The sequence below is a fragment of the Bubalus kerabau genome, chromosome 9, assembly GCF_029407905.1.
Source record: "Bubalus kerabau isolate K-KA32 ecotype Philippines breed swamp buffalo chromosome 9, PCC_UOA_SB_1v2, whole genome shotgun sequence".
Lineage (NCBI taxonomy): Eukaryota > Metazoa > Chordata > Mammalia > Artiodactyla > Bovidae > Bubalus > Bubalus kerabau.
Genome location: NC_073632.1, coordinates 41,943,877 through 42,015,965, shown reverse-complemented (window position 1 = coordinate 42,015,965; position 72,089 = coordinate 41,943,877). Strand labels below are relative to the sequence as shown.

Below are 72,089 nucleotides of genomic sequence, written 5' to 3'. Positions count from 1 at the left end.
GTTCCAAACTTCAATTAGAATGAGGGCATATGTCTTGAAAATTTTATCGATAATGAATATTTATGAAGACTTCAGAAGTTACTGAGTAGGAAAAGCTGAGTCCTTTTCATGGTGACGTCTTCAGGGAGCCCCTTATCAGAAAGAGGCTGCTGAGCTGTTACCAACCTTGGTAGGGTAGCGGTTAGTGCTTTCCAGGCCTGAAGTGAAGTGTAGACTTGTGGGCTCAGCAGTAGTTAAGGGTGGCTTGAATTTTCCTTTTTTAGTTTTCTGATGGTTCTAAATATGAGTTTTATTTGTTATTGTCTTTCTCTTTTTATTGTTTAGATCTTTCATCGAGCCAGAATTTATTGAGTTTCTAGATACTGCCTGGCACTGATCCAACAGTTCTCCGAGTTCTTACAGTATTCTTGTGGGGGAATAGATCATAAACAGATAAATAGTATCAGATAGACATCAGGCAGTAAAATAGCATATAAAGATTTCTTATTTACAAAAATGCTGATTGACATGTCTTGCTTAACAAATTGGAAGTAATTTGATATTTGAATTCATGGATAATTTTGTAATTCCGTGAAAGATGGTAGGTTTCAATAATTTGTGAAAGAGACAATGTGGGAGAAAGAGATAACTAGAAGATAGAAACTCTTACAAATTGATATTTACTGATTGTCATAGAGATTCTGAATTGTGTTTCAAAATATATAAGTAGAAAAATTAGTGATAATACTGAGTATTTATGGGTGGGTAGGTTCTGATGAGAAACATCAAACTTTTTTTTTTTTGCCATTTCATTTGGAAATTTTTTAGAATGTGACTTTCCATGTATGGGTGAAAATTTTGAATTAAAATATAAATTACTTAATTGATACAACTCCAAGAGAGTATCTGTTACAGGTGTTTTTTCCCAGATTTAAGAAAACCCTAGATTTAAATAGAAATTGATGGATGTTTTATCATCTGAACTGTTGCTATTAAGTCTGTATTTGTGGAAATGGAAATACAGGCTAGGGATCAGTTTCCAGAACTGGGAATTGGTATTTTGCTAATAAGGAAAAGCATGTGCTTTATGTTAATAACTTAACCTCTGTGTATATTTTCTTGCAGTATTATCAGAAAATCCACCCAGCTTCACCATTACTGTGACGTCTGAGGCTGGAGAAAATGATGAAAGTAAGTCTAATTAAAAATACTTTTGAATTTTCTACACTTCTCTCAGGAATTTTATTCCTTCTGCAGCCATTTAGCAGGCCATTGGATGTGTGGAGGTGCTAAGGTTCTGTTAAGAATTTAGTATGATTGTTAACATATTTCTAATAAATTACATAGTATTTACTATGTAATAATGACTTCTGGAGAAACAGAGAGGAAGTCAAGGAGATTTTCTGGCAGAAAAAGCTTAATTTTTAAAAGTGAAACAGAAATGTTAACAATATAGCGGGTAGAGAAAGGGGAGGAAATTTTTGTCAATAAGACTTTCTGCAAGCATAATGTAGTGGTTGTGTGGTTTTCCATGGCATGCCATCGACTTTTTCCTCATTGGATATTTAGATTGTTTACTAGACATTTGCTGTTATAAACTGGGCTGGATAAATACCTACCTGTATTTTCCCTCTGTCTTTTTAGATTGGATAGTGTACTGTTATTTAAATATGTATATACATAAAGCTAGATAAAAACCAATATTATGTAACTGTCAAACTAAGACAAATATACAAATTGAAATAAGGGAGCTATAAAATTAATAAGATCAAATTAATTTGGCACATGTTGGGAGAGGCGTATCTTAAGTTTATTTCTGCTTTGGTCAAGTTCAATTAATATTGTAATTTGATAAAAATGTTATATAAGTTGGCATTAACCCTGAGAAATTTTTTTTTTCCCTGTTAAGCTAGGCAACTAAAATTCTGTCATGAGTAGTCAGTTACACCAATTTTAGTGATATCACTTGATAATTCTAAATCTGTCTTATAGAATTGAAAATGAGGTTAATACTGATATTACTGAAATCTGAAATAAAGAGATATTGGATACAGTTATTAACATATTTATATAGATGGATTTTATTTATATGTATAAAGTCTCAATTACACATGAGGATCCTTTGACATTTTGTTTAAAAGACTATATGCATAGAGAGATACTTTAAAGTATCCTTTTAATAGTACTTTTAAGATACTTTAAAGATACCAAAATGGTAACAGTGATCTCTTTCTGAGGATGGGATCATTATTGATTTTGTTTTTCCTTTAATATATTGCTAAATTTTATGTAATGAATTTCTGTTATATCATATAGTGGAATCACTAAACTAAAAAAAAAAAAAGAAAACTTGTGCTAGCAATAAAATTTAGAAACATGTTAATTAAAAAAGAAAGAAAATGCCAAGAGACACTATGTATTTCTTACCTGACATTCAATCTTATATCCATAGATTCATAAAATTCTTTGTTGACATCATACACAAAAATACCAAGCCAGCAGATTTTGAGATGGTTTTTTTTTTTTTTCCATTCCCATGGAGAGAAATGTAGATCTTAGTTCAAATCATCAAAAGCAGGAGGTTTTAATAATTAAAATATGAGTTACAGGAAATGGAGATAAAGGGTCTTGTTGACAAATAGGTTTTAACAAAAAATATTTACCACTACTGCTCTGTTTTAGATTGCCTGGCAAAACTGAGAATTCATCAGACTAGGTAGCAGAGAGATACTTCCCACTTATGTGCCTTTAAGAGTGTCACACCTATACTGATGTCCTATCTGTGAACTGGCACAGGCCAAAGACTGAGGCAGAATGTCAGTGAGTCAGGTTAAAAGTTTCTCAGACAACCTCTCAAACTGTCCAGTTTACAGCCGTGTCCTCCAGCAGTCCCTCAGCAATGCTCTGCTGGCATTGTGCAGATACAAGTATGGACTCTGGAGCTAAAGTCAGGTCTCCTGCACTGGACGCCGGCTCTGGGAGAGGCCTGGAACTGAGCCTAAGCGGGTGCTTTTCTGTGTGTCATGTTCAGTGCCTTTTGTTCATCGTAAGGAGGGCTTTAAAAGGAGTGTCTTCTTCATCCTCTTCTGACATGCAGTAAGATAAAATACTCATAAGTAGCAAATGTATTTCAGGGGTTAGATGTGATCTTTGGTATCCCTGTGATTTGTTTTTACCTATATTTGTGGTATATGTTATGTATGTTAATGATTATCTGGTCTCATAGTAACCTTGTTTTCCTTTTGTAGGAGAATCTTTTGTGCTACTTTTCATTGACACATTGTAAATTAATTACTAATTCAACAAAGATTTTGACCTCTCTCTACATTTTAAGGTATTTGTATTAATCTCTTCTCTTATGTCTTTAGCTGTCCAGACAACCCTCAAGTTTACATACAGTGAAAAATACCCAGATGAAGCTCCCCTTTATGAAATATTCGCCCAGTTAAATCTAGAAGATAATGATGTAGCAGACATTTTAAAATTATTAGCATTACAGGTAAGGAAATAACACGTTTTGTAGTGGCATTATTTTATTGGCCTTAAATATTATACATTACTCTTGAGTCAGAAAATTAAATATGTATAATGAGTGTACTGAACAAGCAGAATTCATGATGTATGTGTATACACACACACACACACACACACATTCACAAAGCATCTTTATTATTGTTCCCTCCCATACCTTTAAAATTTGAATAAGAGAAGTTCTCCCTATACCCTTGTTTGAAACTCAAAAAAAAGTACAGCTCCTAAGCCCTCTGATCTGTTGCAGTCTAGTTACCTGCAATTTGGTGAGAGGAGTGGTGATTGATTTTTTTCTTTCCTATCTCTCCTGCTCCCTAAACTTATGAACAGCAGTAATGGTTAATGACCCTTCCAAGAGCAGGTGTTTACTTGGAAGAAAAAATGGGTATTGGAAAGTTCTTACCTGGCTAGTTCTCTGATGGGTCAGGCTAGTCACAGTCTAAGCGTGGTGGATATTTAAAGCTCTCTTTTACTTGGGTAGAGTTTTCATGGATTCTTCACAGTAGAGAGTAGGGAGGGCAAATAAAATGTTACTCCACCGTCTTAAAAGCAGAAGTCCTAGTTTTATTTGTTTTTCTAAGAAGAACTGACAGAAAACGTCTCCACTGTAAATATGATTGGTATATTTCAAGAACTGTGGGTGCTCTCACTGTTGACCTTTTAAAAATATCTGGAGCTGTTAGAGAATGAGGAGGGAAAGAAGATATATCAGACATTAATTTATGCTGATTCTAGGTCCTGTTGACTTCATTACCCAGTGTGAAGTCATATTATTTCTATATCATTTGGTTTAAAGTGGTTCATTTGGAAACATTGTAGAAAACTGTGTTCAGTCACTCATGTATTAATCTAAATCTCTTGATCTGAGTGATTTTTGTTAATATGCATTTTATATTTTATTTATATTCAAACTCCTTTCTTTTAAAAATTAAGTTTTCATTTCTGATACTTACCTGAGATCAGAGGTATTTAGGGCATATTTGTATCTTTTTTCTTAGTTGTATTCGTTTTTAGTTATCAAAATACTTTATATTACAAAAATGCTCAGAAAATACAGAAAACAATGAAGAAGAAACTAAAGATTATTCTTAATCTCACCAGTCAGGTATAACTGCTTATTAACACTTGGTGTGAATTCAGAAAACTTTCTCCTGAAGTAGCTAGCAGTGTCTAGCATGTTATCATCATTTTGGTTCTTTGGGGATGTTTTGAGAACTGTGACACTAACCTGAAGGCAAAAGGATTTTCTAACATAATAACAATGTAGATACTTTTATGATTTATCTTTATGTATCTTTTTTTCTTTCTTTTTGTAATGATTTAAAGCTAAAATGATGACTATATGCTGGAGAACTGATGTTAGCTACTGTAGAAAAAGGTTTTCTGAATTCTCCCTACATATATGATTATTACAGAGAATCTATTGAAATACCTGTTTTCAATTGAATATAGCAAATTATAAGACTTTTAAAATTTAAGATGTTGTATATGGGCTTCCCTGGTGGCTCAGCTGGTAAAGAATCTGCCTGCAATGTGGGAAACCTGGGTTGGGAAAATTCCCTGGGGAAGGAAAAGGCTACCCACTCCGGTACTCTTGCCTGGAGAATTCCAAGGACTGTATAGCCCATGGGGTCACAAAGAGTCGGACACAACTGAGTGACTTTCACTTCACTTCACTTTGTGTATATACACACACACACACACACACACATCAATTCAGTTCAGTTCAGTTGCTCAGCTGTGTCCAGCTCTTTGCGACCCCATGGGCTGCAGCACGCCAGGGTTCCCTGTTCGTCAGCAACTCCCAGAGCTTGCTCAGACTCATGTCCATTGAGTTGGTGATGCCATCCGACCGTCTCATCCTCTGTCGTAAATGATCCAAGTCTGAACTTACGGTGTAACTGAATTAGTGATCATATTATAAGTGTATGAGTGTAGTGATTGTGCTGAAACACCTCCCGCCCACCACTGGTTGGTTGTTTTTATTTTTCTGAGAATTATGTTTCTAACTACAACCTGTTTTTCTTTTCTGGTTACATAGGCAGAAGAAAACCTTGGTGTGGTGATGATCTTCACCTTAGTGACAGCTGTGCAAGAAAAATTAAATGCAATAGTAGATCAAATAAAGACCAGAAGAGAAGAAGAAAAGAAACAAAAAGAAAAAGAAGCAGAAGAAGCCGAAAAGGTATATTTAAAAGTCATATTTTCCTTCATTATTCTTTAAATCTGTCATTTGGGGGTTTTTTTGTTTTGTTTTGGAGATTTCAGTAATTTGAGAGGAAATCACAAAAAGAAGCACAAGTGAAATTTAATAAAGCTTTACTAAGTAAAATTTTAGAAGGGCCCTCATTTACTTGGTGGGAATCGCACAATAATGATCAATCAGTTGGTTAAAGGTTAATAAAGTGCATGCAGGTAAAATCAAGAAATATAAATTATTTCACTTACAGTATAAAGTTTAGAATTATAAAGCTCCTATCAGAATAATTTAAATATTTACTGAATTTAAAGAAAACCTTAGATTCTAAAATGAAGTAAAAAAGGTAAGCAAGGATGTCAGTGTTATGAATTGATGTATATTTAAACATATTGACAATAGCAACTTTCTTCTTAATTGTGAATAACAATGGGAACACCACACATATTATCTTTGGTTTTTTGTAATAATATAAAAACAGACTTTTCTAGAGTAAATTGCCAAAACCAATGAGAGTAGCCAGTGCAGATAGAAATTAGACTAAATATTATGGACTTGAAGCCATTTTTCTCTTTGCTTCCTCTCAGTGGCTGTGTTCATTAGTCTAGAAGTTCATTAGGCTTTATTTTCTAACTGTTGTTTCATTTATCTGGTGACGTGTTTTTTTCTTTCCTAAGCAATTATTCCATGGTACTCCTGTTACAATTGAGAATTTCTTAAATTGGAAGGCCAAGTTTGATGCAGAACTCTTGGAAATTAAAAAGAAACGGATGAAGGAAGAAGAGCAAGCAGGAAAAAATAAATTAAGTGGTATGACACCACCTCCCACCCAATATCCTGTTCCCTTTAAGCCCTCCTATATTACTTCTTGTATAGCAAGAGGATCATTTGAATAGATTTCTGTAAGAAAATAATATACTTAGGCATATAGGGCAAAAAGAGAGTGTTATCACCATATGATGTTTCTTCACACATAATTATCATTAATTTTATGGCTTATCTTTCATCTATTGCAAAGGATAGATCTTCAGATAACAGCTGCCAAGACTTTTAGGATTACAAGGCTTAAGAGTGGTGGAATCAAACCCATTTGTTTTTCTGGGACAAGGCTTTCACGTGTTTCATTTTAATGCCAATACATTTCATATGCCTTTTAGCTATTTACTGAGTTCATACATTTATTGAAATTCAAATAAAAATGGGTTTTCAGATTTTTTATATCTTTAACTTTTTAAAATTATTACACCTTTTAAAGGTATTGTAGGGAAGATGGAGAAAAACTATACCATTCTAATTAAATATGTTTATTTCTTTTAGGGAGACAGCTATTTGAAACAGATCATAATCTTGACACATCTGATATCCAGTTCTTGGAAGATGGTAAGATAATACTAGAATTCCATATGTACATAATGTGCTGTTTTTAATATTAAACCATGAAAATCATAGTGATAACTTAATGTAAATTTTCCTCCAAAGGCTCTAAAGAATCACACTTTGAAGAATAAATTCTAATGTTTAATCAGGTTATACATTAAACTATGGAGAGTGTATTTTTAAAAAGTTTTGTAAAAGGAAAATCAAAGATAGCAATAGGAAACAATATGATCACCTTTGCCTCTAACACTTGGTAAACCAGGTCACTGTGACTCAGATCACCTATTTTCCTCAAAGTTATAGTGTCACAAATCTACGGGAACTGTAATCCGTGGTCTGTCACGGAGCTTTATAAAAGCTGCAAACCTGGAACTAACCAAAAGTCTTATATTTCACACCACTCTTACTGTCTTTGGAACATCTGGCTCTTTCCTCGTGCTTTCCTTCTCTTTTTTATCCTAACCCTTATCCTCTTGCTGTCTTCATCTATTCATTTCCATCCACCCACAAATATCTATTGCATCCCTGCTATAAGCTTGGCACTGTCCTGGGCACTGAGGATACAGCAGAGAACACTTCGGATAAGTCCCTTGCCCTCACGGAGCTGGAGGCCAGTGAGCATCTCTTAAATGTAGAGCTCCTTACTCAGCCACCCTCCAGTAGCTCCCCGAGTTCCGTACTCCATCATCCTTCTGTCATGCCCATCGCTCCTGCTGGGATCCTCTAGCATCTGGCCTTTTGAACTTATTCCTGGACTACCTTTTGGAGACAGGAAGAAGGTTAAGTATCAAATGTTTTTTTATTTTTATTTTATTTATTTATTTAAATTTTATTTTATTTTTAAACCTCACTGTATTAGTTTTGCCAAACATCAAAACGAATCCGCCACAGGTATACAGTCTTTTTAAAAAAGTTTTACTGTCTTTACTCATTTTTGACTCTTTTTTCCTGTTTGGTGGATCAAGTATCTCTTTATAGCCAATAACTTATCAAAAGTGCTCTGTTGATTCTGCCTCTGAAACGTCTTTTCGACTCTTTCCTCGTGATTTGAAAATTTGTTATTTTTCAACTGGACTTCAGTAGGAGCTTCATTATTTCCCTCCTCAGTCTCTTCCTCGTAGTGCCCTTACCTACCTTGTAGCTACCACCTCTGAGGCAGTATTTCTAAAACCCATGTTTAATTGTGCCGTTTCTTCCTTTAAAATCCTCTGGTGGTTCTCTGCTGCTTAGAGGAAGGGGTTGACCTAATTTGATCCCTTGATTTGGCCTTCATCTGTGTTATTTTCAGATGTTTTTCTTCATGAATCTTGTGTTCCGCTTTTGCATAATGTTCTACCTAGAATCGCTTCATCCTGGCTCCTTTTCTTCTGGGTAGTTTCAAATTTTTCGTGAAGATATTTCAGATGTCATCTGCTCTGTGAAGGCTTCACTACTTCCTCTCCCAGGCCTAGTCAATTACTCTTTGGCCTGAGCATACCAAATTGTATTTTATTACTGAACTGCTTTTAGGCTTCATGAAGCAGGGTTTCTTCTCACTGAGTTGAATGTCAGTGGACTAGAGTCTGAGAGGGAAAGAAGGTGAACAATGTTCAGTGGTTTAAGAGTACTGTAATATCCTACTTATGTGTACTACAGACAGACTGAAGAATGAAGCTATTTCATGCAAAGCCTGAGTATTGCTTCCGGTAGGGCTTAAACATTTGGAATCTTGGAAAGGCATGCCACTGGTTACAGGAGAGGTGGATGAGAGTGAAGAGCAAAATAAATTTGTCAGCTGATTATATGTATGCTGCTGCTGCTGCTGCTAAGTCGCTTCAGTCGTGTCCGACTCTGTGCGACCCCATAGACCGCAGCCCAACAGGCTCCCCCGTCCCTGGGATTCTCCAGGCAAGAACACTGGAGTGGGTTGCCATTTCCTTCTCCAATACATGAAAGTGGAAAGTGAAAGGGAAGTCGCTCAGTCGTGTCTGACTCTTAGCGATAGTTGAGCTTTAATGATGTATATACATATCTTCAGCACGGAAAGAGATGAACTCTTGGTACAGGTCTCCTGGTCAGTGATAATCAACTTTGTATCATCGGTGTCTCTAGCTTACAACATGCCATATCATAAATAATTCATTCTAGGAAGGCCTTTTTGGTATTGGGTCTTTTTAGACTATGAACTGGAAGCCTGAAGATGCTGTTGAGATGTGTGAGTCTCTGCTGACCAGTGCAGATCATCACTGGTGTGATTTGCAGTAGGAGTTCAGGATTTTGTCACGTGCACTACAGCTGCATGTTTAAGAAGCCTGTTTGGTCCTGCCAATGGGTTGTATCTTTTATTTCTGAGTGTAGAACTGAAGGGGAAATCTTCTATCTTTTGCAGCTGGAAACAACGTGGAGGTAGATGAGTCTTTGTTCCAGGAAATGGATGACTTGGAGCTGGAGGACGATGATGATGATCCAGACTACAATCCTGCTGACCGGGAGAGTGACTTGACCGACTGATGGACTATTCCCATCTGCAGAGAGGCTTGACTGCCACAGCATCTGTGGCTATGCTGAGAGGGTGTTGATTTTCCTTTCTTTTTTCTAAGAAAAAAATAATTTTCAGGAGAATATTCTTCTGATGGCTTTCATCATTGAACTTAATAAATTGATCTTAAAAATTTCAAATATTAAAATGTTCACTTCCTTTATTGGTGGGAAGAAGGTCAAATGTTTATAAAGTCATTTAGTGTTGGAAAGAGATCCTGCCAAAAACACTCAGGCTGGAAGATGTGCCATTGCTGAACACAAGTGTGTGTTTATGTACAAGGAATTGGAGTAGGAATTTCTGTGTGGAGATAGTGGTGACTTTCAAACTCTAAGGGTTTTCATTCATATAAAACATTAGAAGACTGAGTGAGCAGGGCATTAAACCTGAATTCTAGCCTTCAGACATGATAAATTTAAGTCTTAAAACCAGAAGCCCATATAACAGGAGTAAAATGGACTTTAGTCCTATAATAATACCTGAATCAGAATCATCTTTGGAGTTACGGAAGAGTACACTGCTAGACCATTCTCAGTGAAGCTTAGTAAACTCTGAGCCTCAATCCGAGCGTTACGAGTGAGGTCTCGTGCCAGAGATGCAGAGGCCGTGCCGCACACTCCTGATGAAGAGCCGCTGCCTGCACTTGTCAGGCCTGTACACTGTGACTTCCCAACTTCTCTAACTGACAGTCTGAAGGGATCTGAATCCATGGGATTGTTCACTGCACACGTTCACATTCATGCACACGAGACCTTCATGATAATATGGAATGATTGACTTGGGGGCTCTAGGCAGGAGAGCCAGGCTTCATGCAAGTTATCCAGTCTCTGCTGTTTTGGAGTATTGACTCTTAACCCCAACAGGAAAGCACTTGTGCTATTACAAATGGCTGTCTGTGTTCAAAAGTACAAGAACTGAATACCCACAGAGCGGCAGTATCCATGTTTATTTTTAAAGTCAGGCTTTATGATTAAAGTTAAGACAAAAGCATCATTGAAGAATTTAATACTCATCACCTACCTTGATCTTGAACAATAAAAAGAAATAGTAGTAATATTCAGTATTTCTATGCAAAGAGAAGTCCAAAAGTTTGTTATGTGAGATTTTACTTTTCCTAAGGTGAAATCCTTTCTGTAGCTGGTCAGTTGCTTAAGAACCTGAAGGAGTGGTTCGATTAAGGTTAAGAAAAGCAGTGGTGAGCCGTGTAGCATGAGGTCAATAAAGACTTGACCTTGAAGCGTAAAGAATGGTTACACTTGCCCCTCATTTAAGTCTATGTTTCATACCTTTTCTACAGGTATCGAATATGCACCTTTGTCATTTCAAATGTAGGCAGAACCCAATGAAATGGAAATGAAGACAACCTGGTTAGTTCTAATGATACTCCCACATATGTTCATCTGCATAAAAATACACTGTTGACTTTGTATTCTGGGAATTAAGCAAAGACTGCTTCTCAAACTGAAGCACACATAATTGCAAGATGTGTAACAGCGTGTGTGCGTGCTAAGTTGCTTCAGTCGTGTCCGACTCTGAGACCCTAGGGACTGCAGTCCACCAGAATCCTCTGTCCATAGGATTCTCCAGGCAAGAATACTGGAGCGGGTTGCCATGCCCTCCTCCAGGGGATCTTCCCAACCCAGGGATTGAACCCTTAGGTCTCTTAGTTCTCTTGACTTGGTAGGCGGGTTCTTTACCACTAGTGCTACCTGGGAAGCCCCACCCAGTAACAGCATGACTGGCTGGTGTTAGAAGCAATAATTGGCTCGTCTTGAATTACCAGTTTTGCTCTTGAATCAGGGAAAATTGTTTCAGTTTTTAACTTGTGTTAAATGGTATACAGTATTACTAGGTGAAACACCTACACAAGTATTTGTGTTCGTTGCTGTATCCCTGGAACAATGGCACTGAGTAGGCACCTGATTATTGAGTGAATGAATTATGGAATAGAATGCAAGATGACTATGCATTTTAAAGATAAAATACAAGATTTCAAAGAAATGTTCTGTTTGCTGTCTGCAGCTTTGAATAATGCTTCTAGTTTCCACTTCACATTCTTTGATGCCCTAGGAAAAACAGTGGGTAAATACTAATTAAACACGTCTAAAAGATTACATGAACATTTCCTAGTTGAGGTAAATCTAAGAGAGATGTCAATAACATCTCTTATGAGTGAAAAGGATGAGGTCATTGATTGTAGTGGGACAAACTCCCAAGATACATGTGCCAAGGAGTAAAGCAATGCATTCTTGGATTCCAGAAGAAAGGAAATTGTGGGTTTTCAATATTTATGTGCTAGCCAGTTAAGTGCTATGAAGCTACAAACAGTAGGTAAACTAGTTCAAGTAGCTCCCAGTGGTAGTCTTTCAGAGAACGCACATGGCAGGCAGCAAAGTTAGGGATTGTATGATTATAAATGAGTCACACATTTCAAGAACTAGGAGTAATTTCAGACCATTGATTTCTAAAGAGACAGGGAAAGTTTTCCACAAATGACACATGAAGTGTGAATTCCTATAAACAGGTAAGTGTGAAGGACACTAGCTTGCTTGCTGCTTTAGGACCTGTGTCAGGGTAACAGAGATGACAGAATGTTGCCCAAAGGTCTCTTTCTCGTGTCACCTTTGTTGGGCAAACTCATCAAAGGACTTGGAAAGAAAGAGGGTGGGTTGGATTCCAAATGTACTAAGTCTCTTCCATTAATTAAGATGGGAAAATGCTAGGGAAGGTTCAAGAATATTATAAAGGGTTATCAAAAATTTTGACAGCGCTGTGGAGAGCCATAATGGCACCTGAGGTAAAAGGAAAAATTCATCAGCTACCCAGTTAACATTAATGAATTTTACAGCAGGTATTATAAATCACAACTCAATTTAAACAAACAAGTATTATGAAAAAAGACCCCCTCCCCCTGAGGATATGGGGGATGATAGGGCTGAAAGTATTTTGTCTAGGACATAAACTCCCCCTAGCTCTTATATAAAGGATGAAGAAGGGATAATAGAACCTGACCTGGAGTAGGGGGATAAGCAGGCTCCGAGGAGAAGGAACTCAAGACCTCAGGCAAAGCAGGTCCATGGTCACCATCAGTAGCTGCCAGTTTCACGCAGCATACAACTATGCTGGAGGCCCTGGTGGAAGGAGAGACGTCTCCCCAGGGTCTGCAGAGCTTGAGAAGACAGAACACAGGCCGGACTAGCTGAGCCCCGCCCCACCCCCCCACCGCCAACCCCGAAAATGCAGACACTCAGCTTCTTCTGTGTCATATTCCCTTTTGAGGAGAATAGGATGCAAGACATGTTAGGAGGGGAGAAACAGCCCTGACAGAGAATTTTAATTGTCTTAATTAAATTTACCTCAAATCCATGTTCAACACTCGAGGAGATATAATCTTATAGTTTTATTACTTATTTATTTTGTTGGCAGGAAGGTGGATTTGAGAATAAGATGAATTGGTATAGAAAACAGAAAATATTTATTACTTATTTCAAAAGTACTTAAGCATGGAGTGTAATTCAATTTTGTTAGAGGAGAATTAAATTGAGGTAATATAATTAAAGCCTTGTCTTGTATACGACTCACTGCTAGGAGGCAGTTTCAAGGTAGCAAGTAGTTTAGCTAATAAATAAGCATGGATTATACTCTATTAAAAGTCCCCGTGGGTATGGAAATCATGCCAATCTTGCAGTTAGGCTTCAAGAACATTAAGTTCTAGCAATATAAAAAGACAGCAGTGCTTATGTTGTAGCAAGTGAGAGGAGTTTCTTTTTTTTAATTCATATTTTTATGATAAAAAATAAACAAGGATAAGCATATGCCAAAGCATGGTTATGAACAGAGGAGTAAAATTTTTGTGAATTTTACTCTGGGTTACTATATGATACAAATACATTACTACCGTTTCATAAGAAATTTTTGTTCATAATAGAGCCCTAATTGTTAAGCACACTGTATTACTGAGATTGCTTGTTTACTCTGTAAATGGTATTAAATTTAAATGCTTCTTTTGATTATGAAAAGGCCTGTATCCTATCTATAAACCAAATTGAGTAAATTGTCTTGAAAATTCTGGTTAACTGGTGCCATCTAGTGGTGAAGGAATCTATTGCTTTTTAATCACCAGTGTTTTGGGACCGCAGTGGCTGGCTCCAGGGACAAAGCAGGCAAAAATCAAAACTAAACAAACAAAAAATAGGCAGTCATCCCCTACGCGTGACCACAATTGTTCAAGTTTTGTGTCCCCTCCACAAAATTTCTGCTTTTGTTTACTCCTTGGTATCTTCGTCTAGTTGCGTGTTTTTAAATTCACTTGTCCAGAGGGTTTATAGATATTTGAAAGATGGGCGAAGGGAATTAATGCCACCATCCTGCAACCAGAACTTGAGTGATAGGGTTTTGATTCTAGAATTTTATGGTCCTTTGAGTGAATTTGATGGGCTTTAAACTCCTCTGGATTGGATTGATATCACACAGAATTCTGTTTCCCAGATAGGTTTCTCTCTCGCTTCTTGCATGAATAATATTTTTATACAGTAAAAAAGGCACCTATAGTTGTTCCTTGAAATGTGGCCTGTCTTAGGTTCCCTGCCTAAATTTTCCTGCATCCCCGTTTTTCCCAGGAAATGACTGTACTGCATTTAAACCTTAAATCAGCTCCCACTTAGAAAAAAATTTCAAAAAGATTTTTTTTTTCCCAACTCTCAATCACACCCATTGAAATAAAGAACCCACAGAATGACATCAGCATCTTCGTGGCATAAGATATTCACTTTCTCCTTTCCTTTGATTTAAAACTAATTGGATATGTATAAGCAAACAAAAGTGCCTCAGTGCAGAGCACTAGGACGGCTGGGAGACACATCCATTGTCTGCATCTGAAAGGGAATGGATTGGACCTCAGAGGAGACTAGGGGGCCATGAGTATCACAGCTGCTGTGGAGGGAAGGGGCGGTCGTGGCCTCTCTAGCAGAGGAGGTGGAAAGGGAAGTGTTTAGTGAAAATCTGTCTGCCTGCTCAGGTATAGCTGGAGAGACCTGCTGCTCTCCAGGAGCACCTGGATCTGTGAAGCAAACTCTGATGTAGGAGGGAAAGGAAAGGGAAGAAAACAGACAAAGGGAATAAGAGGATCACATTTCCTGTTGTCCACTCCATGATCTCAGCAGGAAGACAACTCAGTCCCCTGGGATTCCCTACTGGGCTGCGAACACAGCCAAAGCCCCAGGTCCCATGCACATACCTCCCCACTCTGCTACCAGCTTCTTTTTAGGCCACAATTTTTAGGGTCACTCCCAACTTTTTTGCAAGTCAGATCCACTCAGAGAAACCAAAAATTTGTGCTAAGAGCCATCTCCTGGAAAACAAAAAAAAAGGTTTCTGTCAATCTGTTGAACTGTTGAATCAAGGTAAACACAATCTTCCCTAAATAAGAAAGGCATTTGCCCTTTCAAATGAGATATTTATCACATGTTATGAAATAGCATAGTAATACAGTATCACAGGAAGAAAATGGCAATTCTTAAGCAAAGGAACTGAAAGACACATAATATTGCAATATAACTGATAAAGAATGTAAATGGCTGTTAGGAAGAAATTCAACAAGGTACAAGATAACTCAGAAAGACAATTCAAAGAACTTAGGAATAAAATTAATTCTATGGAGCCTGTTTCTCCAGTTTCGTCATTAGCCTTGACTAATTCAGCAGCCTTCTTCCTCGCAATGATCACTAATGTCTCTACTTTTGTGCATGTTCATGTGTTTTATCCCCATTTTACAAAAATCTTGGCTTCTTAGGTGTCAATCCCATGTCAGCAGGTAAGGAATTTGCTGCAATGCAGGAGACCCCGGTTTGATTTCTGGGTCAGGAAGTTCCCCTGGAAAAGGGAAAGGCTACCCACTCCAGTATTCTTGGGCTTCCCTGGTGGCTCAGATGGCAAAGAATACACCTGCAGTACGAGAGACCTGGGTTTGATCCCTGGTTGGGAAGATCCCCTGGAGGAGAGAGTGGCAATCCACTCCAGTATTCTTGCCTGGAGAATCCCCATGGACAGAGGAACCTGGTGGGCTATAGTCCATGTGGTCGCAAAGAGTCGGACACGACTGAGTGACTAAGCACACTGGGTCAGTATGTCTTAATAATCAGCTAGTAATTGTCCTAAGTCGTGTGTGAACACCTTTACTCCACCTTCTTGCTGAGGTATATGGGTGTTAGTTGGTGTGCACATTCAAAAGTTCAGGCAGTTAACAAATATTTCATGATTTTTGCCTTTTTGGTGCACAGGACATCGTATTTAACTCTAGAATGATGATGGGTGGAGAGCAATACAGTCTCTTCTGTGTGTGCATGCATGCTTGTGCATATGTTTAGACTGCCAGACCCCCTGAAACATACAGTTGATTATCAAAGTCCACTTATGACTCTCGCATCCTCTGGATGTCTCTGTTAACATTTCTGGTTTTTCTGTTCATTATGCAAGCCAGTTTCACATCTGCAATATTGACCTTCCATGAAGGCTTCCCACCATGACTATGATTATTTTTAACAATGTCCCTTGGCCTGGGGCTTTTCCAGATTCTAGCCCAAATCAAACATTCAAATCAAACACAACATTCAAAAAACAAACATTGTGGCATCTGGTTCCATCACTTCATGACAAATAGATGGGGAAACAACGGAGACTGTGGGACTGACTCTATTTTCTTGGGCTTCAAAATCACTGCAGATGGTGACTGCAGCCATGAAATTAAAAGACGCTTGCTCCTTGGAAGAAGAGCTATGACCAACCTAGACAGCATATAGAAAAGCAGAGACATTACTTTGCCAACAAAGGTCCATCTAGTCAAAGCTTATGGTTTTTCCAGTAGTCATGTATGGATTTGAGAGTTGGACCATAAAGAAAGCTGAGCGCCAAAGAATTGATGCTTTTGAACTGTGGTGTTGGAGAAGACTCTTGAGAGTCCCTTGGACTGCAAGGAGATCCAACTAGTCCATCCTAAAGGAAATCAGTCCTGAATATTCATTGGAAAGACTTATGCTGTAGCTGAAGCCCCAATACTTTGGCCACCTGATGTGAAGAACTGACTCATTGGAAAAGACCCTGATGCTGGGAAAGGTTGAAGGCGGGAGGAGAAGGGAAGGACAGAGGATGAGATGGCTGGATGGTATCACTGACCCAATGGACATGAGTTTGAGCAAGCTCTGGGAGTTGGTGACTGACACAGAGGCCTGTTGTGCTATCGTTCATGAGGTTGCAAAGAGTCAGACATGACTGAGCGACTGAACTGAACTGAGTTTTCAGTTTTAAACCTGTCTATCTTGAATCAAGATCCAGCGCATAGTAAAGGTGCAAGAATCTGGGCTGGGAGGACTTCACAACCCTCCCCAGAGGAATGGATAAAGAAGTTGTGGTACATATATATGATGGAATATTACTCAGCTATAAAAAGAAATGAAATAATGTCATTTGCAGCAACATGGATGGACCTAAAGATGGTCATACTAGAGCTTTGCTGGTGGCTCAGTGGTAAAGAATCAATCTGCCAATGGAGGAGACATGGATTCAATCCCTTGTCCAGGAGCATCCCAAGTGCTGCAGAGCAACACATGCCTGTGTGCCAGAACTATTGAGCCTGTGCTTTGGAGCCTGGGATCCACATATACTGCTTCAGCTATTGAAGCCTGTGAACCTAGAGCCCCTGCTCTGCAACAAGTCACTGCAATGAGAAGCATGCACAACCTAACTAGAGAGTAGCTCCAGCTCGCCACACGAGAGAAAAGCCCCCACAGCAACGAAGACCCAGCGCAGCCAAAAATAAGTAAATAAAATTTAAAAAATATTGTCATACTGAGTGAAGTAAGTCAAACAGAGAAAGGCAAATATATGATACTGCTTACAAGTGGAATCTAAGAAAAGGGTACAAATGAACTCACTTACAAATCAGAAATAGAATTACACATGTAGAAGAAAAGTTTATGGTTACCAGAAGTAATGGATTGGGATTGACATGCACACACTAGTATATATAAAATAGATAAATAATAAGGACTTACTGTGTAGCATAGGGAACCCTACTCAATACTCTATAATGGCCTATATGGGAAAAGAATCTAAAAAAGAGTGGATGTATGTATATGTATAACTGATTCACTGATTCACACCTGAAACTAACACAAAATAGTGTCAATAAATCAGCTCTACTCCAGCAACAGTAAAAAAAAAAAAAGTAAAGGTGAAGAAATTACAAACATTAAAAGAAGAAAAATATTTTGTGCCACATGCAAATTATATGATATTCAAATTTCAATGTAATGGATGAAGTTTTGTTGGCACACATGCTTATTTGTGTCCATATGTCTACAGCTGCTTTTGCACTGCAATGGCCAGGTAGAGTGACAGAGACAATTTACGGTGCTCAACAAACTCTTTGCTTCCCACTACTGCTCATCTCACTGCTAATCACAATGATGTCTTCATAATTTGGCTACTGTTAATAATGCCATGATTAGCATGGAGTGCACATATTCTCTTAAATTATTTCTTGTATTCTTTGGATAAATACCCAGAAGTGGGATGGCTAGATCATATGGTGGTTCTATTCTTAAATTTTGAGCCGTCTCTATACTGTTCTCCAATATGGCATGCATGCTCGGTCGTTCTGTCATTTCCTGCTCTTTGAGACCCCATGGAATGTTGCCCGTCAGGCTCCTTTGTCCATAGAATTTCCCAGGCAAGAATACTGGAGTGGGTTGCCATTTCCTACTGCAGGGGATCTTCCCAATCCAGGGTTCAAACCCACGTCTCTTGCTTCTCCTGCATTGGCAAGTGGACTCTTTACCACTGAGCCACCTGGGAAGCTTGTTTTCCATAGTAACTACACCAATTTACGTTCCCTTCAACAGTGGCTCAGAGGTAAAAGCATCCGCCTACAAGGCGGGAGACCTGGGTTCAATCCCTGGGTCGGGAAGATCCCCCGGAGAAGGAAATGGCAACCCACTCCAGTATTCTTCCTGTAGAATCCCATGGATGGAGGAGCCTGGTAGGTTACAGTCTACGGGGTCACAAAGAGTCAGACACGACTGAGCGACTTCACTTCACTTCACTTTACTTCAACAGTGTATGAGGGTTCCCTTTTCTCCACATCCCTGCCAACACTCATTTTTTCTTGCCTTATTTAGTAAAGTCATTCTAACAGATGTGAGGTGATATCTCATTGGGGCTTTTATTTGTATTACCCTGATAATAGTTTTGTTGAACATCTTTTCACGTGCTTGCTTGTTGGCCATCTGTATGTCTTCTATTCCGCTCCTCTGCCCATCCTTTAATTAGGTTGTTTTTGTTGTTGTTGAGTCATATGCATTGTTTATGTTCATTATGGCATCATTTACAATAGCCAAAATGAGGAAACAAACTTGGTGTTCAACAACTGATGAATGAGTAGAGATGTTTTACATGTATATGAAATGGAATATTTCTCAGCCATAAAACCATGAAATCTTGCCATTTATGACAACATGGATGGAACTTGAAAATACTATGTTAAGTGAAGTAATTCAGACAAAGAAAAACAAATACTGTATTATTTCACTCATAAGAGGAATATAATAAATAAACAAACAAAAAATCCAAAATAAATGAACAAACAAAACCAAGCACATAGGTACAGGGAACAGAATAGTGATTATCAGAGGGTAAGGGGCTGGGGCGAGTGGGGTGGCGGTGTGGTAGGAAATAAGTAAAGGGGGAAGAACTGTATGGGGATAGATGGAATGAAAACTAAATTTTTAGAGTGAGCAGGCTGTAAGTTCTTCAGAAACAGAAATACAATGTTGTTCATTTGAAACCTACATAATCTTATCGGATCAGATCAGATCAGATCAGTCGCTCAGTCGTGTCAGACTCTTTGCGACCCCATGAATCGCAGCACACCAGGCCTCCCTGTCCATCACCAACTCACGGAGTTCACTCAGACTCACATCCATCAAGTTGGTGATGCCATCCATCCATCGAGTCGGTGACGCCATCCACCATCTCATCCTCTGTCGTCCCCTTCTCTTCCTGCCCCCAATCCCTCCCAGCATCAGAGTCTTTTCCAATGACTCAACTCTTCACATGAGATGGCCAAAGTACTGAAATTTCAGCTTTAGCATCATTCCTTCCAAAGAAATCCCAGGGCTGATCTCCTTCAGAATGGACTGGTTGGATCTTCTTGCAGTCCAAGGACTCTCAGGAGTCTTCTCCAACACCACAGTTCAAAAGCATCAATTCTTCGGTGCTCAGCCTTCTTCACAGTCCAACTCTCACATCCATACATGACCACAGGAAAAACCATAGCCTTGACTAGACGAACCTTTGTTGGCAAAGTAATGTCTCTGCTTTTGAACACGCTATCTAGGTTGGTCATAACTTTCCTTCCAAGGAGTAAGCGTCTTTTAATTTCATGGCTGCAGCCACCATCTGCAGTGATTTTGGAGCCCAGAAAAATAAAGTCTGATACTGTTTCCCCATCTATTTCCCATGAAGTGGTGGGACCGGATGCCATGATCTTCGTTTTCTGAATGTTGAGCTTTAAGCCAACTTTTACTCTCCACTTATAAAGTGCCTTAATAAAAAATTAAGAAAAATCACAGTGATGTCATTATTAGTAAATGGTACTTTGTGTGCCATTGTATGGCCATACTCTGATACTGTATTATTTTATTACCAATACATACTCATCAAGTAAAAGCAAGAAAAGTAGATTCAAGTGTATCGTTTTTAAAGTACAATGACGTATGGATTACTTTGATTGAAAAGTTGGTAAACAATAACACTTAAAGTTATGCTGAAAGAATACAGTATGCCTCAACATAACCAGACTAAGCAGTGATCACAACATTCCCAAATGACAGGAAAGAAATGAACAAAAAAATATAAAATTTTAAACAGAATACCTCATCACAGCAGAATTGTTTCAGAAAAATAAAAATAAAAGTGAGGCTACAATCAAATTTGAAGTGGCTCATTTGTTAGTCAAGCAAGATAAGCTATTTATTAGTGTGGAGTTATCTAAGGTGAGTTTGAGTAAAGCATCTCAACAAATGTGTGCAAAGAATCTAAACAAACTTGCCAAAGACTCTCAACTTCTCCCCCGGGTCCTCCTACTCTGGCCTCTGTGAGACAACACTTAGAAAACGAAGACTTCACTAAGCTTTGGAAAATCTGAAGAAACAAAAAGGTTGGTGTCATTTCTTAGTTGCTTGGTGTACCATATCACTTTTTTTGGCATGGATATGAGGAAACTAAAAGAATGCCTTTGGTCACAGACATGATACCTATTGTCTTTTTCACTCTGATATTATTACAGAGTTATCTAGAAAGAAAAAAGGGGGAGGAGATCATAAGTGTCTCAAAAAGTTCCTAAATGATTCAGATAAATGAGAATTCATGATATGAAATCAGAGATTCTTTGCTGAGCAGCTCATTTTAATAAGTGTTCTAATATCATTGATTCCTAATTTTCAAGTTATGTCACACTCACAAAATGAACTATTATCTTAATTAACAAATCATCAATTCTTCGGCACTCAGCTTTCTTCACAGTCCAACTCTCACTTCCATACATGACCACAGGAAAAACCATAGCCTTGACTAGATGGACCTTTGTTGGCAAAGTAATGTCTCTGCTTTTCAATATGCTATCTAGGTTGGTCATAACTTTCCTTCCAAGGAGTAAGTGTCTTTTAATCTCATGGCTGCAGTCACCATCTGCAGTGATTTTGGAGCCCCCCAAAATAAAGTCTGACACTGTTTCCACTGTTTCCGCATCTATTTCCCATGAAGTGATGGGACCGGATGCCATGATCTTTGTTTTCTGAATGTTGAGCTTTAAGCCAACATTTTCACTGTCCTCTTTCACTTTCATCAAGAGGCTTTTTAGTTCCTCTTCACTTTTTGCCATAAGAGTGGTGTCATCTGCATATCTGAGGTTATTGATATTTATCCTGGCAATCTTGATTCCAGCTTGTGCTTCTTCCAGCCCAGCATTTCTCATGATGTACTCTGCATAGAAGTTAAATAAGTAGGGTGACAATATACAGCCTTGACGTACTCCTTTTCCTATTTGGAACCAGTCTGTTGTTAAGCACTTACATTTTTCATCCCCATAATGATATTTAGCTGTGACATTTGTATAAGTCTTCTTTCTTATAATTTGCATAATTTTCATACCCTTAGGATCTCAGAAGTTCTGTGTTAAAATTCTGTGAATTTCTGGGGAAAGAACTGATTCAGGAAGCTGTGGATGATGTTTTTAGGCCACATTTGAGAATATGAAGTATAACCCAGTAGCAAGTTATGAAACTATAATAAGCCAACATTGTTTGTCAAGAAAAGAAGGCCATTTCCTTCGAAAAGGTGAAGTTTAGCCATGAATTGTTGTCTTGGACTGTGGCGCAAGTGAACCACAGTGTAGTGTGTGGGTTTCCTTCCAGAGTTTCCAAAAATGGTGTCCCTTTGGCCTTCTTCTCTTACCTAGTTAGTTGCATTTCCATGATTCTTGTCTTACAAGAAGCTACATTATGTTTTCCTAGAAGGTATCTGATAAATATCCTAAAATTGTAAGTTCTTCCTACCTGACACTTGAGAATCTACCAATGCCTAGCACAGTGCCTGGCACAGAGCGGTTGTTCATTTAATGTTCATTTAATGTTAAACTCTTTCGCCTCAGTAACAAGACCACAGAACTGATGGTGTTTGATGACTGCGCTGCTGTCCATCACAGGCTGCTTTCACATCTCCATAATTTATCCTGAACCCCCCCCCAGGGAGATTTAATAACACAGATGACTTTCTTTCACTATTGAGAGGGGCTATTAGAGATCTTTTATTATACCAAAATCTCATATCATAAAATTGATAAAAACATCTCATTTATCTGACCTTTGGTGATATGAGTTTGCAGAATCAATGAATTCGTCATATGACAAATAACTTGGAACACATGAAAGGTCATATGCGTCTACGTCCAGCAGCAATAAACATTGGCTTTGTATTTCTCTAAGTTAGTATTTCTTTCACTTAATCTGAGGTATAATTTTCCCCTTTCTCTTGAAAAATAAGAACTGGTAACTAAAGACTTTACCAGTCTTCACTAAGTTTTTGTTTGTGTGTTCAGTTTATTTGGAGTTTCATTTGTTTATATTTCCATGTATTTTAAAAATCACTTTCTTTTATTGCTACTCCTCCTATCAGCTGCTGTTTGTCATCAGAAATCAGTATCTCTGTAAGTTTAGTTTAAGGCTATCTCACATCTAAACTGGGTAAAGGTGTAATAATTTTAGCTTTGACATTATAAATGTATAACCTTGGACTACTTATGAAAATCTCCATGTGAAATTCATGTCCTCATTGCTAAATATTAGCTGACTGATCTTATGGAATTTTTAAGTACTTCTGTAATATACAGTAACCAGTGTTAGCCTGGAACAAAACAGTCATCAATTTATAGTAATTTTCTTATTTTCCCAGGTAATTGAAGGCACACTCTCTATATGTAATTATAATATAAATACAATGGTAAGTTTGTTCACATGCTTCCATAAAGTGGGTGAGTCATGGCTTTGTGGAGGCATAACTGGGAACTTGGCAAAGAAAAAAGTAAAAGAGGAAAAATAATCCTTTTTTCCAACACTAGGTTATCATGTTTCCCCATCCTTAAAACTTCACCGAAGCAATTTCTTTGCTGTCCATCCCAGGTACTGTGAGAGACTGGAAAAATCATGTTGTCTATGGCTCAGAGTGAAAAGTTTCACAAGATTTTCCAAAAGAAGATGAAAGATTTCCCTTGAGGTTCATCTGGGATATAAATGAAGAATAAAATTCTCAGCCAAATACATTTAATCCTAAAAGACCAAATCCCAAAGACAATTTTTTAAAATGTTGTGATCCTTGACTGCCTTTGGCTCATCATTGAAAAACCTCAGGGATTAATAAATATTAATGTAGTAGCTTTATATCATGTGCATTTGTGACCTGTTCTTTATTTCCAGGGATTCCTCAGTTTCTGATCAAAAAAAGATTCCCTTAATATTGTGGCAAACAATTACGGGATATCTCTAAATTTTTCATTCAGTAATTCCTGAAGTTCTTGGGCAAAAGGGGTGGTCATAACAAGTGATCAATCTGTGATCTTCAGGCACTGTCAATTTAAAATAAACTGCTTGTGGGCTATTTTCACTTTTAAGATTTTAATTTTTAAGTAATCAAATGACTCAACCGTGTTTTATGACTTATACATCCTTTGTTTTACTTATGAGCATTTGTATCTCACAGAGGAGCCTGGTGGGCTATAGTCCATGGGGTTGCAAAAGAGTTGGACGTAACTTAGAAACTAAACAACAATTACAACATCTGTATCTCAAGTATTACCATATATTCATAAATTATATCTTATTTCATCTGGATATTATTTTTATGTTTAAGAATACTCTGTAATGAGTATTCCCATAATCTAAAATATGTATAATCTATGTATATGAATAACTGATTCATTGTGTGATACAGCAGAAACTAACACAACTTTGTAAATCAACTATTGTTGTTGCTGTTGTTGTTGCTCAGCTGCCTAGTTGCATCTGACTCTTTGCGACCCCATGGACGGCAGCACGCTAGGCCTCCCTGTCCCTCACCATCTCCTGAAGTTTGCCCAAGCTCATGTCCCTGGCATTGGTGATGCCATCCAGCCACCTCATCCTCTGTTCCCTCTGCCCTCAATCTTTCCCAGCATCAGGGACTTTCCAATGAGTCGTCTGTTCACATCAAATGACCAAAATACTGGAGCTTCAGCTTCAGCATCAGTCCTTTCAATGAGTATTCAGGGTTGATTTCTCTTAAAATTAACTATATTCCATATAAATTTATTTTAAAAAATTAAAAAAAAGAAAATGTATTTTTTTCAAATAAAGCAAATTTACCCAGCATTATTTATTGAATATTGTATCATTTTCTTACAAACTATAATAGACTTCATTATCTTGTAAATAATTTTATGTATATGATTTGATTCTTGTATAATGACACATTGGCTGATAAACTTTTTGCAGAAAATTGACATTTTAACTTATAAATTTATTGCTCTCATAAAGAATCCTATTGGAATTTTGTTATTGGTTTAAATTATAATTAATAAGTGACACCTTTACAAATTGAGTATTTCCATTCAGAAATACTGTACTTACCATTTATTTCTGTTTTCTTTCAGGTAACTTGGTAAAGAACACTGCTCTTATAAAAGCCTTGCTCCTTTCTTGTTAAATTTATTCCTAAACCTATATAGATACGTTTTTAGCTTCTGTGAGTAGAATACTGTTTTAGCTACATTCTCTAACTGCTTTCTGTTGCTCCTGATTTTTGCTGGCTCCTTGAGAATCTGGGTTCCTGGAAGTTAATCAGGCTGAGGGGGAAGCGATGCAGTTTGTGTGAGGTCCACAGTACAGCAGGTGCTGCACCTCCACCCTCAGATTCTGCGTCCACTGATGCCGGGCTTAGTCACTCAGTCATGTCCGACTCTTTGCGACTCCTTAGATTGTAGCCCACCAGACTCCTCTGTCCCTGGGGATTTCCAGGCAAGAATACTGGAGTGGGTTGCCGTGCCCTCCTCCAAGGGATCCTCCCACCTCAGGGATTGAACCCAGATTTCCTGCATTGCAGGTGGGTTCTTTACCATCTGAGCCACCAGGGAAGCCCCCATCTACTGGTACTTCTCTGCTAATTTGTGCTCAATTTAGGGTTCCTGGCTGCTTCACTTGCTTTGATTTCAATTTGCTCATAACTCTGTTTATCTTTCCCAAGAAACATAAATGATTTTCTTTCCTAAGTTCTTACTTTAAACAAGGACAGAAGGAGTCCTGATTCTTGCATCAGAAGGTTTCTCGTTTTCCAGGTCTCCTCCTGGTTTTACCTCCTGCCTTTCTGAACTTCTCTGTTGGAAGGACTCAGAGCTACCACACGTGGACTGAGGAAGGGACATATGTCTCCAGAGAAACATTGTATTTTTTCTCTTTTATTCTTTTCCAACAAAGGTTTGGGTTAGTAGTTACAAAGTTTATATAATACAACCCATGTTACCTCAAAAAATGATCACAATAATGTCATAAATAAACTACCTTTCAGAGTACATATGACCATAACTTTAATAGTTTACTTGTTATTACCAGTACATTCTTATCATGGAAAAATAAGAAAAATAGATTCGAATGTCATGCTTTGAAGGCACAGTGAATGGATTACTTTTATTGATGAACAGATAAAGCAGTGTTTTTATTACATGATGATGCTATATTGTTGTTTTAGCTGCTCAGTCATGCCCAACTCCTTTGCGACCCAATGGACTATAGCCCACCAGGCTCCTCTGTCCATGGGATTTTTCTGACAAGAATACTGGAGTGGGCAGCCATTTTCTTCTCTGGAGGATCTTCCTGACCCAGGGATCAAACCCACTTCTCTTGCACTGGCAGGCGGATTTTTTACCATTGAGCCATCAGGGAAACCCTAATAATACGATAGCTAAGCTAAAAGGATACAACATGCATTCATCTAAGCAGACTAAGTAGTTGTCACAATATTCCTAAGTTACATGAAAGAAACGGACAGGAAAAATACAAAATTTTAAACAGAATTTCTCATCTCAACAAAATGACTTCACAAAAATAAAAAATGATTCTGCAGTCAAAATAAATTTGCAGTTTCATTTGTTAACCAAGCAAGGTAAGCTATTTATCTATTTTGGGTCTAATAGTTTGAGTAAAGTATCTATCACAGGGTCGGGAAGACACCCTGGAAAAGAAAATGGCAACCCACTCCAGTATTCTTGCCTGGGAAATTCTGTGGACAGAGGAGACTGACGGGCTACAGTCCATGGTGTTGAAAAGAGTTGGATACAGTTTAGTGTCCAATAAAAGTATCTAAATAAACATGTCCATAGAAAATATATGACTGTAAACTATCTCCTAACATGTGTGACTCTGACCTTGTCTTTAGTAGATGTGTATTACAAAGAATTAAAGTATAAGCTTGAATGAATTCTTACAGAAAAATCTGTGGATTTTTGTTTCTTGTTATATAAATACTTACATAATAGTTGTGCTGTAAAACTAAAACCTTTACTGGCCTATTACCAAAAAGTTTGCCAATACTTCTCATTCGGCTCATATCTTCTTTCTTATTTAAACAGTATAATATTGTCATTATTTATTTTGGTGTTTCAGATGTCCCAGAACTTCTCAGATGCCTTGAGTCCAAGTTGGCGCTCGTGTGCTTTTGCGGCCTCCAGTGTTCTTCGCGTTCCCTCTGGTGTAGGAGGTGTTCCAGCCTCATTTGAACTTTCTTGCACCACCCCTGCAATCAGTCACTTACTATGAGTCCTCTAAATAGAGAACAGTATTTAGAAATCAGGAGCTAGGCTTTAGGTATGCTCATCGCTCGGACTTCTCATCGCTTCCAGGTCCCCCAGCAGATAGAACTAGGTAATATAAAATGGTATAATTTTATGTGATGATATGATGGGCTCCCAATTACTTCTACTTTTTGGGCTCCAGAATGACAACATGAAAAGATTACTTGATTACTTAGAGTGAAGAAGAGAACAAACTGCAGCACAACCTCAAAATTATATAGGCCTTTCAAAAACATTTTCTCCATTTCACCTTGAGTTAATATTATGGGCAGACCTTTATTGGAATAGGGCATCCCCTCCAACATTTCAGAAAACTAAGACTTCAGTAATCATTAAAAAGTGCTGAGGAAACACAAAGTTACTAACATTCTTAGTTGCAAGCTGTACTGTACCTTTTTTTTTGTTACGGAAATGACAAAATTAAACCAATTTTTAAAATTGTAGATGTGGTACTGTCATTTTCACTCTTATGTTATTAATGACTTGTCTAAAGAGAGATGTCAAGCATCTCTAAAGGCCCCTAGAGAATTCAGTTCAATGAAAATTCCTGCCATAAAATCAGAAATTATTGGGGGAGCTATTCACCTTTGTAAGTGTTCTAATCTCTTTGATTCCTACTTTTCAGGTTCTCAAAATGTATTAGTGTCTTAATTCATGAACATTAGGTGAAACAAGAGAGAAGATGAACATTTCCAAGCATAAATAACCCTCAGATTAAACCCTATTTCCTTATTAGTGCCAATTTGGACATTGAAGGGATTAAAAATCTCCCCTGGAATAAAATTCTGTGTTTAGTGGAAAGCTGAGAATCACTATCAAAGAGAAGCTCATGAAAGCATGATGACTGCTAAGTCGCTTCAGTCCTGTCTGACTCTGTGCAACCCCATAGACGGCAGCCTACCAGGCTCCTCTGTCTATGGGATTTTCCAGGCAAGAGTACTGGAGTGGGGTGCCATTGCCTTCTCCCATGAGGAAATGTCCAAAAGATATGTTAGGATAGATCTGAGACAAATTTCAATTATTGTTGAGTTCAGGAAAGGTAAGCTGGGATGTGATAATTCCTGGTGCTATTCCTGCTATTATGTTATAATTCTCAATATTGCTTTAGCTATTTGAGGACTTTTGCTGTTGCATGCAAATCTTAAGATTATCTGTTCTAGTTTTATGAAAAATGCCATTGATTATTTGACAAGCATTGCATTGCATTTGTAGATTGCTTTAGGTAGTATGGACATTTAAAAACTACTGATTCTTGTAATCCATGAGCATGGTATATTGCTCCCTTTTTTTCAGTGTCTTCAGTGTCTTCCCTGAATGTCATGTAGTTTTCAGAGTACAGTTTTTTTACCTTATTGGTTAAATTTGCTCCTAGGTATTTTATTATTTTTTATGAAATTGCAAACAAGATTGCTTTTCTTCACTTCTCTCTTGGTTAGTCAATATTAGTATATAAAAATGCAATAGGTTTCTGTATTTTAATTTTGTATTATGCAGCATTACTGAATTTTTAGTCTAATGATTTTATATTCTCTGCAGCCAAAGATGGAGAAGCTCTATACAGTCAGCAAAACCAAGACTGGGAGCTGACTGTGGCTCAGATCACGAACTCCTTATTGCGATGTTCAGACTAAAATTGAAGAAAGTAAGGAAAACCACTAGACCATTCAGGTATGACCTAAATCAAGTCCCTTATGATTATACAGTGGAAGTGAGAAATAGATTCAAGAGATTAGATTTGATAGACAGAGTGCCTAAAGAACTATGGACGGAGGTTTGTGACACTGTATAGGAGGCAGTGATCAAGACCATTCCCAAGAAAAAGAAATGCAAAAAGGCAAAATGGTTGTCTGAGGAGGTCTTACAAATAGCTGAGAAAAGAAGAGAAGCAAAAGGCAAAGGAGAAAAGGAAAGATATACCCATCTGAATGCAGAGTTCCAAAGAATAGCAAGGGGAGATAAGAAAGACTTCCTCAGTGATCAGTGCAAAGAAATAGAGTAAAGCAAAAGAATGGGAAAGACTAGAGATCTCTTCAAGAAAATTACAGATACCAAGGGAACATTTCATATAAAGATGGGCACAATAAAGGACAGAAATGGTATGGACCTAACAGAAGCAGAAGATATTAAGAAGAGGTGGCAAGAATACACAGAAGAACTATACAAAAAAGATATTCATGACCCAGATAACCACTCTCACTTAACTCTATTGAAATGATAATTTATGGCTTATCAGCCAGTCTATTCTAACTCATTTCTCATGAGTAGAGATTCCCTGGATTTCAGCTTCAGTGAGGAAACCTCTAGCAGGTTCAGTTCAGTCAGTTCACTCGCTCAGTCATGTCTGACTCTTTGCGACCCCATGAACCGCAGCACGCCAGGCCTCCCTGTCCATTACCAACTCCTGGAGTTCACCCAAACTCATGTGCATCGAGTCGGTGATGCCATCCAGCCATCTCATCCTCTGTCGCCCCCTTCTCCTCCTGCCCCTAATCCCTCCCAGCATCAGGGTCTTTTCCAATGAGTCAACTCTTCGCATGAGTCCTAGCAGGTTAGTAAGTTCTTATCTTGAACTTTTAATTGGGTGTCAAATAACATCTCACATAGGCTTCTCTGGAGGTTGAGAGAAAACATTCATCAAAACCAAGGCAATGCTTTATCACTTATTATTTTGATTCTGAATTTTTAGTGTGATGGTTTGGATTGCTAAAATGCAGATTTTTGATAACAATCTGCCAAAATTCTGATTCTTCCAGTCTGGTGTAGGACCTATAACCAGGATCATTTGTGCAGAAACCCAGGGACTCTCATGAAACTGCTTTTCTACTCTTATACTCTGTAAACTTCTAAACTTTGACTCTGTTTATTAATCAAGTGAGTTACATTGGATTTTAAAAAAATTACAGTTTTTTTTTCTATGTGATTTAGACAAATCCATATTTGCAAATTTCTAACAAATTTATTTTCTTGGTGTGCATGTGAGTAATGAGTGAAGTCCCTCAGTCATGTCTGACTCTTTGAGACCCCATGGACTGTAGCCTGCCAGGCTCCTCCATCCCTGGAATTTCCTGACAAGGATACAGGAGTGGATTGCCATTTCCTTCTCCAGGGAATCTTTCCGACCCAGGAATTGAACCTGAGTCTCCCGCACAGAAGGCAGACTCTACCATCTGAGCTACCAGGGAAACCTTGGTGTGCACAGAAATTTCAACAATACAGAATGGACTTATGGGGCTTCCCAGGTGGCACAGTGGTAAAGAACATGCCTGCAAATGCAGGAGACACAAGAGACATGGGTTCGATGCCTGGATCAGAAAGATCCCCAGGAGGAGGAAATGGCACCCCGCTCCAGTATTCTTGCCTGGGGAATCCCATGGACAGAGGAACCTGGAGGGCTACAGTCCATGGGGTCACAAAGAGTCAGACATGACTGAGTGACTGAGCACATACACACACAGTGGAACTATATGTTGGTTCTAACAATGTTATTACAACTTCTGGGATATCCTCATCTGTTTAACACTCAAAAATAGATATTTTAGGTAGAGCTAATAAAGAAAAACTTGTCTAGTTTGTGTTTTGGACATATATATCAAAATGCTTGCTTTTCATTTTTATTTAGACTTTCTTATTTTGATTTCTTTAAGATTCCTGATTAAAAAAAACAACAACAACTTATTTTCAAAAACACAATAATTACCATACTGTGTCTTGAAATTTCCTCAGTGGCTCAGCAGGTAAAGAACCTGTCTGCCAAGACAGGAGAAGTAAGAGATGGGGTTTGATCCCTGATTTGGAAGATCCCCTGGAGGAGGAAAGGCAACCAACTCCAGTATTCTTGCCAGGAGAATCCCATGGACAGAGGAGTTTGGTGAGCTACCGTCCATAGGGTCACAAAGAGTTGGACGTGACTGCATCTGAGCACACATGCACATCTTGAAACTGTATGAGGGCAACATTTCTATTTAGGTTTTGCTCTTATAAAGGAAAAGGCCATGAGTCTTTTCTCTATTACATTTCACTGTGTGAGTGGTTAATGTGCCTCAAAGATACACTGGAATCTAAGTCAATAGGAAAAAAAAAAATTCCTGAGTTTCATGAAAATATCCTAGTGTCTCTCTTTTGCTGCCAAATTTGAAATTTAATACTTTGTTTAATTTTAAAAAAGGACCTTATTTGTACTACAGGGAATGGAGAAGGAGCTGAAGGATGAATCTGAATCACTGCTATCATGGAATCAAAACAATCATAGTGCTTCAGGGTGACAAAAGAACTAAGATTACAATATGCTTACTAATCTTATTGTAAAATACAACTAAACAGAAAAATTTTGGACAAGTTCACAGAGGTCATTAGAAGGATTAAAAGAAAAAACTCCAAATAATTTTGAGACAGACAGATGGGATTCCTATTGAACTGTTATTAAAAATTAAGTCAGAATTAAAAAGAGGATTATTTATTTTTACAGGTACCATCTAGACCCAGCAGGTGCTAAGCTACATTTATTTTGAGGGGCATCGTAACAGAACTGAACATGTGTAAACACTTGGCATTTAACACATAAACACAAGGACTTTCAGTCCTTCCTGGAATACAATCTACACCAACTGGACCCTGCCAAGAGGCCACCATGCCAAGGGACCGTCCTCTTGCCTCTTTGCTTCCTGCATGCTATATTATTTAGCACCAAAAGACCTCAAGAACAAAAGAGCTAAAATACATCATATAAATAGCTAATAGTCCTTTTTATAAAGAAAAATACTTCTTTCAAATATTGCTCCCTAGCACCAATCATCCACATTTCTTCAGGATTATTATAGCTTTTATTATTCTATATATTTAAAATATATATGGAATTATAAACATATAAATAAATTAGGCTGCAATATACATTGTTTGCTGAATGGTTATACAAAATATTTGAAAAATTCTTTTATAACAGGCCATAAAATTCTATCCTTTTTAATAGTTTAGTAGAATTATACTGTATAGCCATGCAATATTGAATGTATATTGATGGATCAGTTCAGTTCAGTCGCTCAGTCGTGTCCGACTCTTTGCGACCCCATGAATCGCAGCACGCCAGGCCTCCCTGTCCATCATCAACTCCCGGAGTTCACTCAGACTCACATCCATCGAGTCAGTGGTGCCATCCAGCCATCTCATCCTCTGTCATTCCCTTCTCTTCCTGCCCCCAATCCCTCCCAGAATCAGAGTCTTTTCCAATGACTCAACTCTTTGCATGAAGTGGCCAAAGTACTGGAGTTTCAGCTTTAGCATCATTCCTTCCAAAGAAATCCCAGGGCTGATCTCCTTCAGAATGGACTGGTTGGATCTCCTTGCAGTCCAAGGAACTCTCAAGAGTCTTCTCCAACACCACAGTTCAAAAGCATCAATTCTTCAGCACTCAGCCTTCTTCACAGTCCAACTCTCGCATCCATACATGACCACTGGAAAAACCATAGCCTTGACTAGACGAACCTTTGTTGGCAAAATAATGTCTCTGCTTTTGAATATGCTATCTAGGTTGGTCATAACTTTTCTTCCAAAGAGTAAGCTGCAATCACCATCCACAGTGATTTTAGGGCCCAGAAAAATAAAGTCAGCCACTGTTTCTACTGTTTCGCCATCTATTTCCCATGAAGTGATGGGGCCAGATGCCATGATCTTCATTTTCTGAATGTTGAGCTTTAAGCCAACTTTTTCACTCTCCTCTTTCACTTTCATCAAGAGGCTTTTTAGTTCCTCTTCACCTTCTGCCATAAGGGTGGTATCATCTGCATATCTGAGGTTATTGATATTTCTCCTAGCAATATTGATTCCAGCTTGTGCTTCTTCCAGCCCAGCATTTCTCATGATGTACTCTGCATATAAGTTAAATAAGCAGGGTGACAATAGATGTACTTGATGTACAAGATGACTTGATGTACTCCTTTCCTGATTTGGAACCAGTCTGTTGTTCCATGTCTAGTTCTAACTGTTGCTTCTTGACCTGCATACAGATTTCTCAGGAGGCAGGTAAGGTGGTCTGGTTTTCCTATCTCTTTAAGAATAACGTTCATACTGGTCAACAATACAGAACATGCCAGCAGGAGAGGAGAATAATATGTGGTGAATTACATTAGCTGTAATCATTTTCAGGAAAAGCACAGTGATGTATATATAGCACAGGGAACTCTACTCAATATTCTGTAATAACCTACATGGGAAAAGAATCCTACAAAAAACAGTGGATACATATATATGTATAACTGATTTCACTTTGCTGTACATGTGAAACAAACACAACATTGTAAATCAACTATATGCTAATAAAATTTTTTTAAAGGGCAGTGATATAGAATCTTTGTGGGTTTTATATATTTGCAATCCTGTGATCTTATTAGGAGGATATAATAAAGACAATCAAATTATTTATTTTCATTGAATAAGTATTTACTGGCTGCTCACTCTGTTCTAGACCCTGAGGTCACATGGGAACAAAAAACTGGTCCCTGTCTTCAAGGAAATTGAAACTTACACCTAAATTTATTATGCAGTCATTGAAATGACTATAGATAAATGAGAGAATATGAACAAGTTGATAAACAAGTGATAAATAAGGTATCAAATTATGACACCCCAAATTTTTTTTTGGTAATAAAACTTGGACACACAATTTTGCAGTTGTGCTTAGAACTGATTCCCAAGTATTCTTGCTTTAGAAAAGTGTGAAAGTGAAAGTCCTTCAATTGTATCCAACTCTTTGCAACCTCGTGAACAGGAGCCTGCCAGGCTCCTCTGTCCATGGGATTTCCCAGACAAATCTACTGGAGTGAATTGCCATTTCCTCCTCCAGGGGATCTTCCCAACCCAGCGATCGAACTCAGGTCTCCTACACTGCAGGAGGATGCTTTACCATCTGAGCCACTAGGGAAATCCTAGAATGCTGTACCTGGCCTTACAGTATATTTTAATTCCCAACATTTTACAACTGTAGAAACTGAAACTTAGATTAAATAACCTGCCATACAAGTAGTAATTCATAGAACTGCAATTAGACACCAGGGCTCCTCTTCATATAAAGTGTAAGTAGTTCTTATCTATTAATTCTACATAATCCCAGTTCCTGAACATTCACAACTCAGCCTCGTATCAGTTGTCTGACTAAGAGCTAGTCTCTGGACACTGCACTTTTAATGGTGACATTGACAATAACTAAATCACTGAAGTGTGTTGAATAATAAATATAATGGGCTTTAGTTTTGTATTACTACATAACACATTATCACAAGCCTATGGTTTAAAATATCACCCATTTATTATCTCAGAGTTCTGTAGACAAAAGTTCCAGCATGATGGCTGGGTTCTTTGTTTAAAATCACCAAGGCTAAAATCAAAGAGTTGGCCAAATTTTATTTCTTTTTGAATACTCTGGGTGGTGGGGGGTACCCACTACCAAGTGCATTCAGGTTGTTAGAAGAATTTGGTTAGTTGTAGTTGCAAAACTGAGGACCCTGTTTACTTGACAGGTGGCCCCTTCATCTTCTAGCAAGCCATGGCCTCTTGAATCCCTCCTGTGCTTCAAATCTTGCTGACTTTCACCTTCCTCTTCTGCCCCACAGGTTCACTGGATCACATTGAGTCCAAATGGATAAGCCAGGATAGTCTCCCAATTTTAATTAATGTCAGCTAATTAGCAACCTTAATTACATCTGCAAAATCCTTTTTTGCCTTGGAAGGCAAACACATGCATAGTTGTGTAGAATGGGGGAACTTCTTGGGAGAAGATTCCTAACTCTGCCTATCCCAGAATGTTAATTTGATTTAAGACCAATAGCAAGAGCTCATCAGTTTCTATGAGGATGATAGAAATGCTAAGCTACCCCTTTGTTCTCTTGTCCTCTGCCTTTTGATGGGATGGTTAGAGAAGGAAATGGGGGCAATCCCCTTCTTAAGCAAACTGTCTTTTTCTCCATTTAAAAACTTTGAACCTTGGAGTAATGGCATTTATGAAGGCAGTAAATGCTGTGTGGAAAAACTAGGACCAACATAAGGACCACTTCCAGAAAGGGGGAACCTTGCAACTAAAAATGGCATGTCCTCCTTTAAGATGGACCTTTAAGATGGCATGCATGCTGTATCTTAGTTCCCCAACCAGGGATCAAATCTGTGCCCTCTGAAGTAAAAGCACAGTCTTAACCACTGGATGGCCAGAGAAGTCCCCCTTAGGGATTCTTTACCATGGACTTCAGTGAAGTATATCTGTGCAATAAAGAAAACACAAAAGAGAAGAACTTAAATGAAAAGTGGGAAACTAGTCAGATACATGCAGTCTGACCAATGGAAAACAATGGGCTTGTGTGCTCAGAGGACCAGTAACATTATCACTAATCAGGACTATTGCCCAAGTATTACACCTCATACATTACAGTCCACACTCCCAAGTGAGAAACCAGACCTCTCACCTGCACCCTGAATTCGTATCAATGGGAAAGAACCCAGGAATCTGGGGGCATGCCACGAAGTTGGGATAAAAATGGTAATATAGAACATTAGGTTGTCTTTTATTATTTTAGTATAAAATACAAAAAAATTGGTAATTCTATAATTATAAATAAGTCTATAAACTTATTTCCAGTTTTAGAAATAAGGTATTATCTTACCACTGTGACGTATGTGTCTGTTCAAAACGTTAACTAAAGGCAAAATGAAAGAAAGGGTTTAAGATTCAAATTGTTCCAGAATTGGTCAGATGCAATATTTCAAGGCTGGTTCTGGTGTCCTTTTGACATGTCTCCAAGATTGTTTGTATACCTCTTTTCTTTCTGGTATAATAAGATGATCCAAACTCATTTGCATTTTCTTTGTCCCATCTCTGTAATCAGTCATTTCTCCTGATTTCTGTAACTAGAGATTGGTATTGAGAAACCAAGATCTTGGTTTTATTTGTGCTCACTGCTCTGACTTTCCATAGCTTTTATGTCCCCTAGCAGACAGACATAGGAAATATAAAATGGAACAGTGTGAGATGATATGAAATAATGTGCTCCCACTTACCTCAAAGGACATAGAAAAAAAAGATAAAGTGATTATTTGAAGTGAGGAAGAGAAACCAGTTACTACGTCACAACTATATAGAACTTTCTAAATTCTTTCTTCCATTTTACCTTTAGTTAATATTTTGAACAGACAATTATTGTACCATCCAAAACCTTAGAAAGCTAAGATTTCAGTAAGCCTTGGAAAGTTCCATGGAAAAAGAGATTACTAATATTCTTACTTGCTACATGAACCATATCATTGTTTGGTATAGAAATAAGACAACTAAAACAACGTTTTTGATCACTGACAGAACACTATTATTTTTTATTTATTTTTTTCTTTTTTTTTAATTTTATTTTTAAACTTTACAATATTGTATTGGTTCTGCCATATATCGAAATGAATCCACCACAGGCATACACGTGTTCCCCATACTATTTTTTTTTAAACTTGTGTTACTGCAGACTAACCAAAAATAATGGGTGAAAGATCTCAGAGCATCTCAAAAGACATGTAAAGTATTTAGTTTAATGAAAATTCATGTTGTACATTCAGAAATTCTTGACTGAGATATTAATTTAATAACAATTCTTTTAGCCTTGATTTTTATCTTTAAGGCTATGCCACTCTCACAAAATGGATTAATGTTTAATTTACAAACGTTGTAAGAAACCAGATGATGGAACATTTAGAAGCTTAACTCAGCCTCAGATTAAACACTAGCTCATACCAGTGAAGATTTGTACATTGAAAGGAATAAAAATGTCCTGTAGGATCAAATACTGGGTTTAGTGGAAACCTGAGAATCATTATTGAAGAGCAGCTTATGCAGGTTAGCTAACAGAATATTGAGTGAAAACTCCAAAGAGATGTTTGCACAGATCTGAGACAAATGTTAATTATGTAGAATATACAAAAGATGGGCTGAAACTTCTGTAACATCTAATAAAAAAATAAAGAGCAACGGAAGGCATCATTTAAGTGATGGACAAGTCTGGGCATTTTGAAAAACTGATTTAAATATTCAGTGAGTTAAGAAGGCTTTTGGATATTTCCATAGCCAGTTTTACATGGGATGATATAAAGAAATGAAGAATGCACACCTGCCCTCTGAGATATATCTAAACGATTTTACTAACCTCCCTTCAGGCCCAGCAAAGTTGTTTCTATAACTTTCAAATATTATACATCCTTTTGTGTGTTGTACCGTCCTCAAAGTTAAGTAAATATGACTTACTGGCCACATACATTTCTCTTTAGTATCTCCGACAGTTTTGACTACTTTATTACCGGGGTCCAGCTCCAGTTGGATCCAGGGATTCCCTCAGGAGGACTGTGTTGGCGATTAGAATAGCAAAGCAGAGAGATTTTAGAGGCTCATTGTAACTGATTTAGGCGAAAAATCAATAAAGTTCGTGACACCGAACTTGCTCTGACTACGGAAGCCGCAGGCACCCTCTCGAATCGCTGAAGATGCCCCACCTTAGGCACCTTCTCCAGTGGGTCTTAGAAGCCCAGGCAAGTAAGTGGTCCCAGAAGACCTCCATGCTCCAATTATTTTGGCCTGAAGGAAGATCAGAAGAGAAAAGGAGGAAAAGGAAACAAGAAAGAACGGCACGGGGAGACCAAGCTTTGAGAAAGGCCTGTAGCTTTATTTTGAAAGGGAGCTTATATACCTTAAGTTGTGCATAGAGGATAATTGGGGTGTGAAATCTTGCAAAGTCAGCAGTCTTTGATCCTTATCAAGACCAGGCTTTCTTTTCTGCAAACTTATCATATACAAATGGTTTAGGTGATTTACATCATCTTCTGGCCAGAAGGCCTGTTAACATTTTATGACTCTGATAAAGGTTTGTCAACCATAAGACTTATTTTCTCTAAGAGTAATTATTTTAAAGTTTGGCACCATCCTCCGAAGGTGTTAGATAAAGTTGCATTCCTATAGGGCAAAGGTGCAGTGGGTTTACAACAAGGAAAGAATTTATTACCTTAAGGGTCTAAAGTTGTTAGCATCAAGGCCACTACTTATTTTTTCTATGTACCAACTATATTAATTAATACACTTTTAAGGATACAATACAGGGGATGTGGAAACTTGGCAGCAAGCATTGGCTCAACAATGAAATCTTCTACTAGTTCTAACAATTTCTAACTATCCGAGAGGCTGTATACTATTGGAATATCTTAAGCTTCCCGTGCCTCTCGGGGTTGGGAGACTGTAAACTATGCATAGCTGTAGGAGTCCGGGTAAACCTGTCAGGCAAGTTAGAGAGCCCTCTGAGGGGTTTAGATTGAAACACTCCTATTATGCCCAGGAGGCTAATTAGCTAGAGCTCTAAATTGATTCCTTCAGAGAAAAGGTGGTCAGGGATAGCCCCCCCCCCGTGACTGTCAGAGGAGTTGGTGAAAGTCATGAAGCAGTAAAACAGACTCTGGTTTTGGGGTAGATGCTCAGGCAGGCCCAGAGGGGCATCCCTCGAATTCTGGCTCACCTTGCCCACCAGAACTCTCCCACATGACCCTGTCATGGGTGGGGACTCCCGGCACTTTATTGTTTCTGAGCAACCTGATATCCTTTCCCTAATATCAACAGAATCTTATTCAATTTGTTTATCCACACTGGGCTACCAGCTGACATTCTAGAACACTACTTATTGGTCAAATCAAACTCTGCAAGGAGTATTTCTTCCTCAGCAACACATCAATCCCTAACACCCCTAAGGTTGTATCAGAGTGAATCCTGCTTCATCAGTTGACCTCTAACAGTGAGTAGTAATAGGGTAGACTTAGCCTCTTTCAAGTCTTACCCTCTCTTCAGCACACAAACACATTTAATTTTTTCTCCTTGGTTTGCTGGGTTTCCCCCCACCTCTCCCTTTATTTTAGACTTCAGTGAAAGAATAAGGAGAAACAAGATGTCCTTTCTCTCTACTGTCACTTTCTCCTATATTCATCATGAAGATATATACAAGTCTTGCCAATGCTGAGATCCTGTATGAATCCACCCCATAACCAACTCTTCTCTTGCATCTGTGACAAACAACTCATGATTTTATCTTAAAGCTGTGCAAGACAGACTGAACTATTAATAGCAAAGAAGTGGTATTCAGAATGTTTGTGTGGACTGCCTAATACGCTTTCAACTTCTCTTAACATTCAGTGTCTGGAATTTGTATTTTCTAGGTGGTTGTTTGGGGCATTGTGGGGTGTCAGGTGGTTTGTGATATTGACTCATTTTCATCTTTGCTTGCACTTCAACTATAGTTTCTATTTATGAACTTCTGCATTTGTCCATGTTATACAGTAAAAATGCTGCCTTACCTCACTCCACAGTATGAATTCTCCAAGGTTTTTCATGGAAACGTTGTGATGCCATGTCAAAATAGTGCTACAGATATTGAACCCATTCTTTGCAGGTTATCAGTCTATTCTGTTCTCAGTTCTCAATAGTTGAGATTCTGTGGATTGCAACTTGAGTGAGATAACTACAAGCACGTTGGTAGAACTCTAACTGAATCTTCAATTGAGAGGTAAATTGTTGTTGTTGTTGTTTATTCACCAAGTCTTATCCCACTCTTTTGTGACCTCATGGACTATAACGCATCAGGCTTCTCTATCTATGGGATTTCCCAGGCAAGAATGCTGGAGTGGGTTGCCATTTCTTCTCCAGGTGATCTTTCCCACCCAGGGATCGAACCCACATCTCCTGTATTGCAAAGCAGCATGCCCCAAAGACTTCTCTGAAAGTTGAGATAAAACATCAATTGAAACAAAGATAGTGAATTAACATTATTTTGATTCTCATTTTTGGAAAGGCTAGGTTGTTAAAATGCAGATTTCCAAGTTACACTCCCCAGAAATTCTGATTCTGCCAGTCTGAAATAGGGCCTACAATATGAAAGCTTGTCCAGACTCCTGGGTGATTCTAATACAGGTGATTTTTTTTTCTCTTCCTTAGCAAACTAAGCCCAACTTTTATTTCCCTTTAATGATAAGGTGGTCTTTCTCAGGTGGTTCAGTGTACAGAATCTGTAGGCAATGCAGGTTCAATCCTTGTGATGGGAACATGTCTTGGAGAAGAAAATGGCTACACACTCCAGTTTCCTTGCCTGAAAAAACTCATAGACAGAGAAGCCTGGCAGGCTATCGTCCATTGGGTCAAAAAAGAATCAGATACCACTTAGTGACTAAACAACAACAGCAGTGATCAAATGAGTTAGATTGTTTGAAAGGATTAAATGTTGCTTTGTGATTAAGCTATATTTGCAAAATTTTTAACAAATTCATTTTCCTAGTGTGCACAGAAATTTTTAAAAAGTACATAACTGAAATATATGCTGGCTCTAAATGTAATATTATTAGAACTTCTTGGATTCCCTCATCTATTTAACAATTAGGAATAGATTTCTTCCTAATAAAGGGCCCCTAGACAAGGGCCCTGTCCTTTCCTCACTCAGACCCATCAGCAAATCTTACTTCCTGACAAAAAAAAATTATTAATAGTAAAGTCTTAGATATGTATTTAAAAATAGAATAGATTTCTCTGCCAGAGCTAATAAAGAAATGTTTGGCAGGAATGATTTTTGAAGATGTATCTTTAGACTGCTTCCAATTTTTGCTTTCATTTTCTTTTTTAGACTTATTTCAGGATTCTGATTAAAAAAATACAAAACTTCTATTGGAAAATATAACAATTACCAAATAGTATCTTGCAACTATATGAAGGAATATTTCCAGTGTAAATCCAATTGGTATTTCTCCCACACAACATATACCACAATTCATCTGTTAGAGCATATTAAATCCAAGAACCTCAAAAGCTTCTTTCAGACACAGTAGATTCTTCATGTAGCAGAAGAAAAAGAGAAGTTAAAAGTACATTCATTAAAGAAATGTCTACTTCTAAAACAATGAAAAGCATGTAATGTGTAAACATATAAGATCATAGGAAACTGTATGATAAAATGTTTAAGACCATGGACTCTGTTGCCAAATTGTCTGGCATCAAATTGAAAGGTTGTTGCTGAGCCGTGAAAGACACTGGGATTCTTGGCCTCCAGAGGAGAACAATTCAATCTGAGGCCAGCGACAAAGTTTGATTGCTCAGAGATTTTGTGTAATAAAGTTTTATTAAAGTATAAAAGAGATAGAGAAAGCTTCTGACACAGACATCAGAAGGGGGCAGAAAGAGTGCCCCCTGATAGTCTTTAGCAGGATGTTATATAGCTGCTAGCAGTCAGCTAATTAAAAAAGGAAATGTCTCAAAACTCATGAATGGCACCAGGCCCCTCACCCACAACATGCATTTTGAGATAACATTGGCACAGTGTGAGTTGTCCTGGACCATAAAAAGATTGACATGAATCTTGAAGAAACGCAGGTGTCCAAGCAAATACAGTCTCATTAACGTAGCTTAAGAGAACATTTGCTTGAGTAAAACATACTGGTTTGTCAAAGTCAGTTCTGAGTCATAGGCAAGACCTGACTTGAAGACAGAGTCTAGGATAAATACATAGTTCATTAACATAGCATAAGATAAACATTTCCATAAGAAAAATGCATTGGTTAGCTTGAGGTTTGAGAAAAGTTAAGTTCTGGTGGAACCAGGTGTCCTCCTTATGTCAACACGGAATTTTTAAAAGAAATCTCTTTTTAAAAGAAACCCCTTTTAAAATTTCTATAGAGAAGGGGGAAATATCTAACACTTGTAGTTTGTTTCCTCCTGCTGCTTAAGAGAGAGAGAAAAAACATCTGACATTTGCAGCCTATTTCCTCTATTTCAAGACCCTGGCCTTTCTGCCTGTTGCCCTCTCAAAATCTTGCAGCTCTGTTAACTGGGCCACCTTAAGCAGTTTGCTGATTTACTCACCTGTATGTTTGAAATCATGATAATATTTCCTTCAAGGCAACCACTTTAACTTAGTATCTTCCTTTCCTCATCTTTAACATAGTGGTAATAACAATATCTCTAGCAACAAAGGGTTCCTGTGAAGATTAAATGATATACTATATGTAAGCTGGTTTCTCTGGTAAACGAGTTGATCCATATTGAAAGTTCAGGAAGTCTTAGTCATCATTGTAAATACTAAGAATTCGAATTGTATTTTATCTGTTTTTACTTTTAGGTGTTGATTATGGATGGTGAAGACAAATATTTATTTAAATTTAAAGGCTATAATTTTACACGTCCTTTTGTTAATATTGACTTACTAAAAAATCTAGATGACTTTGAAATTAGAGATGATGATGTCTTCCTCATTACATACCCCAAATCTGGTAAGTCTGAGGAGTGGCCACCCGTTTCATTCTTTACTCTGGTTTGGTAATACATGTGGACAGATGTACTCTTATCCAGACTTTGACAGTAGCCCAGCCAACAATTAGGTAGCCATTTAGGATCAGAAGAAGGGTTAAACAAACCTCATGTGTCTATCTTATAAGGTCATTTGGACGACCCAGAGGGATGGAATGGGGAGGGAGGAGGGAGGAGGGTTCAGGATGGGGAACACATGTATACCTGTGGCAGATTCATTTTGATATTTGGCAAAACTAATACAATTATGTAAAGTTTAAAAATTAAAAAAAAAAAAATAAGGTCATTTGAAATGCTTATACTGTCATCTCTGTTAGCACCTATGAAGAAACCAAATAGGAAGCCAATAGCCCACCAGGTTCCTCCGTCCATGGGATTCTCCAGGCAAGAATACTGGAGTGGGTTGCCATTTCCTTCTCCAGGGGATCTCCCCAACCCAGGGATTGAACCCAGGTCTCCTGCATTGCAGGCAGACGCCTTAACCTCTGAGCCACCAGGGAAGCCCTCAGGAAACCAATAGGAGATACTTATTAAATGCTGCCCTTGGTCTGAGAATGAAGAAAATACATTTAAAAGAAAAAAAAAAACAAAACAGGATTTTTGTTAGGAGCATATCTCAGCCAGAACTAATTCATGATTTCGTAGTTCTCTAATTGCTTTGTACTTCCATATAATAAGAAACCCCAGTAGCTCAGAGGGTAAAGAATCTGCTTGCAATGCAGGATACCTGGGTTCAGTCCCTGGGTTGGGAAGATTCCTTGGAGAAAGAAATGGCAAGCTACTTCAGTATTCTTGCTTGGAGAATTCCATTAACAGAGGAGCCAGGCGGGCTACAGTCCAGAGGGTCATGAAGAGTTGGACACAGTTGAGTAACTAACACTTTCCATATAATAAGAAAATAAATTTCTCTAGGACAAATTGTCCTCAACATGAAATTTTTACAACTTGTTTTTTTTTATATTGGGCTTCCCTGATGGCTTAGATGGTAATGAATCTGCCTGCAATGTAGGAGACCTGGGTTTGATTCCTGGGGTGGCAAGATCCCCTGGAGAAAGGAATGACTACCCACTCAAATATTCTTGCCTGGAGAATTCCATAGACAGAGGAGCCTAGTGGGCTACAGTCCATGGGGTCCTAAAGAGTCAGACACAATTTTTCATATCAGACAATTTTTTATATTACACTGTTTAGAACGTAAGATGACCGGGGCCAGTGAAGCGATGTTGTATGAAGTGAATAATGGTCTCAAAGACACATTGGAATCTAAGTCAATGGAAATAAAAACATTCCTGATTTTTATGAAAATACTCCAACTCTTCCTTTTACCATCTACTTTGAAATTCATGACCTTGTTTACTTCCCTGAAATAGTAATACATCCCTTTACTCCTGGATTTTCCCACTCTGCACAACTTATTAACACCTCTGATTTGGTGATTATTTTTCCTCCCTTAGTTATCAGTGGCATCTCGGTCTGCCTAATTTTAGTTCAAACACTGAAGTCCATATCTAGTTTTTCCTTTATCCTTAATTTTGCCCAAGTATTTTGTCAAGAAATAATAAGTAAGCAAAAAAAGTGAAAGAGGTCTTGAGCTCTTAATTTGTCTATTCTTTTAAATGACAAAGCTTCTATATGCAAGACAGCAAAAGAGACACAAATATAAAGAACAGACTCTTTGACTCTATGGGAGAAGTCAAGGGTGGGATGATTTGAGAGAATAGCATTGAAACATGTATATTACCATATATGATATAGATAACCAGTCCAAGTTCAATGCGTGAATCAGTGCACTCAAATTGGGTGCACTGGGACAACCCTGAGGGATGGGATGGGGAGGGAGCTGGGAGAGGGGGCTCAGGATGGGGGACACATGTACACCCATGGCTGACTCATGTCAATGTATGGCAAAACCCACTACAATATTGTAGAGTAATTAGCCTCCAATTAAAATAAATATATTAATTTTTTTTTAAAGAAAGGAGACTAAGGAAATGGAAACAGAGTTAGTCAGAGAAAATTTTGGAAACAGACTTTACTTGAAGTAGAGAAAACCGAGCTGAAGGATGAATCTGATTCACTATTATTATGGAATCAGAACCCCCACAGCTCTTCAGAGTGAAAAAGGAAGTAAAACCCTTGATATCATCTCTAATAATTTTAATGTAAAACACAAACAGAAAACTTGGACCAATTCACTGATGCCTTTAGGGTGGTAAAAAGAAAGAAACTGCTTCAGATAGTTTTGAGATGGATGGCATTATTATTGACATTTATTGTTAAAAATTAATTCAAGGTCGAAAACAAGATATATATTTTTACAGGTACCATCTGGACTCAGCAGATATTAAGCTTGATTTACTATGAGGGACATCGTAACAGAACTGAAATTGTGAACACAGCTGAAAGAATCCCCTTCCTGGAATACAATCTACACAAAAGCGACTTTGAGAAGAGACCATCCCCTCGCCTCTTTTCTTCCCACCTCCCGTACTATTTAGCACCAAAAGGTCTCAAGAACAAAAAAAATAAAGTATGTCACACAAATAGTTCATGAACCTTTTGAACAAACAAAATTAGTTTCTTTACATAATGTCCTCCCAAACCCACTCATTCACATTCCTTCTAATGTGATTATTATATTCTTTCTGATATTGTTCTTAGTCTCCCAGTCCTGTCCGACTCTTCACAACCCCACGGATTGTAGCCCATCAGGCTCTTCTGTCCATGGGGATTCTCGAGGCAAGAATACCGGAGTGAGTGGGTTGCCATGATCTCCTCCAGGGGATCTTCCCAACCCAGAGATTGAACCCAGGTCTCCCATGTTGCAGGTAGATTCTTTAGAGTCTCAACCACCAGGGAAGCCCATGAATGCTGGAGAAGCCTATCCCTTCTCCAGGGGACCTTTCTGACCCAGGAATCAAACCAGGGTCTCCTGTACTGCAGGTGGATTCTTTACCACCTGAGCTACCAGGGAAGCCCTGGTACCTCCTATACCCCACCAAATAAAAATATTACTTTACACATTAAAGCTATATATGAAATTGTAACTATATACATGGATTGGGATCTCACACACATTGTTTGCCATGTAATTATAAAACATATAGCAAAAATGATTTTGCCATCACATAAAATTCTATTGTCTTTAACAGTTTAGTAGGATTTTATTCTATGACTATATGTACAATATATATGATTGTGAATTGATGAGCAGATTAAGTTTTAGAAAATGTCTGTACCATACTGCAACAAGCAGTCTTATAGATCTTCACACTTTTTTTGTTCTGGTGAAGTGTTTTCCTAAAAGTGAAAATTTCAGCTTTAGATGACCAAATTTTTAAATGTTTGTAGGTATTATCTACTTGCCTTATAAAATCTATCACTGACACTTCATCAAATAGCATATAAGAATGTTTTTTTCCTTACACACTCACCAAAGAATGAAATAATAAATCTTTGCTAATGCGTTAGGTAAGAACTATCTTATTCTTGATTAACTGTAGTCCTTTTGGTTTTAGTAAACTTGAGCCCTTTTCTGTTTATTTCCAGGCCTTGAAATATCCTTTATATCCTTTGCCTATCTTTCTTAAAATTTGTCTTTATTTACTGTTTGCTTGAAGCGTTTGTATGGGGTAAAAATTGTTCCACTTAACAGTTACCTTTAAAACTTGTTGAATGCATTTAATTTCATGTAACCAACTTAACAATTTTTCCTTCATAGTATCTTGCTATCAAATTTTGTTAATAAACACTTCCCAGCTAGAAAGATTGTGCAAATACTTTCCAGTTTTCCTCTCTGTTTTTATTTTTTACATTTAATTATAAATTATATCAGATATCACAGGTGATTTGAAATATGACTATTGTGTAATAATTGCCAATGGGATTGGCCAATTGATCCAATATGATTTCAGCATTTAGTCTTTCCCTACTGTTTTCAAGTCTACATTTTGATATGCTATTTCCATATTTCCCTCCTCTGACTATTCATTCTGCATTCCCAAAATTAATAGATATATTTAATATGTGCCCATTCTTCACTGTTTTGAATGATGTAACTGATAAAGTCCCATGAAGTTTATTCTTTAATATGTTAATTTCCCAATAATATTAAATGCTGATTAGCATTAATAAAATAAGATTAAGTCTGAGAAGTCATTATCATAGCTCTTTTCCAACATTCCATCCAGCAATATTCTATTGCTCTTTATTTATCAGATATACATTCCTGTCTGGGCTTCCCAGGTGGGTCAGTGGTAGAGAATCTGCCTGTGAAGCAGCAGATGTGGGTTATATACCTGGGTTGGGAATGTCCCCTGGAGAAGGAAATGACTAACCTCTCCAGCATTCTTGCCTGGAGAATCCCCATGGACAGAGAAGTCTGGCGGGCTGCAGTCCCTCGGGTCACAAAAGTGCTGGACATGACTCAGCAACTAAACAAAAAGAATATTTGTGTCTACCACAAGTGTTATGATGCTATTTGTATGCTTCCTACATTTTTTTTTCCTGGATTGCCAGATTTTGGTTTAAATTTTACACACGTAATTAATTGGTTTTCATTATTGCCTTCTCTATTTAGCTATTACTGTTATAAAGTAAATGATACTGATCTTGTTACACTATTCTATTTGGCTCCACAAATCTCTTCATTTGTTTTACTAATTTTCCCTGTATTCTCTGAAATACATTTTATTTTAAAATAATAATATATTCTATATTTCTCTGCTTTTCAATATTTGTACTTCTTTCTTTTCTGTTTCAGGGCTTAAATATCTGTAGAAAAGAAATAGAATATTGAGGTGATGAGAAATATTATGTCCTTGACTGACATTTTTTTGTATACTTTTCTTGATTTTGTTTTTTGTTTTATGTTGCAATGATTTTGAGGTACACAATGTTGAGAAATACTTTTTCCCCCTTTCTCAGTTCTCTTGAAATTTGAATTTTGTTCTTCAGAAAAGTTCTAATAACTTAAAAGTCCTTTTTTGGCACCCTGTAGGTACAACGTTCCCTCTTTCCCACCTTTAAATTAAAGCAAAAAGAAATTGATTAGATATTTACTAATGCTTTATTTCTGAGATAAATCTTACATTTTTATAATATTGTACTTTATTAACATTCTGCTGGAATAATTTTTTTTCAGGAAATTTTATCTGTATATTTTTTAAATAGACAGTTTTCTATGATATTGAAAGATATTTGATTTTAATATCATTGTAAGTCAATTTTGTAAGACAAATTTTGAAGCTTTTAAAATTTGTTTAGTTTTTCAAGTATTTTAAAATTACAAATAAGAAGAATATTTTGAAGATTTAATTAAATTCCACTACAATATGTCACATACTGATAGCTCTATAGTTCTAAAACATTTTCCCTTTTGCAGTTTATTTCATTTAGCTACCTTTCCCTAAATCATTAGTATAATTTTATTTTCAAAGTACATTGTCACCCTTTCATCTATATTTCAAAACTGTTGAAAAAAAACTGCAATGTATACTTTCATGAACTGATGAATATTTATCTAATTCTATGATTACATTTTATCATTCATTAGTAACAGTGAAAATTTTTTCATTGTACATTCTTTGTTCTTTTCTTTGCACATTTTTCAGACTATGGGCATTTTCTTATTAGATTGTTATTTTTTTGCTGCAAAGAACTAAAATTTTTAAAATAATTAATATTTTCCACTTCATTGATTTCTGCTTTGATTTTAACTTTTTTTCATATTTTGTTTGAATATATTTTTGTCATGTGATATCCAATATTTATTTGTTAAATATTGATATTTTAAAATGATGAATATCCATTTCAGCATTGCTATGGATATAATGTTGTTAGCATCAAAGTAACCTATCTTTTCATTTTCAATTTTCTCATTGGTCCAAATTATTCTGAAGAATTTTTATTTTCAAATAAAATGTTTATAAATATTTATAAAACTAAAATTGTTTTTCAGTGTTGATAATTAATATTAAGGAATAGTAATTATGGAATCAGGTAATGGTATAGTAAGAATTCTAAGTTTTGAAATACATCAAGAAGTTTTATGGCCAATTACATGTAGATCAATTTTTCAATACATTCCATGACTACATGAGAAAATAATGTTTATTCTCTGCTTGGGGCACCAGAAATTGAAAGTGTTAGTTATTCAGTTGTGTCCAACTCTTTGTGACCTCCTGGACTGTAGTCTGCCAGGCTCCTCTGTTTGTGGTATTCTCTAGGCACGAATACTAGAATGGGTAGCCATTCTTTGTCCAGGGGATCTTCCTGGCCTAGGGATCAAACCCAGGTCTCTTGACTTGCAGGCAGATTCTTTACCATCTGAGCCACCTTGGGACACTAACACAAACATATAAAATAAATTTTGCTAAATAATATTATAAATTTATTATGTTAATCCTTTTATGCTTATGTTTGAAGATAAGTGTGTAAATTTTCATGATTGTAACTAAATTGAAATCTTTCCAGAGTTTCTAGACATTGTGCTATTCACATTTTTCTATTAATGCAGTATACAGATTCCTATTCTGTTGGTCATTAACCAATTTTTTTATTGTCCTATTAAAATATTTGGCTTTAAATTCTACTTAGCTATATATTATCAATTGTTTTCCCTTTCCCTGAGGTTTTGACATGTGCCTTTTCTTGTTCTTTATTTTCAATGTTTTTTTTGACTGCTGTATAATGTTATAGATTATGTAAGTAATTCTATGAGACCCACACTTTTCTTTCATTGAATATTTACCTTCTTCCATTATTCTGTTATTAGAACATGCATTGTTACATTACATTCTTGAGCATGGCCCGTGGTGCACATCAGCATGAGCTTCCCTAAGCACCCAAGAATAGAATTGCAAAGCCACAAAGTACAAAAATATTCAACTTCATAAAATGATGCTATTTTTTTCAAACAAAGTTGTTGTAGCATAAACAGTGAAAACTATAAAATATGAGTTTTTATTTTTTTTTAGTATTTTTTTCTATCAGATTTCCTAATTTTATCAATTTGGTGATTATAAGATGCTATCTAAAACTGATCTTAATTTCCAGGTATTTAATCAATAATGAAATTAAGCAGGTTTTGAAAACCTTATTGCCCACAGTTATTTCTTATTCAGTGAAATTATTAAAACTTTTGTCAGTTTTTTTATGTTACCTATTTCATAGAGATTTGTATATGTATCTTCTGTTTTATTTTGTTGTTGTTGAGTCTCTAAATCATGTCTGACTCTGTGGGACCCCATGGACTGCAGCATGCCAGGCTTCTCTGTCCTGCACTATCTCTTGGAGGTTACTCAAACTCATATCCATTGAGTCAGTGATGCTGTCCAATCATCTCATCCTCTGTCGCCCCCTTCTCCTTTTACCTTCAATATTTCTCAGTATTAGGGTCTTTTACAATGAGTAGAATCTTTGCATCAGGTGGCCAACGTATTGGAGCTTCAGCTTCAGCATCAGTCCTTCTGATGAATTCAGAGTTGATTTCCTTTAGAATTGATTGGCTTGATCTCCTTGCAGTCCAGTGGACTCTCAAGGGTCTTCTCCAGCACCACAACTGAAAGGCATCAATTCTTTGATGCTCAGCCTTCTTTATGGTCCAACTCTCGCATCCATACATGACTACTGGGAAAAACACAGCTTTGACTCTATGGACCTTTGTCAGCAAAGCAAGCTCTCTGCTTTCTACAGTGTCTAGGTTTGTCATAGCTTTCCTTCCAAGGAGTAAGCATCTTTTAATTTCATAGGTGCTGTTGCAGTCTGCAGTTGCTGTCTGCAGTGATTCTGGAGGCCAAGAAAATAAAATCTAACACTGTTTCCACTTATTCTCCTCTATTTGCTGTGAAGTGATGGGACAAGATGTCATGATTTTAGTTTTTGAATGTTGAGTTTTAAGCTAGCATTTTCACTCTCCTCTCTCACCCTCATCAAGAAGTCTCTTTAGTTCCTCTTTGCTTTCTGCCATTAGAGTGGTATCATCTGCATATTTGAGGTTGTTGATATTTCTCCTAGCAATCTTGATTTCAGTTTGTGATTCATCCAGCCTAGCATTTTGTATGATGAACTCTGCATAGAGGACTTCCCAGGAGGTGCTAGTGGTAAAGCACCTGCATGCCAATGCAGGAGATGTAAGAGATGTGGATTCGATCCCCTAGTTAGGAGGATCCCCTGGAGGAGGGCTCACAACCCACTTTAATATTCTTGGCTGGAGAATCCCATGAACAGAGGAGTCTGGTGGGCTACAGTCCATGGGTTGCAGTGAGACAGACACGACTGAAACGACTTAGCACACAGGCACTCTGCATAGAGGTTAAATAAGCAGGGTGACAACACACAGCCTTGATGTACTCCTTTTCAATTTTGAGCAATCCATTGTTCCATGTTTGGTTCTCTGCCTTTTCTAAATCCAGCTTGTACATCTGGAAGTTCTTGGTTCACATACTGCTGAAGCCTAATTGCATGATTTTGAGCATTACCTTGGTAGCATGTGAAATGAATGCAATTGTATGGTAGTTTGAACATAATTCTAGATACTAATCTATTATTGGTATCTGTGCTGTCCTTGGAGAAGGAAATGGCAACCCACTCCAGTACTCTTGCCTGGAAAATCCCATGGATGGAGGAGCCTGGTAGGCTATAGTCCATGGGGTCGCGAAGAGTTGGACACGACTGAGTGACTTCACTTTCACTTTTCACTTGCATGCCTTGGAGAAGGAAATGGCAACCCACTCCAGTGTTCTTGCCTGGAGAATCCAGGGACGGGGGAGCCTGGTGGGCTGCCGTCTACGGGGTGGCACAGAGTCGGACACGACTGAAGAGACTTAGCAGCAGCAGCAGTGCTGCACTTATATTTTCTTGCTTTTTGTAAAGCTTTGGTACATTTTGATGAACAGCATTCTTATTTTAATGGAGTCTGATTAATCCATTTTTATGTATTTCTATATGGGAAATATTTTCCTGTTTGAAAAATAGTTTCTTTACACAAGGTCAGTAATACTTTTTTTATCTTTTTAGATTCTAAAAATTTGCTTTCAAAGTTAAATCCTTTATCCTTTCGTAAATATGTTTCTATACATTGTGTGAAGTCGAAATTCATTTTTTAAACATGGATTATTATTTACCCAACATCATCTGTTAAGTAGATTTTCCTTTTCTCACTGATCTCCAATGCTACCTTGTCTGTATGTCAAATATCACTTAATGCTCACAGAGGGTAAATGGAATATCTTTTATGGAAGGTAATTTGCAAACTTAATCAACCTTACAATAAATAATTTCAGTTTTAGAAATTAGCCCTTTATGCTCACACAAGTGAAAATTCATAAGAATAAAGTTTTTATTGCAATGATCCTTTTGATAGAAAAAACCTTGGGAACAAGTTAGTTTCTGTCAGTAGTAGCCTGGATAAAATAAATTACTTTGCGTTCATATAATGAAATACTAAGTAGGTATTAAAAAATCTGTAAAGATAATCCAGAATTGTTCAAATTGTTCATTATTTCCTCTGCAGGTAATTTATGTCTGCAGAAACCCCAAGGATGTTTTGACCTCATATTTTCATTTTTCTAATTTGTTGGTTACATTAGAAGCTTCAAATAACATAGGAGATTTCATGGAAAAATTTCTAGATGGAAAAGGTAACTATGAATTTATTTACCAAGCAACATGTTTATGAGGCCACTTTGTCATGTAGCCAAATTCTCAAACCAAGGCAACGTATTTAGCGAGAAGAGAAGGCTAATCATAGTACGCTCAATACACACAAGTGGTTGGTATTGGCTATCTACTCACCATCCTATAGCTCTCTCTCTCTCTTTTTTTTTTTTTTATAACTAGGACCACCTATATGAGAATTGTCAAGGCTGCACAGTGTATAAGAAAAACTTTGACCAGGGAATAATCGAATCAGAAAAGATCTAGATCCAAAGCTCATTCCAGAGTAGCTAATGTAGGTGTCATTTTGTGCTCTGTCATGGTCCTGGGGTAGACTTTATATGGCAGCTGTGGGATTCTCATTCCAGCACTGAAAAAGATAGACTGATGCAAGTGATTCCTGGAATGTGGGATCTGGGCTTTCTCACACTTAGAAGTTTATATTCATGTGCTGGTAAATAAAGTTATTATACACAATCTTTAAATAGACAATAATAGGAGAAATAAAGATGTATGTTTTCAGGTGAAGGAAGCAGAAGAAGGAAGGGAGTGATCCTGACAAAATCTTAGTTCTTAACTAATGTTAGTTCTTACCTAAGAATTTAGTTCTTCAGGATTCTTTTCTCTGCATTGCTGCTTTCCTACAAACATAGAATAACTTGCAAAAGCAGTTTTCTATTAAAATGGTGCAATTGTTTCCCACAACTCTACTTTTTAAAAGATAGCATAGATGTCCAGTGGTTTGGAGCTTGGTTTGCCTTTTGAGGATTCTTGAACAGAAAACACAGACTATAGCTTGTTATGTAATAAGTGTGACATCTTTACCTGCTAACTTATTAATTTTCCCACAGTGGTAGGGAGCCTTTGGTTTGATCACATCAGAGGCTGGTATGAGCACAGACATGACTTCAATATCCTGTTCATGATGTATGAAGAGATGAAGAAGGTAAGAGAAGAAAGTTATTTTTAAATTCTTTATTGGAAATTCTTACGGTTTCAATGAACCACGTTCTCCATTTATCTTTGTATGGTTGACTTTAAAAATGCACTATGTAAAAGCTGTGATGACTAGACTGAACATCGACATTCTAGGAATCAGCAAACTAAGATGGACTGGAATGGGTGAATTTAACTCAAATGACCATTATATCTACTACTGTGGGCAGGAATCCCTTAGAAGAAATGGAGTAGCATCATAGTCAATAAAAGAGTCTGAAATGCAGAACTTGGTTGTAATCTCAAAAACGACAGAATGATCTGTGTTCGTTTCCAAGGCAAACCACTTAATATCACAGTAATCTAAGTCTATATCGTGAAGCTGATTCCAGCATCAGAGTCTTTTCCAATGAGTCAACACTTCACATGACGTGGCCAAAGTATTGGAGTTTCAACTTCAACATGAGTCCTTCCAATGAACACCCAGGACTGATCTCCTTTAGAATGGACTAGTAGGATCTCCTTGCAGTCCAAGGGACTTTCAAGAGTCTTCTCCAACACCACAGATCAAAAGCATCAATTCCTCAGCGCTCAGCTTTCTTCACAGTCCAGCTCTCACATCCATACATGACCACAGGAAAAACCATAGCCTTGACTAGACGGACCTTTGTTGAAAAAGAAATGTCTCTGCTTTTAACTATCCTAACTAGGTTCGTCATAACTTTTCTTCCAAGGAGTAAGCGTCTTTTAATTTCATGGCTGCAATCACCATCTGCAGTGATTTTGGAGCCCCCAAAAATAAAGTCTGACATATTTCCACTCTTTCCCCATCTATTTGTCATGAAGTGTTGGAACCAGATGCCGTGATCTTGGTTTTTTTAATGTTGAGCTTTAAGCCAACTTTTTCACTCTCCACTTTCACTTTCATCAAGAGGCTTTTTAGTTCCTCTTCACTTTCTGCCATAAGGGTGGTGGCATCTGCATATCTGAGGTTATTGATATTTTTCCCCGCAATCTTGATTCCAGCTTGTGCTTCTTCGAGCCCAGCGTTTCTCTGATGTACTATGCATATAAGTTAAATAAGCAGAGTGACAATATACAGCCTTGACATACTCCTTTTCCTATTTGGAATCAGTCTGTTGTTCCATGTCCAGTTCTAACTGTTGCTTCCTGACCTGCATACAAATTTCTCAAGAGGCAGATCAGGTGGTCTGGTATTCCCATCTCTTGAAGAATTTTCCACAGTTTATTGTGATCCACACAATCAAAGGCTTTGTCATAGTCAATAAAGCAGAAATAGATGTTTTTCTGGAACTCTTTTGCTTTTTCAATGATCCTGTGAATGTTGACAATTTGATCTCTGGTTCCTCTTCCTTTTCTAAAACCAGCTTGAACATCTGGAAGTTCACAGTTCACATATTGCTGAAGCCTGGCTTGGAGAATTTTGAGCATCACTTTACTAGCATGCGAGATGAGTGCAATTGTGCGGTAGTTTGAGCATTCTTTGGCATTACCTTTCTTTGGGATTGGAATAAAAACTGACCTTTTCCAGTCCTGTGGCCACTGCTGAGTTTTCCAAATTTGCTGGCATATTGAGTGCAGCACTTTCACAGCATCATCTTTCAGGATTTGAAATAGCTCAACTGGAATTCTATCACCTCCACTAGCTTTGTTCGTAGTGATGCTTTCTAAGGCCCACTTGACTTCACATTCCAGGATGTCTGGCTCTAGGTGAGTGATCACACCATCGTGATTATCTGGGTCGTGAAGTTCTTTTTTGTACAGTTCTTCTGTGTATTCTTGCCATCTCTTCTTAATATCTTCTGCTTCTATTAGGTCCATACCATTTCTGTCCTTTATCAAGCCCATCTTTGCATGAAATGTTCCCTTGGTATCTGTAATTTTCTTGAAGAGATCTTTAGTCTTTCCTACCGCATTGTTTTCCTCTATTTCTTTGCATTGGTCGCTGAGGAAGGCTTTCTTATCTCTCCTTGCTATTCTTTGGAACTCTACATTCAGATGCTGATATCTTTCCTTTTCTCCTTTGCTTTTCACTTCTCTTCTTTTCACAGCTATTTGTAAGGCCTCCCCAGACAGCCATTTTGCTTTTTGGCATTTCTTTTCCATGGGGATGCTCTTGATCCCTGTCTCCTGTTCAATGTCACGAACCTCTGTCTATAGTTCATCAGGCACTCTATCTATCAGACCTAGTCCCTTAAATCTATTTCTCACTTCCACTGTATAGTGTAAGGGATTTGATTCAGTTCATACCTGAATGGTCTAGTGGTTTTCCCTACTTTCTTCAATTTAAGTCTGAATTTGGCAATAAGGAGTTCATGATCCGAGCCACAGTCAGCTCCCGGTCTTTTTTTTGCTGACTGTATAGAGCTTCTCCATCTTTGGCTGCAAAGAATATAATCAATCTGATTTTGGTGTTGACCATCTGGTGATGTCCATGTGTAGAGTCTTCTCTTGTGTTGTTGGAAGAGGGTGTTTGCTATGACCAGTGCGTTCTCTTGGGAAAACTCTATTAGCCTTTGCCCTGCTTCATTCTGTACTCCAAGGCCAAATTTGCCTGTTACTCCAGGTGTTTCTTGACTTCCTACTTTTGCATTCCAGTCCCCTAAAATGAAAAGGACATCTTTTTTGGGTGTTAGTTCTAAAAGGTCTTGTAGGTCTTCATAGAACTGTTCAACTTCAGCGTCTTCACCATTGCTGGTTGGGGCATAGGCTTGTATTACCATGATATTGAATGGTTTGCCTTTGGAACAAACAGAGATCATTCTGTCGTTTTTGAGATTGCATCCAAGTACTGCATTTCAGACTCTTTTGTTGACCATGATGGCTACTCCATTTCTTCTAAGGGATTCCTGCCCACAGTAGTAGATATAATGGTCATCTGAGTTAAATTCACCCATTCCAGTCCATTTTAGTTCCCTGATTCCTGGAATGTTGACATTCACTCTTGTCATCTCCTGTTTGACCACTTTCAATTTGCCTTGATTCATGGACCTAACATTCCAGGTTCCTATGCAATATTGCTCTTTACAGCATCGGACCTTGCTTCTATCACCAGTCACATCCACAACTGGGTATTGTTTTTGCTTTGGCTCCATCCCTTTATTCTTTCTGGAGTTATTTCTCCACTGATCTCCAGTAGCATATTGGGCACCTACCGACCTGGGGAGTTCCTCTTTCAGTATCCTATCATTTTGCCTTTTCATACTGTTCATGGGGTTCTCAAGGCAAGAATACTGAAGTGGTTTGCCATTCCCTTCTCCAGTGGACCACATTCTGTCAGCCAAGCTAATAAATAAGTATTAACAAAAAAGAGATGGGGGGAAAAGGAAGCCAGGGAAAGAGAATGTGCAAATTTCCTGATACATTAACGTGGATGAAAAATGAAGGAAGAAGAACAGGCAAAGTGAAAGTACTAAAAGATCGAGAGGTCAATAAGAGTCAAGCTGCTCAAAGACTGTAATAAATGATGGTGATTTCTTTCAGCTTAAAGGCAGTAAGAAGTCTCTTAAGAATCACCAGAAGGAGAGTTATGTAATGCAATTAATATTTTTAGAATATCATTCCTTTTTATGGATTGAAAATGATGGTAGTGAATACAGGCAAATTAGTTAGATACTAGTGTGATAACCCACTGAACACCAACGATGCTTTGGGTTAGAATGGTCACTCTGAGACTGGAGAAACTGCAGAGTTTTAACACATATGTTTAAGGTCAAAAGGAAAGGGATTATATGCAATAAAAATGAAAACTGGAGAAATAGTAAGATGCTTTCTATATTCTGGCTCATACACCTGTGTTGATAATGATGTCATTCATTTAGTGCTTAGGGAACACTGAAGCAGGGTAAAGCTGAAAAGAGAAGATTATGAGATTGGTTTTGACATATGGAGTTTAAGATGATTTAGACATATCCAAATGAAGATATTTGAAAATTTGGGGAACATACAGGCCTACATTTCAAAGAGGTTTGCTCTAAAATTATCGATGATATTAATTTGGACATCATCACTGTACAGACTATAGTTGAAACCATGATTATGCTTGAAATTGAGAGTGAGGAGGAAAAGGACAGAAAAAGAGGAGGAAAAGAGAAACGAAGAAAGAGAGTGTACAGGAGGAAAAAAGGGGGAACTAGTACTATTACTGAGAGAATTTAAAACATAATGTTTGGGTAGAGAGAGTGAGCCCGTGGAAGGACGCTGAAAAGGAGCTATCAGAGAGGTAGGGAGAAAAAAGTTGTGTGTGCTGACAAAAGCCAAGCAGGTGTATCAAGAAACCTTTTTAATACTTTTTAACCTCTCAGGGCTGAGAAGTCAAGTGAAAATGAAAGTTTAAACTATCCATCAAATCTAATTACATGAAGAGTGCAGTAGAGTAAACCAGGTTGGATGGGTTGGGGTGAAATTGATGAATCCCAGATATATAACACTGGCACAGACACATGTATTAATATATTGCAACTGTCTTCTATATTTCTATTTTTATAGCTAATATTGGACTTCAAAAAAAACCTGCCCCCAGTAGAATTATCATCTCCCAACAAAAGCTGCCTGTTCTCCCATGAAATGTACTGTATCTCATGATCTAAGTCAGAAACTAGCCTTCACGCTTGATATCTCCTTCACCCTTGCCTCTTAATTTCACTAGTTATTAAATGTCTGAATTCTGTCTCTGATTCCTTTGTGGAAGTTGCAAACATACCAATCTATATTGCCCCTTCCATGGTCCAGATCACCATTATCTTTTGCTTAGTTTCTATAACAACTTGTCTAACTGATTTGCCTACTTGCAATTCTCAGCCCATCTCCGTTTATTCTCTATTCTTCAACCCGTGCTATCATCTTAAAATGCAAATGTGTTCCCTTCCCTATTTTTATATTTGAGCTGTTCCATAAGAATGTGATCCCAAAAATATATTCATAAACAACAGATTTTGCTGGAATTGTGGCTATAGAAGACACTGAGTAAACTATGCAAAATCCTGGAGAATCTGTCTGTTCTGTCATCAGTATACTATCACCAGGTATCAGTTTTAACTTACCTTCCACCAAGCTGCCCAATGTGGATATATTTTTGTTCTAGTTTTTTCATCAGTCTTTCAAACAGATATTTTTTTCACCATATCTTGGGGAAAAACTCTTAACTTTTCCTTTCCAGGAAAATAGAATTTGGTCAGCTCAAGTTTCTGCTTTAAAGCCCTTTCTAAAATGGGATCCATATTTAGCTCAAGCAATTATGTACCATCAATAGTGATGTAGATTTTGAGGTCTTCTTTGTCTACTACTTCCCTTGACTGTTTCTTGGTAATTTGAGGTAATACAATTTATGTCTATTCTTTAATTGGAATTGACAAGCCCATATAGATTATCACAAAGCACTTTGAAGATTTCTCACAGAGCTGAAGGTGATATTCTTAACTATATAGTGTCTATGTTGAAACATTTTCTAGCTACTTGTGTCAAGTGTATCAAAGTATGTAGTTTAAATGAAGGCAGAAGTAGCTATGTTGTTTGGAGATTCATAACTAAATGATAAGACTAAAAGTAAAATCAAAGAAGTAGGTATATATTTATTAAGGATAATGGTTATTGGGGGCAGTAACTGCTATCCTTATTTATATAACCACTTCTTTTCTGCCCCTACTCCCATATCATTGTCACTCTATTCTTCTGACTCTAATATGTAAGTAACCTTATTCACCAAGGTCTTCATTTCTATTCATGAATTGGGATCTCTTGTAAATCTGCTCTACTAATTTATTCAGATTGTAAAATATATCAGAATTGCCTTTCTTTTGAAGGGTGAATGATATTTCATTGCATCTATATATTTTGTTTATACATTCATCCATTGACGGACACATGGATGACTTCCACTTTGTGGCAATTGTAAATAATGCTGCTATTACCATGAGTGTACACATATCTGATCCTCATCTTCATTTCTTTTGCATGTATGCCCACAAGTGGACTTGTTGGATATGGACTTAATTCTTTGAGGACTTTGAAAGAGTAGTAAACTTTGAAAGAGGAGGTCTAATGCCTCTATATGCAATATTCTCATTCAAGAATCTATTGGGTATCTAATACCCCCTTGAGATTCCATTTGAATTTTACAATGAATTTTTCAATGTGTAAAATATCATTGGGATATTGATAGGGATTGCACTGAATCTGTGAATCACTTTGGGTGGTATTAACATCTTGACAATATTAAAATTTCCAGTTCATGACCATGGGATGTTGTTCTAGTCAACTTTCTAAAATATTTTCCAGAACACAAATATTTTACCACATTGATTAAGTTTATTGCTATTTCATCAATTCTGAAACAATTGAAATTGGAATGGTTTTGCTATAATTTAGCCTTTTGGAGAAGGAAATGGCAACCCACTCCAGTATTATTGCTTGGAAAATCCCATGGACGGAGGAGCCTGGTAGGCTACAGTCCATGGGGTTGCAAAGAATCGGGTGACTGAGCGACTTCACTTTCACTTTCACTTTTAGCCTTTGGATTGTTCATTGTGAGTATATAGAAATATAAGAGTTTTGCATGTTGGCTTTGTATCATGCAACTTTGCTCAAATTGTTTATTAGTTCTAACAAGATTGTGTGTGTGTGTAGAATCTTTAGGATTTTTCTATGTCTGAAATCATGTTGCCTGTGAACAATTTTCCTTTCCAATTTAGATGCCTTTTATTAATAATATTGTTTATTTTTCCTTACTGTTCTGGCTAGGACTTCCAGTACTATGTTGAAAAGTGGGGAGAAGTGTTGAAGTGGACAGAACAAGCATCTTTAACTTGTTCCTGATTTTAGTAGAAAATCTTTGAGTCTTTCACCATTAAGTGTGATGTTAGCAGTAGGTATTTTATGTAGAGCTTTTTCATGTTGAGATAGTTTCCTTTAATTCTTCATTTGTTGAGTGTTATTGAATCATGAAAACGTGTTGGATATTGTCAAATGCTTTTTCTGCATTAAATGATGTGATCATGTGGTCTTTCCCTTCATTCTGTTTATGTGATATTCCACTAATTAATTTTCATAGTTTGAACCATCTTGCATGCCAGGGGTAAATCCAATTTTATTATGGTTTATAATCTTTTCAATATGTTGTTGAATTTGTTATTAATTTGTAGAGGAATTTTGCACCCTATGTTTCATAAGTGATATTGGTCTTTAGCTTTTTCTTACACCATCTTTCTGCAATGGTACCTAAGTAATTCTTGCTTAACTGAAAGACTTTGGAAATATTTCATACTCTTCAATTTTTTGGAAGAAAATGAAGAGAATTGGTGTTAATACTTCTTTAAATGTTTGGTAGAAGTCACCAGGAAAGCCATCAAGACTTGGGTTTTTCTTTGTATTCAGTTAGTTGTTTTATAATTCCCTTATGAATTATGGACTCCAGGGGGCTTCCCAAATGGTGACAGCGATAAAGAATCTGCCTGGCAATGCAAGAGATGAAAGATATGTGATTTTGATCCCCGCACCAGGAAGATCCCAAGAGTAGCGAATGGCAACCCACTCTGGTATTCTTGTCTGGAAAATCCCGTGAACAGAGGAACCTGGTGGGTTACAATCCACGGGGCTGCAAAAAGTTGGACATGACTGAGAGGGTGAGCACACACACAACAAACACAGAGAGTGTATTATTGACCGGTTAACATACTGCAGAACTTAGCAATTTCTGAAATGTATGCATGTGTGCATGCTGTTACTTCAGTCGTGTCTGACTCTTTGCGACCCTGTGGACGATAGCCTACCAGGCTCCTCTGTCTATGGGATTCTCCAGACAAGAATGCCTGAGTGGGTTGCCATGCCCTCCTCCAGGGGATCTTCCCGACCCAGGGATCAAAGCCAGGTCTCACATGTCTCCTGCACTGGCAGGCAGGTTCTTTACCATTGGTGTCACCTGGGAAACCCTCTGAAATGTATATAATAAGTCTAAAAATGTGGCTTGAATGAGTGACCGAAGTTGAGCTCTCCTTGTAAAATCAAATGATAGGAAACTCCAACAAAGCTGACAACCGCAGCACTCAGTTTAATAGAATGAATGTTACAGATCTTAGCCAAACTTTAGACTTAGAAAAAGCCCGAGGCACTGTCAGTTTTCTAAAATGTGGTAAAGATGTTGGGCTATAACTCAGGTGTTCCTTATAGAATGAACAGTTTCTCATACAATTCTTTCAGGATCTCAGAAGTTCTGTGCTTAAAATCAGCAGTTTTCTTGAGAAAGAACTGAGTGAAGAGGATCTGGATGCTGTTGTGAATCAGGCTGCGTTTCAGAATATGAAGGTTGATCCTCAAGCTAATTATGATAGCATTCTGAAAAATGACATCGGGCTGAGAGCAGAGGGACACTTCCTGCGCAAAGGTGATGTTAAGTGGGTAATAGAAGCAAAAGCGTTGAGACTTGTCTTGAGTCCTTGGCTGCTGCTGCTGCTGCTGCTGCTAAGTCGCTTCAGTCGTGTCTGACCCTGTGCGACCCCATAGACGGCAGCCCACCAGGCTCCCCTGTCCCTGGGATTCTCCAGGCAAGAGTACTGGAGTGGGCTGCCATTGCCTTCTCCACCTTGGCTGCTAGATTAAGTTAAATGTGGCCTGCAACATGTCCCACCAAGAATCACCGTTTAAGCCAAACAGAGAATCATTGATCCTAAAATGAACCTGAAAATTATCCCAGGAAACAGAACAGAACTTCAGTATCTGACTAATAATACTAGGTTCCTTCTTTCTCCACCATGTGACCCTACTTTAAAATTTGTTAAAAAGTCTTACTGAAAGGCAAAAGATATGTGTCCAGGAGAGCTCCAATTCTTGGTTTACCTTATTGCTATTTAGAACATTCTAGATAGAATGTTAATATGTATTTTGTTTTGAGAGGATTTTTATATCATTTCTTTCCCTTCAAGTTGATATTTCTTCATTGTAAAAACTAGATTGATACCTCATTAACCCAATCTGCTATGAATTCAATCATCCAACAACATGAATAAATTTTTATTATGCTCCATTAAGTTGCCAGGGGTTGCTAAGAATAAATATATTTTCTCCTGATACTCCTTAATTTCAATTTTTCATTTAATCTTTTTAATGTACATTATTCTAAAACATAATTTGCACTTATCTACATCTCTAGACTCATATTTTATCCTAATATATTCATAACAGCACTATGACAATAGACACTGATTAAATTTTAATTATATAAAGATCTTATTAAAATTACTGTGGATACCAATATTTTAAAAAGTCGTTGCTTCCTCTTTGTCCCATTTATTATCAGTTTTCACTTCTCACTGCTCAACTAGATCAGATATAAAGCATTTCTCATGCCCATGTAACTTACTTACTGGCAAATGATGATAATATAAACAAAATAAATTCTGATAGCTAAAGATGCCAATTTATTCATCTTTATTACATAATTGAATTAATGTTGGTTTCAAACTTCCATCAAGTGAAACTTTTGTATTAATGACAGCCCTTGGCACCCTCTGTTCCTTGAATTTATTACTTGAAAATCTATTTGTAATGGTTCCTCTTTCCATGGTATGCTCCAGGCAAGAATACTAGAGTGACTTGCCATGCCCTTCTCCAGGGGATCTTCCCAACCCAGAGATCGAACCCCAGTCTCTTGTGTCTCCTACACTGGCAGGCGGGATACAGTTTATTTACAATATTATATTAGTTTCAGTTGTACAGCATAGTTCAGTTCAGTTCACTTGCTCAGTTGTGTCTGACTCTTTGTGACCCCATGGACTGCAGCAGGCCAGACCTCCCTGTCCATCACCAAGCCCCAAAGTTTACTAAGACCCCATGTCCATTGAGTTGGTGATGCCATCCAACCATCTCATCCTCTGCCATCCCCTTCTCCTCCCACCTTCATCTTTCCCAGCATCCAGGTCTTTTCTAATGAGTTGGTTCTTTGCATCAGGTGGCCAAAGTACTGGAGTTTCAGCTTCAACATCAGTCCTTCCAATGAATATTCAGGACTGATTTCCTTTAGCATGGACTGGATAGATCTCTGTGCCATCCAAGGGACTCTCAAGAGTCTTCTCCAACACCACAGTTCAAAAGCATCAATGCTTTGGCTCTCAGCTTTCTTTATAGTCCAACTGGATAGACCTTTGTTGGCAAAGCAATGTCTCTGCTTTTTAATATGCTGTCTAGGCTGTTCATAACTTTTCTTCAAAGGAGCAAGCATCTTTTAATTTTATGGTTGCACTCACAACCTGCAGTGATTTTGGAGCCCAAGAAAATAAGGTCTGTCACTGTTTCCACTGTTTCCCCATCTATTTGCCATGAAGTGATGGGTCCAGGTGCCATGATCTTAGTTTTCTGAATGTTGAGTTTTAAGCCAATTTTTTCACTCTCCTCTTTCACTTTCATCAAGAGGCTTTCTAGTTCCTCTTCACTTTTTGCCATAAGGGTGGTGTCATCTGCATATCTAAGGTTATTGATATTTCTCCCAGCAATCTTGATTCCAGCTTGTGCTTCCTCCAGACCAGCATTTTGCATGATGTACTCTGCATATAAGTTAAATAAGCAGAGTGACGATATACAGCCTTGACGTACACCTTTCCCGATTTGGAATCAGCCTGTTGTTCCATGTCCAGTTCTAACTGTTGCTTCCTGACCTGCATACAGATTTCTCAAGAGGCAGGTCAGTTGGTCTGGTATTCCCATCTCTTTAAGATTTTCCAGTTTGTTGTGATCCACACAAGCAAAGGCTATGGCATAGTCAATAAAATAGAAGTAGGTGTTTTTCTGGAACTCTTGCTTTTTCGATGATCCAGCAGGTGTTGGCAATTTGATCTCTGGTTCCTCTGCGTTTTCTAAATTCAGCTTGAACATTTGGAAGTTCATGGTTCGCGTACTGTTGAAGCCTAGCTTGGAGAATTTTGAGCATTACTTTACTAGTGTGTGAGATGAGTGCAATTTTGTGGTCGTTTGAGCATTCTTTGGCATTGCCTTTCTTTGGGATTGGTATGAAAACTGACCTTTTCCAGTCCTGTGGCCACTGCTGAGTTTTCCAATTTGCTGGCATATTGAGTGCAGCATTTTCACAGTATCATCTTTTAGGATTTGAAATAACTCAACTGGAATCCCATCACTTCCACTAGCTTTGTTCGTAGTGATGTTTCCTAAGGCCCACTTGATGTCACATTCCAGAATGTCTGGCTGTAGGTGAGTGATCACAACATCATGATTATCTGGGTTATGAGTATATTTTTTGTATAGTTCTTCTGTGTATTCTTGTCACCTCTTCTCAATATCTTCTGCTTCTGTTAGGTCCATACCATTTCTGTCCTTTATTGTGCCCATCTTTACATGAAATATTCCCTTGATATCTCTAATTTTCTTGGAGAGATCTTTAGTCTTTCCCATTCTATTGTTTTCCTCTATTTCTCTGTATTGATCACTGAGGGAGAAGGCTTTCTTATAGCTCCTTGCTATTCTTTGAAACTCTGCATTCAAATGGGCATATCTGTCCTTTTCTCCTTTGCCTTTCACATCTCTTCTTTTCACAGCTATTTATAAGGCCTCCTCAGACAACCATTTTGCCTTTTTGCGTTTCTTTTCTTGGAGATGGTCTTGATCACTGCCTCCTGTACAATGTCATGAGTCTCCATCCATAGTTCTTCAGGCACTCTGTCTATCATATCTAATCCCCTGAATCTATTTGTCCCTTCTACTGTATAATCATAAGAGATTTGATTTAAGTCATACCTGAATGGTCTAGTGGTTTTCCCTACTTTGTTCAATTTTAGTCTGAATTTGGCATTAAGGAGTTCATGATCTGATCCACAGTCAGCTCCTGGTCTTGTTTTTGCTGACTGTATAGAGCTCCTCCATCTTTGGCTGCAAAGAATGTAATCAATCTGATTTTGGTGTTGACCATGTGGTAATGTCCATGCATAGAGTCTTCTCTTGTGTTGTTGGAAGAGGGTGTTTGCTATGACCAGTGTGTTCTCTTGGCAAAACTTTATTAGCCTTTGCTCTACTTCGTTCTGTACTCCAAGGTCAAATTTGCCTGTTACTCCAGGTGTTTCTTGACTTCCTACTTTTGCATTCCAGTCCCCTATAATGCAAAGGACGTTTGTTTTCTTGGGGGAAGGGGGTGTTAGTTGTAGAAGGTCTTGTAGGTCTTCATAGAAGTGTTCAACTTCAGCTTCTTCAGAATTACTGGTCAAGGCATGGTCTTGGATTACCATGATATTGAATGGTTTGCCTTGGCAATAAACAGAGATCATTTTGCCGTATTTGAGATTGCATCCAAGTACTACATTTCAGACTCTTTTTTTGACTATGATGGCTACTCCATCATACATGTACAGCATAGTGATTCACTATTTTTGCATATTATACTCCATTATGAATTATTGAAAGGTAATTGCTATAATTCCCTGTGCTATACAATGTATCCTTGTCGTTTATATACTTTATACTGGAATCTTGGAGCAAAGGGTCCTCCAGCCTTTCTAACTGTCCCAGTGGTTTCCCAATCAGCTAAAGTCTGAGATGCCCAGATCATGGCTCAATCTGTTCACTCCCCAGTGTCTTCTCACATCATCTCCCTTTTCCTCTGAGTCTCTCCCAAGGGTCAGAGGTCCTGGCATGATTGCCCTTCTTCCCTTCATATGTGTGCTACCTTGTAACTTTCTGATAGTCCTGGTTTTCCAGGAGTCTGACTGCCTGTTTCTAGACAGAAGTCTTTCAGTGAGAAAGAATCAGTTAGAAGCAAAGTTTCAATGAGAATTCTTCCACACGAAGGTGTATTTTTGATATGTTCTTGGGGAGAGTTGAGGTTCAACTCCTTTTGCTCACCATCTTGATCTCTCTTCTACTTAAAAATCTTTGGGCCTCTCTCTCTCTCTTTTTTTTCAATTTTAAAGTTGAAGAAAATACTTACTTTGAAGGGTATCATTAAGAACTATATTATGTGATATAATAGATGTGGTGTGCCAAGTATGGTGTGTGGAACTTTGTAAGATATACTCAAATATTCTAATCTCTTTGCATATTTAGCTTTATTTTTCCTTCTTAGCAAAGTTCTATATTAATGGTAGTGGATAGTGAAGGTTTAAGATAAGGAAGTGGATTACAGCTCAATTTTCCGTGTTATCGTGTCCTAAGTGTGTTTTTAGTTCAGCCATGTATAAGAGAAAGTGAGGCATCAAATTCCATGGAAAACAAATAGATATTTGTCTGCTTGAGAAGATAATAAAGTGGATTGAAGGAAGCTTTTGTCCCAACAGTGCTACCTCCTAACCCAGGGCTGTTTGTGTGTTTGTCCCACAGGTACCATTGGAGACTGGAAACATTACTTGACTGTAAAGCAAAATGAGCGATTTGACAGAGTATTCCAAAGGAAGATGAAAGATTTCCCCTTGAAGTTCATCTGGGAAATAGATGAGGAGTTGGATCAGTGAAAAATATAATAATATTGTAAAAATCTAACAACTGGAAAGTGTATTTTAATATACACATTAATTTGTGCTTCTCATACAAATGTTAATTATAAAAACTTTCTTAATTAAGAAAATCAGTAAACTGTGCTTAGATTCATTTCCATGCCGTTAATAAAACTTTGACATTTCACCAATTATAATGATTTGGATAATCTGCATTGTTAGCCTTTATGATAAAGTGGAAGAAAGAAATCATGCAACATGAATATTTTGAGAGTGTTTTCCATAGCAGGCATTCATTATTTATCTATAATTTTCTAATTGAAATTTCATATTTTGGCTTAAAACCAATGTGACTATTGAGTAAATAGAGAAATCACATGCATCTGAGAAGCAGATTCATCTGCTTAATGATTTACCAGTTCACAAAATTTATACTAAGGAGTTAAGTTTCAAAGGTAGATTGATCACCTAATGGTCTAATTATTTAATTATTTGGATGGAAAGAAATATTTGTATCTATATCATTCACTAAAGTAATTCTATGTGTATTTAACAGTTGAATATTTAGAATAAAATTACTTTGAACAACAAGAAAAATATAGATAAATATGTCTTTTAATTCCTAAATGGAGAAAACCTTGTGAGCATAAAAGTGTTGTAAGAAAATCAATAAAATTTATAAATTCACAATCAAACACCTCAAGGCATCACGCTCCATCAGTTCAGTTCAGTCGCTCAGTTGTGTCTGACTCTTTTTGACCCCATGAATCGCAGCACACCAGGCCTATAATTCCCTGTGCTATACAATGTATCCTTGTTGTTTATATACTTTATACTGGAATCCTGGAGCAAAGGGTCCTCCAGCCTTTCTAACTATCCCAGTGGTTTCCCAATCAGCCAAAGTCTGAGATGCCCAGATCATGGCTCAATCTGTTCACTCCCCAGTGTCTTCTCCCATGATCTCCCTTTTCCTCTGAGTCTCTCCCAAGGGTCAGAGGTCCTGGCATGATTGCCCTTCTTCCCTTCATCACCAACTCCATCACAAACTCCCAGAGTTCATCACCAACTCCCGGAGTTCACTCAAACTCATATCCATCGAGTCAGTGATGCCATCCAGCCATCTCATCCTCTGTCATCCCCTTCTCCTCCTGCCCCTAATTCCTCCCAGCATCAGAGTCTTTTCCAATGAGTCAACTCTTCACATGAGGTGGTGAAAGTATTGGAGTTTCAGCTTCAACATCAGTCCTTCCAATGAACACCCAGGACTGATCTCCTTTAGGATGGACTGGTTGGATCTCCTTGCAGTCCAAGGGACTCTCAAGAGTCTTCTCCAACACCACAGTTCAAAAGTATCAATTCTTCAGCCCTCAGCCTTCTTTATAGTCCAACTCTCACATCCATACATGACTACTGGGAAAACCATAGCTTTGACTAGATGGACCTTTGTTGGCAAAGTAATGTCTCTGCTTTTGAATATGCTATCTAGGTTGGTCATAACTTTCCTTCCAAGGAGGAAGCGTCTTAATTTCATGGCTGCAGTCACCATCTGCAGTGATTTTGGAGCCCCAAAAAATAAAGTCTGACACTGTTTCCCCATCTACTTGTCATGAAGTGAAGGGACCAGATGCCATGATCTTAGTTTTCTGAATGTTGAGTTTTAAGCCAACTTTTTCACTCTCCTCTTTCACTTTCATCAAGAGGCTTTTCAGTTCCTCTTCACTTTCTGCCGTAAGGGTGCTGTCATCTGCATATCTGACATTATCGGATAAGCTGGCAATCTTGATTCCAGCTTGTGCTTCTTCCAGCCCAACATTTCTCATGATGTACTCTGCATATAAGTTAAATAAGCAGGGTGACAATATACAGCCTTGACGTACTCCTTTTCCTATTTGGGCCTAGTCTGTTGTTCCATGTCCAGTTCTAACTGTTGCTTCCTGACCTGAACATAGGTGTCTCAAGAGGCAGGTCAGGTGGTCTGGTATTCCCATCTCTTTCAGAAGTTTCCACAGTTTATTGTGATCCACACAGTCAAAGGCTTTGGCATAGTCAATAAAGCAGAAATAGATGTTTTTCTGGAACTCTCTTGCTTTTTCCATAATCCAGCAGATTTTGGCAATTTGATCTCTGGTTCCTCTTCCTTTTCTAAAACCAGCTTGAACATCAGGAAGTTCATGGTTCACGTATTGCTGAAGCCTGGCTTGGAGAATTTTGAGCATCACTTTACTAGCGTGAGAGATGAGTGCAATTGTGCAGTAGTTTGAGCATTCTTTGGCATTGCCTTTCTTTAGGATTGGAATAAAAACTGACCTTTTCCAGTCCTGTGGCCACTGCTGAGTTTTCCAAATTTGCTGGCATATGGAGTGCAGCACTTTCACAGCATCACCTTTCAGGATTTAAAATAGCTTAACTGGAATTCCATCACCTCCACTAGCTTTGTTCGTAGTGATGCTTTCTAAGGCCCACTTGACCTCACATTCCAGGATGTTTGGCTCTAGGTCAGTGATCACACCATCGTGATTATCTTGGTCATGAAGATCTTTTTTGTATAGTTCTCCTGTGTATCCTTGCCACCTCTTCTTAATATCTTCTGCTTCTGCTTCTGTTAGATCCATACTATTCCTGTCCTTTATCGAGCCCATCTTTGCATGAAATATTCCCTTGGTATCTCTGATTTTTCTTGAAGAGATCTTTAGTCTTTCCCATTCTGTTGTTTTCCTCTATTTCTTTGCATTGATCCCTGAGGAAGGCTTTCTTATCTCTCCTTGCTATTCTTTGGAACTCTGCATTCAGATGCTTGTATCTTTCCTTTTCTCCTTTGCTTTTCACTTCTCTTCTTTTCACAGCTATTTGTAAGGCCTCCCCAGACAGCCATTTTGCTTTTTGGCATTTCTTTTCCATGGGGATGGTCTTGAACCCTGTCTCCTGTACAATGTCATGAACCTCTGTCCATAGTTCATCAGGCACTCTATCTATCAGATCTAGTCCCTTAAATCTATTTCTCACTTCCACTGTATAGTCATAAGGGATTTGATTTATGTCATACCTGAATGGTCTAGTGGTTTTCCCTACTTTCTTCAATTTAAGTCTGAATTTGGCAATAAGGAGTTCATGATCTGAGCCACAGTCAGCTCCCGGTCTTTTTTTTGCTGACTGTATAGAGCTTCTCCATCTTTGGCTGCAAAGAATATAATCAATCTGATTTTGGTGTTGACCATCTGGTGATGTCCATGTGTAGAGTTTCTCTTGTGTTGTTGGAAGAGGGTGTTTGCTATGACCAGTGCGTTCTCTTGGGAAAACTCTATTAGCCTTTGCCCTGCTTCATTCTGTACTCCAAGGCCAAATTTGCCTGTTACTCCAGGTGTTTCTTGACTTCCTACTTTTGCATTCCAGTCCCCTATAATGAAAAGGACATCTTTTTGGGGTGTTAGTTCTGAAAGGTCTCGTAGGTCTTCATAGAACCATTCAACTTCAGCTTCTTCACTGTTCCTGGTTGGGGCATAGGCTTGGATTACTGTGATATTGAATGGTTTGCCTTCAATGAACAGAGATCATTCTGTCATTTTTGAGATTGCATCCAAGTACTGCATTTCAGACTCTTTTGTTGCCCATGATGGCTACTCCATTTCTTCTAAGGGATTCCTGCCCACAGTAGTAGATATAATGGTCATCTGAGTTAAATTCACCCATTCCAGTCCATTTTAGTTCCCTGATTCCCAGAACGTCGACGTTCACTCTTGCCATCTCCTGTTTGACCACTTCCAATTTGCCTTGATTCATGGACCTGACATTCCAGGTTCCTATGCAATATTGCTCTTTACAGCATCGGACCTTGCTTCTATCACCAGTCACATCCACAACTGGGTATTGTTTTTGCTTTGGCTCCATCCCTTTATTCTTTATGGAGTTATTTCTCCACTGATCTCCAGTAGTATATTGGGCACCTACTGACCCAGGGAGTTCCTCTTTCAGTGTCCTATCATTTTGCCTTTTCATACTGTTCATGGGGTTCTCAAGGCAAGAATACTGAAGTGGTTTGCCATTCCCTTTTCCAGTGGACCACATTCTTTCAGACCTCCCCATCATGACCCACCCGTCTTGGGTGGCCCCACAGGGCACGGCTTAGTTTCATTGAGTTAGACAAGGCTGTGGTCCGTGTGATCAGATTGACTAGTTTTCTGTGATGATGGTTTCAGTGTGTGTCCCGTCTTGCAACACCTACTGTCTTACTCGGATTTCTCTTACGTTGGACGTGGGGTATCTCTTCATGGCTGTGACAACAAAGTGCAGCCGCTGCTCCTTACCTTGGATGAGGGGTATCTCCTCTCGCCCTTCCTGCATCGTTGCAGCCTGGCGCTCTTGGCCACCGCCCCTGACCTCCGTTGTGGGGTAGTTCCTCTCGGCTGCCACCCCTGATGTGGGTGAGGGGTAGCTCCCCTTGGCCACCCTTCTGCACGGTCCATCACCCTCCATAACAGTCAATAAATAAAAACAACTCCATGCTCAAGTACAGTAAAATAAGTAAGTAAATTGTAGTATTTCATATAAGTAAACTCTACACATCAGTAGGAGAAGGCAATGGCACCCTACTCCAGTACTCTTGCCTGGAAAATCCCATGGATGGAGGAGCCTGGTAGGCTACAGTCCATGGGGTCGCGAAGAGTTGGACACGACTGAGCATCTTCACTTTCACTTTTCACTTTCATGCATTGGAAAAGTAAATGGCAACCCACTCCAGTGTTCTTGTCTGGAGAATCCCAGGGACGGGGGAGCCTGGTGGGCTGCTGTCAGTGGGGTCACACAGAGTCGGACACGACTGAAGCGACTTGGCAGCAGCATATATCAGTAAGGATGTAAGAATTACCATTACATGGTAAATGTATGTTAACCCCAGAAACATGGTATGCACTGGAAGAAAATCCATATGTTTGTTTCAGAATTCATTATACAAGACAGGAAAATTGATAAATTTAAACTATGGATTTAGAAGGGGTGTAGTTAGCTTTGCAGAGGGAGAAATATAGTAACTGGTCAGGAAAATGAGATCATTCCTGGGTGTTCAGTCAATTCAGTCACTCAGCCATGTCCAACTCTCTGTGACCTCCATGGACTGCAGCACGCCAGCTTTCCTGTCCATCACCAACTCCCAGAGCATGCTCAAACTCAAGTCCATCGAGTCAGTGATGCTCTCCAACCATCTCATCTTCTGTCATCCCCTTCTCCTCCTGCCTTCAATCTTTCCCAGCATCAGGGCCTTTTGCAGTGAGTCAGTTCTTCGAATCCTGAGAAGGCAATGGCACCCCATTCCAGTACTCTTGCCTGGAAAATCCCATGGACGGAGGAGCCTGGTAGGCTGTAGTTAATGGGGTCGCTAAGAGTCGGACACGACTGAGCGACTTCACTTTCACTTTTCACTTTCCTGCATTGGAGAAGGAAATGGCAACCCACTCCAGTGTTCTTGCCTGGAGAATCCCAGGGACGGGGGAGCCTGGTGGGCTGCCGTCTATGGGGTCACACAGAGTCAGACACAACTGAAGTGACTTAGCAGTTCTTCACATCAGGTGGTCAAAGTATTGCATGTTGGTATTGGATCCTGGGTGTTGGTAATACTCTATTTTTTGATCTTAGTACTGGTTCCTTAGGTGTGGTCCCTTTTTCAATATCATGAAGCTGTACTTATATGATTTGTGAAA

The 72,089-nt window shown here is 38.0% G+C and overlaps 2 protein-coding genes across 2 annotated transcripts in view; both read left to right on the top strand.

Annotated features, from left to right (window-relative positions):
* Positions 1 to 9,750, top strand: part of RWDD1 (RWD domain containing 1) — a 19,997-nt gene extending 10,247 nt beyond the window's left edge. The window contains exons 2-7 of the mRNA XM_055535108.1: positions 1,105 to 1,170; positions 3,348 to 3,478; positions 5,552 to 5,695; positions 6,385 to 6,517; positions 7,025 to 7,087; positions 9,453 to 9,750. Coding sequence (XP_055391083.1) covers positions 1,105 to 1,170; positions 3,348 to 3,478; positions 5,552 to 5,695; positions 6,385 to 6,517; positions 7,025 to 7,087; positions 9,453 to 9,574 — 659 coding nt within the window. The 3' untranslated portion in view covers positions 9,575 to 9,750. The remainder of the gene's footprint in view (positions 1 to 1,104; positions 1,171 to 3,347; positions 3,479 to 5,551; positions 5,696 to 6,384; positions 6,518 to 7,024; positions 7,088 to 9,452) is intronic.
* A 28,974-nt stretch (positions 9,751 to 38,724) lies between these two features.
* Positions 38,725 to 66,829, top strand: LOC129660000 (amine sulfotransferase-like). The gene is made up of 8 exons (XM_055591466.1): positions 38,725 to 38,816; positions 39,468 to 39,581; positions 42,177 to 42,327; positions 44,686 to 44,894; positions 51,879 to 52,005; positions 52,873 to 52,967; positions 61,172 to 61,355; positions 66,287 to 66,829. Exons 3-8 carry the CDS (start codon positions 42,186 to 42,188, stop codon positions 66,415 to 66,417), a joined length of 888 nt encoding a protein of 295 aa, XP_055447441.1. The 5' UTR covers positions 38,725 to 38,816; positions 39,468 to 39,581; positions 42,177 to 42,185; the 3' UTR covers positions 66,418 to 66,829.
* The last annotated feature ends 5,260 nt before the right edge of the window (positions 66,830 to 72,089 follow it).

Bases quoted from the DNA above. Each gene is read 5' to 3' on its own strand.
- LOC129660000 (XM_055591466.1), top strand. From the start codon at position 42,186: ATGGATGGTGAAGACAAATATTTATTTAAATTTAAAGGCTATAATTTT. The intron at 52,006-52,872 runs GTAACTATGAAT...ATTTTCCCACAG, and splicing joins AAAATTTCTAGATGGAAAAG to TGGTAGGGAGCCTTTGGTTT. The intron at 52,968-61,171 runs GTAAGAGAAGAA...CAATTCTTTCAG, and splicing joins TGTATGAAGAGATGAAGAAG to GATCTCAGAAGTTCTGTGCT.